The sequence below is a fragment of the Stenella coeruleoalba genome (assembly GCF_951394435.1).
Source record: "Stenella coeruleoalba genome assembly, chromosome: 1".
Classification (NCBI taxonomy): domain Eukaryota; kingdom Metazoa; phylum Chordata; class Mammalia; order Artiodactyla; family Delphinidae; genus Stenella; species Stenella coeruleoalba.
Genome location: NC_137169.1, coordinates 96,614,925 through 96,686,365, shown reverse-complemented (window position 1 = coordinate 96,686,365; position 71,441 = coordinate 96,614,925). Strand labels below are relative to the sequence as shown.

At 50.9% G+C, this 71,441-nt stretch overlaps 2 protein-coding genes across 2 annotated transcripts; one reads left to right on the top strand and one right to left on the bottom strand.

Annotated features, from left to right (window-relative positions):
- Positions 1 to 22,354: 22,354 nt before the first annotated feature.
- On the top strand, positions 22,355 to 23,890 carry KCNA10 (potassium voltage-gated channel subfamily A member 10; the record flags this gene model as incomplete). The annotated part of the gene is made up of 1 exon (XM_079937870.1): positions 22,355 to 23,890. One exon carries the CDS (start codon positions 22,355 to 22,357, stop codon positions 23,888 to 23,890), a length of 1,536 nt encoding a protein of 511 aa, XP_079793996.1.
- A 22,105-nt stretch (positions 23,891 to 45,995) lies between these two features.
- LOC307193916 (chymosin) lies at positions 45,996 to 57,852 on the bottom strand (the record flags this gene model as incomplete). The annotated part of the gene is made up of 9 exons (XM_079936529.1): positions 45,996 to 46,133; positions 46,875 to 46,973; positions 47,559 to 47,703; positions 48,468 to 48,581; positions 50,678 to 50,877; positions 53,199 to 53,317; positions 54,315 to 54,432; positions 55,259 to 55,409; positions 57,791 to 57,852. The coding sequence occupies 9 exons, from the start codon at positions 57,850 to 57,852 to the stop codon at positions 45,996 to 45,998; spliced, it is 1,146 nt and encodes a 381-aa protein (XP_079792655.1).
- Positions 57,853 to 71,441: the final 13,589 nt, after the last annotated feature.

Here is a 71,441-nt window from a genome sequence, read left to right as displayed (position 1 = left end):
CAAAAATTTCAACAGTGCCTCCATTCTGTGAAGCCGATTTATCTTTCCTAAAGCTAGCCAACGATGCAGTGCCCCAGATCTCAGCACCAAGGACAGAGCTCACTTATATCAGGGAGTAATGCTCATTTTCTCAACTCGCAGACAAGAAATTTTTGTGAGTTCAAGATGAAACCACAGAATATTAGTGCTAGAGGCAATTAAGCAGCTCAGCATTTTCATTTGCCAGATGAAGAATCTGGGTTCCAAAGAAATCAAATGACCCGCTTAACGTCCTAAAGCCAGGGCCTTCTAACTCCCTTCCCTGTGTCCTTTCCCTGCACCGTACTGAGACCTGGAATCACATCCAGGTCATTCCCATGCTCCTCTATGGAAAGCTTACCTGACCTGTCAGTGCTCAGTTAACATTAGTGCCAAGAGTGAATATTTGGGGTGAGAGAGAAAGGTAGAAAATACAAAGGAAAGAGAAATCTCCATGACTCCTCAATAGGGAAAGCTTTTCTTATTACCTCTGGGAGTGTGACCAGTTGGAGAGGGAATACAGGTAATGAAGCACAAGTAAGTGGATTGCTCCTGCCAAGATCACAGCTTGAAACAGTGGATGGCAGACGGGCAGCCCCAGCCAGCCAAACCCAGCACTGAGGAACAGGGTTTAGAGACCATTTCCCAACCCCAAATGTCAGCCAATCAGCAGCACATGTTGAGACCCCCAACAGACGTACACAACCCCAGGTTCTTGGAGTCAAACACAGGCATGGCTCCTGCACTCAGCGATGCGCTCAGGCGGGCATGCCAGATGCCTGTGGAACCAGCCATAGCACAGCGAGAACAAATCCGTGGCTCTCCCAAATGTGGATCCTCCCATGGGGAGGATGCAGGGGGCTGTGTGAACTTGGACAACTTATACTAACTCTCTGAGCCTGAGTATCCATTTCTATAGAGTGAAAGTTTAGACTAGATGGTCTGGAAGCACGTTCCCTGAATCACCATCCCATGATTGTCTTTCTAAGCAAGATATATGGGACCGGGAAGGTACCATTAGGTAGTGGGTCTTTGAATCTGTAGGTTAAGCTCAATGCCTCCCTCCCCCAACTTTCCTTACCAGCCAGGAGCAATCACTCCCCTGATCTCACCCTAGACTTGTAAATGCCAAGATAACAACATTAGCCATAGAATTGGAAAGAAAGGTGGATATTAATGCAGAGATTACATGAAGCCAGCTGGTTGGACATCAGAGGCAGCTTTTATTCTGATGAGCTCTCTGCCGACAAGATTCCAGCCCTCATCCTTACAGAGTGACAAGCTCAAACTCTATCAGGACCCCAAATCAAATTTGATCAGATTTGGGGATACTGATATACACTGACAAGCCTGACATGAAGACCAATGAATAAGACTAGAATGCCAATTAAATCACAATGAGAAATATAACTGTCAGGTGGATTGGAAACTTACTCAAGCTGACCGCAGTCTCTCTGTGAGAGTCAAATCATAGAAACATTGAGGAATTGGCCAAGATAAGTTAACTAAGTTATTTGATTGTTTAATGGCAGCAGGCTCTCCTATCCTGCCACACCCATCTCTATAATTGGGGTCCACCTGATAGCAGATAAGCTCTTCCCAACAGCTGCAGTTCGTTAGATGGACTTTGCTGCTTTTACCTGATTGAGTCACCTTCCTTCTGCTTCAGTTTCTAGTTTCTCTTTCGTCCTGGCACTGTGTGTGTAAATTCATTTACTATCGAGTCCTTTTGGTCTCACTGGCATTCTCTCTTTTTAAGGTTATTTTGTATCTCTGCTCTGATCTACTATATATTGGTCATGTGTTTGACTATTACTTGTTTGGCAAGTTCAGGAATTAGAGGAGGGACTCTGTCTCAGTTAGATATTGTAAGATCACAGACTACCCTCAAACTCAGTGGCTTAAAACTACAATCGTTTATGATTTTTCATGCATCTGTGGGTGAGTGGATCTTGACCAGACCTGCTCCTATATCTGGGGGTCTGCTGGGAATCATCTGACCTGAACGGTGCTCATCTGAGGCAGCTCTGGTCTTCATGGCTCTCACCCTCCTTGGACTAGCAGTGTAGCTGAGGCATGTCTTCTGAAGGCAATGACTGCTGCATGAAATGAGGCAGAACCCCACATGACCTCCTGAGGCCCAGGCTTGGAATTGGCACACTGTCACTTTCACCTCCCTCTACTGGCGGAAAAGGCACTTGGTTGAACGCAAAGTCAAGGGCTAGGAAGAACTACAAAGAAACTTCATAAATTTGGACTTGGTGTGGTCTCCCCCACTTCACAAACAAGGAAACTGAAGCTCTGAAGGATTTTGGAAAATCGATTCCAATTCCCCTGTCTCCAGATGCACGCTCTTCCCCCACTTCTGCTCTGCTTCCTCCTGCCCCGGCAGAGCCTTGATGCAGAATCAGGCGTCCTCTGTGCCTCTTGGACCCTGTGGCTGGTCCTCACGTGCCAGACCCCAGATCCCTGCCTGCCCCCGTTCTGAGTCAACAACCCCCTGACTGACTCTTTGAGGTCCTTGTCTGGCATCTCCCCCACCCTCTCCACCTGTTCCTCCACCCACGGCCAGCAGCCAGCACTCATTCTTGATCTGGGGGGAGAAGCATTCTCCCTGCCTCAATTCACCATCCCCGTGGGAGGCGGATGTCCTGGGCTGTGGGGCTCTCTGCTCCACCCCTCTTGTTCCTGCTTTGTCTAAGAGCAGCCAGAGTTGAAGGGGCTTGGCCTGCAGACCACAGACTGAGTGGCCCCGTGTGAGCTGGGACTGCTGAGACTTTCCTAAAACGCAGAGAATTTAGAACCGGCATCTCAGGTTGCACTTTCAGAGGTTGCAAGGATGTAACTCAAACTCAAGGAGAAGAGTTGTCAGGCAATAGGAACTTGTGCCTTTCCTAGGATCCTACCAACTGTGTTTGGATCTTTCCTGAAACCTGTAGTCATTTATTCAACAAGAATTGATTGGGTACTTACTGTTTGCCAAACACTGTGCTAGTCAGCAATAATGCAAAGACGAATTAGATACTGTCCTTGGACACAGGAAGAGGGGACACAAGCAATTACAGCATGACCACTGCTGTGTAGAGGAATGTACCTGGTGCTATAGGAGCACAGAGGGAGGAGGGCCTGAGCGAGCTTGTATGTATGAACTGGAGAAAGCTCTGAAAAGAAGGTGATGCTCCAGCCAGGACTTGAAAGATACACAAGAGTTTGCCAAGGGCACAGGCTTCAGGGGAATGGGCTGAGGGAAACATCCCAGACCAAGGGGACATCATGGCAGAGTCCAGGGTGCATGTCGTCCTGGCACTGTTGAAGGACCCACGCAGGAGCAAGATGAGGTGGGGCTGGTCTTGTGGGTTAGGTTGGACTGAAAGGAACCAAAACAAAATAGGCTTAAACAAAATAGAATATTATCTCTCTCTTACATAAAGGCCAGCTATGTGGTCCAGGACTGGTTTGGATTCTACCAACAGGCAGCCAGCCTCCTTCTATCTTGTTGCTTCCCTGTGCATAGACTTGACCTCAGAGTCAAGAAGGGGCATCTTATTCCATTCCTTAAGAAAGGAGAGCAGAGTGTGTGAGTGCTGACTCTTAGAACAGGGCTCCTAAGAAGCTACCAGCTAACACCTCACTTACTCCCTCCTCGGTCACTTGACCACACCCAGCTACAAGGAAGCTTGGGAAAAGTGGTCTTTGTTCTTGCAACCTCTCACCCAGCCAAAAATGATGATACTAAGCAAGAAGAGAGTACCAACATTCAGGGACAACAAGCCACATACGTTATGAAAGGAGTTTCAATTTTGCACCACGGCAGATGGTGAATCATTGAAGAATTTTGAGGAGGGGAGTGATAGATCTGATTTGCCTCCTGGAAAAACCACTCAGGATGCTGTGTGGAGAAAAGACTGAAAGGGAAAAGGCAGAGGAACCTGTACAAAGACCACTTCAAAGCATCCACGGCCAGGCAGACAAGGAGGCGGGGCAGAAAGGAGAGATGCCAGGGAGGTGGAAATGATGGGAGTGGAGCGGGTGATTACTTAGAATAGAGAATGGGACATGGGAGGGAGTCAAGAAGACCCCAAGTGTCTAACTTAAGACAATAGTAATCCTCAATAAATATTTGTTCAATAGTTAAATTTTAAAAAATGAAGAGTTGTTATGTGGGATTAAATAAATTAACATTTGTAAAGTGCTTAGAATAGTGTCAAGCACATAGTAAGCACTCAGAAAGTGATCATTAATCCTCTGATCTCAGAAAAGGCCCTAGGTTAACAGTCTTTCTTACAGGGCAGGAAGAATGACCTTCTAGGTAGCCAGGTTTCCCCTCTCTTCCACTCCTCTCCTCCACACTCCAGGTTGAGTGAAGAACCGTCAGCATCGTGGCCCTGAATAGGTAGGACACTGACAGTGCTGGGTCGCCAAACAAAGGGAAAGAGAATGACCCAAGGGGACCTGGGTTCTTCAGCCCGTTTACAAAGACCTTGCTGAGCCCACCCAGAAGAGGCAAGCAGTTCTAATTTTAAATCAGAGTAGTGGGAAATACCTGGTCAAGGGGTTTGCTCTGTGAGCCAAGGGATGGGCAGGTAGGTGCAGAGTCTGTGAGCTCAGGCTCACAGAACTGGAGACGGGATGTGCTTCCCAGCCCCTACCTCAGCCAAGTGAACCATATTTAGAGTTACAATGTTCTTTAAGAAATGACAACTAGTTGAGAACATCGTAGCTTTTTTCTTTGTACTCTTCTATTTTCTTTTCTATGGTGAATGTGTATTTCTAAAGAGGAGGAAAATAAAATTTAAAACACACGCGTGCGCGCGCACACACACACACACACGCACACACACGCACACACACACCCCAGCCCAAAATGCTGGCCTGCTGTAGCTCTGATTAAAGGTGGGACCCCTAGCCAAAGAGGAAGCTTACTGATTCTTGTCAGCCATCACGGAGGGGAACACCCCTCTCCCCAGTAAACCTCTCAGTCCAGGAGCTAACTGACTTTGCTATTGGCCTGTGGATGTTCCTTTCATCCTATTGGTCAGCCCTGGGCCTTGCCCCGCCCCACTCAGAGACTCTTAATTTCATCAAACATTTTTCAGGTGCCTCCTGTGTGCCAGCAGCTGAGGACGCAAAGATGACTAAGCCTTGGCCCACAGCCTGGAGGCGCTCACATGGAGAGACCTATTAGGCTGGCCTGCTCTGGCGGTCGGAATCTGGCTGGAGCTGAATGTTCGCGCTCCTTTGGCAGATGGCGATGGAGGGGTCTGGACCAGAAGGCAGTGCCTGCGGAGACAGAGCTGAGAAGGGAGCTCAGATTTTCTGTTACCACCCCCACCTTCTGGGAGAAGCCAAACTAGAAATAAACAGAGCCCCGGCCCCGCCTCGAGGACAGAGACCCAAAATGCTGTGCCTGTGCCTGTACACCCTCCCCTTTCCACCTTAGAATTCAGGGTGAGGTGGGGAGGCGGCCCCCAGGCTTGCTCACTACTCAATTGTTAGGAGAGGGACTTGTGAATTATGGGCGCCGGGGCTGCCCTGCAAGACCTTAGTTGGACTGTGTGGGCATTTTTCTTCATTAATGCGCCCCCTACAGGACGCTGGTGAGAATGCAGCCCCTCAATTTCACCTCCGCGTCCTCTAGCTTCCTCAGAGCTGGGGCACCCCGCCCTCCCCACCCTGTCAATCTTGAAAGAGAGCCAGTTGGTGAGGGTTGTTTTGTGAGGGTCAGAGAGGGAGGCCGGAGCCTGCTGAGGGGACTGAGCTCCCATCTGCCTTCACCAGACTAGAAACTGAGCCACTCAGAACCTGATCCAACGTGTTTTTTTCCAACCCAGTTTGATTACAGCCGTGGTCACCTGAAACCCTAGCCTAATGGATGACCTCACAGGTAGCCCTCTCTGCCGGGCACTCTCCTCCCTGCAGCCCCTTGGAACCAACCTCAACAGGCAGGAGGCGCCGCTACCACGGGGGGCCAGGAGCTGGGCCTTGTCTGAGCGAGTCGGAAATGCCACTCTGGAAAGTCTCAGGGCATCAATATTTCATGCCACTGGAGCTGTCTTTGTTTTTATGCCAGTCGCTCAGGCTGCCAGATGGGCAAGGCCTGGCAACATCGTCCATCACCAAGCTATTCCCTCCTCGCCGCCTTGCTCACTGCCAGGGCCCCGCAGGCTGGCCCCAGCTGTGGCCCACCCACTCTGCACAGCGGGCCACGGCCCTGTCCTGGACGCTGAGGGATGCAGAGGAAGCCAGAGGCACGGCGGATGCACTGAGGGGCTCACAGATGGAAGGACCTCAATGATGAGACGGGAGGCAGCTCGTCACTTCAGTCCAGTGAGGCGGGCATCACAGGGCTTACCATCCCCAGTTTGCAGATGAAAAACCGAAATTCAGGGGCAGCTAAAGGGGTTGCCCAAGATCACCCAGCACGTTGAGTAGCAGAGCTGGTCCAGTTTGCCCGCCAGTCCTCCAGCCACACCTCTAATCTGACACCACCGTGAGCTGTGATCTAGAGGCTCTGCCTTCCTGTCCTCGCCTGCCCATGGTCTGCACAGTTCCAGTTTACACAGCTTCCCTCCCCACAGCTGGGCCCCCTGACCCCACCAGCAACCTCAGCCAGGCCACGACTAATGCTTGCCTGGTTCCCAGGACCTGAGCCCACGTCCAGGAACCTAGCCACTGGCCGCTTCCCGGAGCTGGGGCTCTTGCCTCTTCTTGTCCCCTCAGGATGGGGAATGAGAGATAACCTAATGCCTACTCCCACCTGGTGGCTCCACCTATGCCAGGATGCCATGGGGTCTCTGGGCTCTGCCCTGTGGGGATGCATAGCCCCCTGTGCCCAGCCTCCAACACCAACTTCTAAGCTGGAGTTGCACGCCCTTGGGATCCTCAGCATGACATCCTAACGCTGCTGCCAGCCTATCCCACCCCAGGCAGTGGGTTCAGTCCCATCAGCCTGCCCCTTCTCCCCAGTGTCCCTGACCATGCAGGGACAAGGCCCCAGTCACAGCTTTCAGTCCTGCCTGGCCCATCCCACACCTCCAGGGTTCCAAGGCAGTAAAGGTGATGCAAGTGACCCTCAGTGTGGGACCCTCTAGATCCCAGGGGCAGAGCATGCAGGGGTGAGTCCATTCTCTGTGATATCACTAGGCTGGAGCCGGCCCAGCCAAAGCCTGCTGTAGAACAGCTCTGCCCAGGGAACCTGGGAGACCTGTGGCTAACTCGCTGGGGGACCATGAGTAAGTCACAGGCTTCTGTGTCTGGATAACTCAGAAGTTGCGATCAGTGACTTCCAAGGTGCCCTCTACGTCTCTGCATCTAGGAACCAGTGCTCACTACTCCTAACCGCTCTCTTCTCCTTTTTACCTCTCCTCTAGGACAGGGTCAGCGTGAGATGCTATAGGGGATCACAATAAATGGCTACAGCCAGAGTTGTGCTGGGCCAGTGACCTTTGCACAAGCCCAGAAATGTCATGCAGTCTTGTCGACAGTGCTGCTGTAGACGGGCTTCCCGCATTGAGAAGAGGCTAGAGCAGACCACTCCCGACACCTCCCGACTACAGAATTCCAAGTGTCAGTTTCTGCATCTCGTAGAAAAGGTACAAAATTCCATAGACCGTGTCCTGTGACTGCATGTTTTCATTTCACCCTTGCATCACAACAGCCTAGCAAAATAAACCGCAGACTCCCTTTTACAGTTGAAGAACTGAGACTCAGAAAGGTTAAGAAAGGCCCCAAGGCCACAGCCCAAGACCTTGAACCCAGGGGTGTCTGAGTCCAGAGCAGCTCTCCACCACACAGCGCTGCATGGGAGGGACCCTGACGTCATGTAGGCAGGACATTCCCGAGCTTGGAGTTTGCCAGGTAAACCAGGCCTTCGCACGCATCAGCGCCTTCCTCTGCACACGCTATATCGCACTTGAGTGGAATGCCCTTCTCCCTGTCCCTCCTTCCACTCCACACACCAAACCTCTTCTCTGCTTTGGGAGATTCCACTGAGTTTACAAGACTCAGATCAGGCTGCTCCTGAGAGATGAGAGCTTCCCCTCCTCCCTTTGCTTGTCTCCCTCCTCCGCCCCAACCTAAATGCTCCCTCGTCTGTGATCCCCTAGCAAGGACTCCCCTTTTACTTCCCCAGGCAGCAGGCTCAGCGCTGGGTGCTGGCTCATGCAGCGTCCTGTGAAGCAGCTCTTGCTAGCTCCATTTTACAGTCATAGACCTGCACCTTTGTGCGCTTCCCGCCACCACATCACTGTCTCCAACACTGAGCACAGAGCCAGGGTGTGCATTAGGTGCTGAGCAACCCTGTGCTCCGATGACAAGAACCTACTTGCACCACTAACATCTTCAGGGGCTGAGATGGAGCAGGTCTGCGCTATGGAACCGTGAGCCTGAGCCATTCAGACGTCATGGTGGTTTGTTCTCTGACCTGCAGCTCCTTTTTCACTTGCAGCCTTGACTCCCTCTCCTCCTGCCCAGGCTGCCCCTTTCTCTCCCCGCCAAGTCTACTCCCCGAGTACAGAGTTGGGTGACGGAGGCTCCCTTGAGCTGTGTGCAGCCCTGCTCATCCTTTTTCCCCAGAAACTGGAGCACAGGGGTTTAGGTCAGAAGTGCGGGTGCAGACTGAAGCCTGAGAGGCCCTCAGGATCTGATAGGGGGGTTCGTTTTTCATGGCTCGGTGTCCAATTGGTCAGATGAGGGGGCCCGGGCCCCTGGCCTTGCCCCCGGCAAGTGGTGGTAATAGAGCCAGAGGTCAGAGTGGAGGGCAGGAAGATCAGGTTCTTGGGCAAAGAACAAACTGGACTGTGTCACTGGGCCTGCATGCTGGGGAGACGGGGGGGTCACAGGACACATCCAGGTGAGGGGGCCAGGGTGACTGGGGAGGTCAGACCTCAACTGGGCAGCATCGGAAACAGTAAGGACTTTAGCCCATGGGTGTCAAATTGTGTTCCAGGGAGCTGGAGAGGTTCCAAGGACCAGGGTAGAAAGGGGCCCAGCAGGCAAGGTTCGGGACCCCACCCCATCTCTAGCTCAAGCAGAGAAGCTTCTCTTTATCTGTTTTCTATATCGGACTTGCACACAGAATTTCCTTGGAAGAAAGAAAGGGTTGTGCTGTGATGGCAATGAGAAGGACGTCTCACCCTGCTCTGGATGGCAAATGCCCCGGGTCTTGGTCCTCAGCTCTTTCTTCCTCCCTGTCACCCAGTCTCAGGCTCAGCAGAATGTGGACACTACCAGCAGGTGCCCCAGTTGGTGAAGACCATCACTGTACAGCCTGGGTGGCCTGTGTAGACCCTGCCTAATGTGGTCACTACCTTTCTGAGCACCCACATGCCAGTCTTCAGATCATCACTCTCCCGGACCTTCCCGCCATCGCACCGCCAGGTCCCCTCTCCACGCGATGACTTCATCAGCTGCATGTCTCTTCTCGGCCTGGAGCACATATCCTTTAGCTCAGATGCCACCCCCCCACCAACCAGGAGCCCTCACTGACTTCCTCAGGCAGAGTTAGTCCCAGGCACCCCACCTCCCCCTGCTGCACCACACGTCATACACAACCTTCCGCCCCGAGGTCGTCGGGACATGTAGGTCCACACTTCAGCTCTGCCATCTCAGGAGCTATGTGAGCTGAGTTTCCCTAGAGATAATATTTAATGGTACCTGCTGCTATTGCTGGGGGTTGGAGGAGGGGTGTTCAAATGAGATAATATACCTAAACACTAGGCCCTGTACCTGGCACAGAGTACGTGCTCAGTAAATGGTAATTGCTGTAAATATTCTCATTGTCCAGTGCATTTCTGTGAGCTATTCCGAGCTCCGTGTCCTGCACCTTCTCCCCACCGTGATCTTTGCACACGCAGCTGAAATGCATTTGCATTTTCCTTTCAAGTAACTCTTTTGACAAGAATGACAGGTTCCCATGCCAATGAGAATAGAGCAGAGAGGCAATGTCAGGAAGAGAAAAGAAATGAGGAAGGTGATTTTTTAAATAGTTTTATAGCAATCAGGAGAGTCTCCTTTATTCTGCCCATAGAAAATCCTGCTTCTTACCCAACATTTATGGCATTGTATTCTTTAGCTGTGACCCCCATCGCCCCCACTGGGGCTTAACCTCTTTGTTGGCCTGGCAGGTGGAGAGGTGGTGAGCACACTGCGCAGTGGCCATCTGCCCACACACAGCAGGATGCAGGGCTGCCGGGGGTGGAAAGGCCATCGTTGACTCATACACTCACTGGGTCCTGGCACGTGCACACCCCCTCTTCCCCTGTCAAGATCCCTCCCACTGCTCAGAGGAGTCAGACCCTCAGGGATGGTTAGGTCCCCCACGGCCTGGAGCTTGTCTGCAAAGTAGCTCTCTTCTGCTTGGAGTGAAGCTGTTGTCGCCGTCCCATCGGGCTACCCTCTGGACCTGAGAAGGTGTTCGCATTTGTTCTCCCATAACCCAAGCACCCAGCACAGTTTCTGTGCCCAGTAACTGGTTGTTGAGTAAATGAACAATGTAACCAATTGATAAGTCACTGGAGGTACGCAGAAGCTGTGCCCCCACCCCAGCTCCCCATCCCTCTAAGACAGGATTCGGGTGCCTGGAAGCCGCTTCTCAGAGCCCTCAGGGTAAGGGGTGCTGAGCCCCAGCCAGGTGGAGCCCAGCTACCCAGATGGAAGGGGTATCCCAGTACCCCCAGGCAAGCTGCTTCTGAGCAGACTCAGAACTGAGACAAAGGAAAGGTTACTTGAAACCAAATGGAATTACATGCAAAGTGTGATGTGAGGTCTGCATTAGAGGGGCAAGGAGGAAACAGCCCAGAGCTGACACCAGGGCCCACCATCCCTCAACTGCCCTGGCTTCTAGAGCCATTGCTTAGCATCTCTCCCAGGTCCATGTAAGCCACTTGCTGCCTAGGAGGCTGAACCGGGCCTCTCCTCTGGCCACAGCTGTGCCCAGGATGGCAGCCTCAAGGACAAAGCTGATGACTAGCTGCTAAGCCCTGGTAGCGACACTGTAAAGGAGCATGTCCTGCTGTCTCAAAGGAAAATGCTTTTTAGCTGTGATCACTTAGAAAGCTTCCCCTCTGCCTCCAACTTCTTCCATTTGTCCTCAAGGTACCTGTGCATATTTACCTTCTTTCTCTTTAAGGAAAAGATGATGGAAGATTCAGCCAATCTGGGATTGCTTGCAGACACTGGGCATTTAAATCTATCAAACTGGTAGGAGCTCCTATATATCGGCCCAAAGGAAACGAAAGTGTAAGTTCATACAGAGACTAGGGTCTGAACGCTCATAACAGCTTTATTTGTAAAAGCCAAAAAATTAGAAACAACACAAATGTCTACCAACAAGTGAAGGGATGACCATTGTGTCTTACATCCACACAGTGGAATACCCTACAATAATAAAAAAGGAATGAGCTGCTGATACATGTAACAACATGGAAGAATCTTAAAATAATTCTGCTGAGTGAAAAGAACCAGACAAAAAAAGAATGCATACTATATTATTCCATTTATATAAAATTCTAGAAAATGCCAACTAATCTATAGTGACAGAAGACAGACCTGCAGTTCATTGAGAACTGGCAGGAGAGGGGTGCGGGCAGGAAGGAAGAATTACAAAGGAACTCAAGGAAACTTTTGGGGGTGATGGAGATGTTCACTATCTTGATTGTTTGTGATGGTTTCATGGGTATATGCTTGTGTCCAAAGTTATCAAATTTTGCACTTTTAATATGTGCAATTCATTGTATGTCCATTAAATCAAAATAAAGCTATTAAAAAAAAACACGTGGGAGGTCACCTGGTGCAAAGTTATGTCCAGGGCATGGACTCAGCCATGCCAAGGGGCTCCACCCCATATCCCAGCCCCCAGCACAGTGCCAGACACATAGGGGCACAATAAATGTTGCTGGACTTAAAATGAATAAATAAATGTTGGCCTATCTGACTCATTTGGACCAGGAGAAACCTTTTCTCCTGGTCGTGGCTTAGTCACATCTGTGAAGACGTTTAACAACACTCATAGCTTAAGGATGATTAATCTGATCAATATTAACTACTAAGCAGAACTGAGAGCTGAGGATACCTCAACCCACTCCCTGAGCCCGCCTCCATCTCCCACTCCCGTCAGATGACTCACTCCTGGGCTTCCCTGGTGGCGCAGTGGTTGAGAGTCCGCCTGCCGATGCAGGGGACGCAGGTTCGTGTCCCGGTCCGGGAGGATCCCACATGCCGCGGAGCGGCTGGGCCCGTGGGCCATGGCCACTGAGCCTGCGCGTCCGGAGCCTGTGCTCCGCAACGGGAGAGGCCACAACAGTGAGAGGCCTGCGTACCGCAAAAAAAAAAAAAAAAAAATTGAGTCATACTAATTCAGCCTCTGGATCAGTATCTGATCTGTGCACCATCCGCCATGAACGTGGAGGGCCATCCTTTCCGGAGTTCATTTTGCCAGGTTTGCCTCTGGGGCCCTGCACTTCACACCCTGCCCACTGCCTCTCACTGGATCGTCTCTCTCTCAAGCTTCCTCCAGAGACAGAGACAGCCAGCGCGATCCTATTTCATAGGATAGGATTTCTGAATCCCAGGCATCAGCTGGGCAAGCTCCTCCTGCCACTCTGCCCGTCTGCCCTGAGACCAGCAGGTCCCTTTGGCCACGGAGAGCTGAGCTGGGGGGCATCCGAGGCTCACACAGGCTGAACCCGAAGCACCTTCTCATCCACTGCTCCTGCTGGTGAGTTCTTGGCCACATGTTTCCCTTTGACCCACACTTCAATTTCTGCACCTAGATCTTACCCGCCTATCAAAGGGCCCCAAGTGTCTTTCTCCTAGAGTTCCTGAAGCTTTCCGGGAAAATTCAGCTGCATGCAGGGCAGCAAGCACGAGCTACCCAGATGGGCTCGCTTCCCAGCCTGCTCTTAGAGAGACGCATCATTCTGACGGTCCACATTCCTAGGTCATTTAGCTCAGAGCCTTCCAAGAACACCAGTTTCAATCCCTCACCTAAAACTGAGCCTTGTCTTTGCACCGGAAGAAAGCATAGCTGTCCTGGGATCCCCACCATTTCTGCTCCAGAAATTCCAGAGCTTTCTTGGGGCTTAAGGAGGCCCCAGAGCCCCACTGCCCAGTGTCCCACGTAAGAGCCAATAGAAGAACAGGCCCAGAAGCCAGAAGCAGAAGAACTTTAGTCAGGAGAATAGACAATGGCCTCTGTGGTATTTTGTCAGGCACATAGGCAGCTTCCACTGCCCGCTCCACCCCACACAGGCAGATGGCTACAATTCCACCATAAGCGCTGCGTTCCACTGGCTCACGCCTTTGTGTACCAATCAATGAATTATTCAACAGAGATTTACAAAGGTTCTTCTATGTGCAAGGCAACATACTAGGTACTGGGGTGACCCAAGGATATGAATCCTCCCCCCAGATCTCTCTAATAACAATAATGTGTGTTATTATTATCCCTGCTTTACAAATAAGGCAATTAAGGCACAGAGATGTTAAGTAACTTGCCCAAGGTCACACAGCTTAATACATCCTGGAACACAGCTATGGGGTGGTTCTTTAGGGAGGTGATCCCAAGAAAATAACTCAAGGTTGAGGGTTCTTGCAAAAAGGAGAGGCTGGCATTTGGCATTTTGTTGTTCAGTGTCAACTCTTAGCCCCAGGACCTACTTCCCTGGCCCTGGGCAACCCAGACAGGGAGAGGAAGGTGAGAAGAAGAAGGGGTGTTGAGTGACTGCCAGGTGGAGCGGGGCCAAGCTGGTCCCTCCCCTTCGGTTCCCTGGAGGGTACCACATGTGTCCACAGACCCCGGAATTGGCTTCAGAGACTAGAGGAGGGCGGGGTTCCACCACAGCGTGGGAGGAAAAAGGCCCAGGATTCGTGCCAGGCTGAGGAAGGTGGAGGCTTTGATCTGGGGGTGGAGGAATCCACTGGAGCCCTTGGACAGGGGTGACTGGGTCCATCTGGCTGTGAAGAAACCACATGGGGAGAACATGGTAGCAATCAGGCGAGAGATGAGGTCTGAGCAGGCTGACGGGGATGTGGTGATGGGGAGATGGGGCCTCAAGGAGGCAGATCCACAGGGTTTGGAAGCTGATGGGGTGTGAAGGTCAGGGAAAAAGAAGCCTTTACCTGAACAGAGAACCTGACTGGGGCACAGCCTGGGGGAAGGAGAAAACAATGTGAGCTCAGACAATGATAGAGGCGCTGAAGGAAGGCCCCAGTTATGCTCTCAAATCCAGGCCAAGGCAAGGCAGCTATTTAGTGGGGCAGCCAGGCCCAGGCTCCTAAATACAGTGTGAGCAAGCTTTACGTAGCATTCACCACGTGGCCAGCGCTGTTCTAAGTGTTTTACAAACATTCACTCCTTTAATCAGTTTGACAGCCCTAAGATATAGATAGTCTCTCCATTTTACAGATGAAGAAACTGAGGCACAGAGACTAAGTGACTTGTGTAGGGCTAGTTGGTCACAGTTGGAAACCTAGTCCTGCTGGCTCCAGAGTCCATGCTTGTAACCACTCTGCAAGCTGCCTTCTGGGATGATGCGGAAGGGGATGAGGCAGTTTTCAGTAAATTTATAATGATGAATCGTAACATGTTATTGAGAAAATCAGGGAAGAAAATCAGTGCATCCTTAACCTTAAATAAGGCTGCAAAATATTTCCCCCAATGTCGGGGGGAGCTGTTCCAGTCTCATGGTCAACAGCAGTTACCTTGTAAGCCCTTATGTTCCTGCTGGAAGGAATTATCCTGTGGTCATTCTCTTCAGCATCGCTGCTGCTGCTCGTGTTCTCAGTGAAAGAGCTCTTGCCCAGATCGTTCTGTCTCTTTCAGAAGACAGCTCTGTCCTTGAGCAGTCCCTGCAGGGAGAGAGATGCTCTCTGCCCACGCAGGGCCCTCCCTGCCCTAGCAAGGAAGAGAGCCACATGACGGCTCCCTGAGCCCTTCCAGCCCTCCTGTCTTCCTTCGATGGCTCCAAGTAGCAGAACATTCTTCTGTTCTAAGAGGCAGACAGACTAGATAGGGGAGGGGGCGTCAGGGCACACCTGGGACAGCAACGTCTTGTGAACGTAGGTGGTTTCTGCGGCCGCAAGTTTGTACGTGGAAGCCCACTTGTGTGCCTCTGCGTATCTGTACGTGAGCACATGTCTATCTATGTGCACAGGTGTCTTGGTAATTTTCTGTGTAGCAAGTGTGTGTCTGTGACTATTAGGGTGAGAAGTCACACACAGCCATATTAATGTGTGTGTCTGAGTGTGTCTACGTGGGTCTGTGGCTGTGTGTGACCATGTGTGACTGTGCACGTGTGGCTGTGTGTATATCCATGTCTCTGTGTGCCTGCGTCTCGGGCATCGTCCCTGGCAGAATGAGACTAGGTCACATACAGTAGTGGATCTGCTCTGGTGGGACTATAGGATAGAGGGAAGAATGTTGGCTTTGGAGCTAGAAAACTTGAGTTTGAGTCACAGCTCCATGACTTACTGACCAAACGACCTTTGTGCAGTCATCCGCTTTTCTATTTGTTAAAAGGGAATGATAATCCCTACCTGCCTTAGGGGCCATTGTGGTGCTCAAATCCTGTGTGGAAACGCTTGGCCAGCAGGAGTGTAGGTGACGGGAGTGGACAGGAATAAGCAGCTTCACCTCGGGTGAGAGGCTTACAATACGGGCCATACAAGTCCTGTCATCCGCCTTGGATGGCCCCAGAGATGTCTGCCCCCAGGCCGCCCCCTCCCCGATGAGCATGCTTGTGCCTGCAGACTCCGCCTGAGCATGGACAGCCTCCTAAAGGGCCCAGCTGCTGCAGCAGTGGGGCTGTGACCCACACATTTTAATAGTGCCCAAGAGGGAACAGAGAAGGGTCATCCCACCCCCGCCCCTGACCTGTGGTCCTACGGACCCGAGCTACCGCTGAGCACCTGTCACACGCGGTGTGCTTTCTATGCGGCATCACTTCCTCATCACACACTTACGAGGCGGGTGCTGGTGAGGCCACTTGTCCTCCATCACACAGACAGGACATGGTCAAGCCAGGCTTGAGAGGGGGCTGTCCCGTCTTCCCCAGAGCCTGAGTTCTTAACTAGGGTGGGGAGGCTGCCTCTCACTCCCCAGGGAGCTGACCCCATTGCAGACCCCCACCCCAGCCTGCTGACTGCCTCCACCTACCCCACTGGGTTCAGGTCTCCCGGCAGGATGCTGGTCTCAGCTTCAAGCTCTACCCCTCTGATGCCTCCCAGGCTCCCATTTCCACCTGCTGCCTTCTGCCAGGACGGCTGGGCGAGCGGAGGGCTTGGGTTACCTCCCCACAGGGACAGGAGGGCTCGGGAGGGCAGCTGAGCCAGCAAGTCTTACCCAAGACTCCATCTTACTATTCCCCACGTGGGGAAACTGAGGCCCTTGGAAGGTGGGTTAACAATCCTGACCGCTAGGAGGCAGAGAGGACCAGAGCCTATGCTCTTCAGGCTCCTAACTGAGGCCGGACCAGTGGTTCAGGATGAGAGGAAGAGATGGGGCTTGGACCGAGGGCGGGGCTGAGACGGGGAAAAGGCAGCGTGAGAGCCACCTGGAGAGACAGTCAGCTGACCGGAGGCCTGGCTGGAGCCGCGAGAGGAAGAGAAGCAGCTCACAGATGGAAGGAAGGGGCACTGTGGAGTCATCTATGCTGAGGGGACCAAGGATTGCTTCCAACAGAACAACAGCGCCCTCTTCTGTCCGGACACAAGCAGCGCCAGCGTCTGTCTTCCAGCCACTCCTTCCTCTCGTTCACTGGACAACCGGCAGTGGAAAACCACCCCGTGCCAGGCCCACCTGCCCATTGCCTCGTCCCGCATCTGCTGCCAGCCCTGTGACGTCTGAGCTTGCCTTCTACTCAGTTCTGCATCCCCCGTCCCTGGGGCTCTCGGGGCCCCGTGTTGCGGTGCTCACAGGTGTTGGCATGATGACTTCTTTCAGCCGTTCTCTGACTCAGGGATGGCTGCTGCCTCACCAGAAAGTAGAGGAAGTGTTGGGGTAGCTAGGCAACCCAGGGCAACTGACTGCTCTATATCACTCGGCAAACCTGACGGCCAGACCCACAGACATCTGTGGAACATCTCTCTGGGAGAGGCACGGGGCCGGCCCCGCACACCCTGCCTGCAGGAAGTGCCCAGTCTAGTCCAGGAAGAGATCACCAGAGCAACAAAGCCACATCCGCAGACTGGGTGCAAAAGTGACGTGCTACAGAGGGCGGGGAGGCAGCTGGAGTCACTGTGGTCCACACCAGGCAGCCTCGAAGGCTTCCCAGCACAGACGGGGTGTAAACGGTAGGGATGCCTGCTAAGTGTCCTGCGTGCTATTCACAACATACGTTATCCCTTCTTCCCCCAAGAACCCTGAGGGAAGCTATGATTAGACCCATTTGGAGAGGAAGAAAGCGTTGTTTATGGAGGTGGTGATTTGCCCAAGGCCATGTACCTACTGAGCGCACAGCTAAGATTCAAACCCAAGCCCATCTGGCTCTGGGGGAGGGAAAGGAGCAAAGGTCAGAAGAGGGGGAGGTGTAAGATGCACTGGGGACAGTGAGTGGACCAGCATCCTCCCTGTACAAAGATGCCAAGGGACCAGAAGATGACAGGGCTCTGGGGAGATGAGACGTGGTTCAAATAACGTGCCAAACCGTTGTGCGGGGATTCTCAGGAGAGCGAGAGTACCTCTACCTGACTCCTTAGGGAAAGCTGTATCTTCAGCTCAAGTCAGAAGGAAGGGATGCAAATGGCAGGACCTGCACAAATAGTGGCCTGGAGGGAGGAAAACACAAGTATGTTCAGAGGGGAAAAGAGGTTGTTTCAACCCACCACGTTGTCTCAGCACTGTGCCAGGCAAGGCGGAGATTACGAATGGAATCAGACGTCGTAGAAGACTCTTGAATACTACGATCACTTCAGCTGTGGGTGACGGTTCAGCCTTGAGTACTGGTAATTCTATCGAAGCCCTAGAATGCTGGGCAGATGAAAAGATGCGAGACTCAGGGAAAGCTATCGAGAACGGCAAGCAGAGGAGGCTCCGGGATGCTGCCCGGCACGATGGGAGCTGGCCTCCAAGTATCCCAGCCCTCCCTGGGGTGCCCCACCCCACCCAGAGTGTCCATCTCCTCCCAGGGGGCCAGTATGGGGGGAGGAGGGTGACCCAAGGTCAAAACCAACTTCCATCTTGGCTCCTGAATGGTAATTGCAAAGGCCTATTTAAGGTAGAATGAAACTTCTCCAGAGGAGTGGATATTTCCCGGTGCAGACAGTGGCTTGTCTCCTGCCACCGAACAGACGAAATGCCAAGCGCTAAGCTGAAGGGGAGCCGGCCTGCCGGGGCCAGGGGCTGCCTTCATGTGCACACTTCCCACTGCCCGCTCTGCAGAAGTGCAGCCTGCTGGGTGTCCCTGGGAGCCTCACTCAGCCCTGGCTCCAGGATGCGTTCACTTTCTAAATTATATGCTGAGCCCTTGCAGCATGAGGGCGTGGCACTGGCATTGAGGTGAGTTCTACGTTAGAGTGACCTCCTCCTTCCCGTGACCTATGCAGTTTACAAAGCATCCCCGTATCCCCTTTAGTCCTTACAAAACTTTGACGACTCATCAGCGGACGATACACTTTTATTCCCTGTTTTTGTTTGCTGTTTGCCTTTTTGTTTTTTTTTTTTAACAGCTGTACTGAGATAAAATGATGCATACTACATTTAAAGTGTGCAACTTGACGAGTTTAGACATATGTATACTTCTGTGAAACCATCAAGATAAACATAACCGTCATCCCTAAAAGAGTTCCCTCGGCCCCTTGGTAATCCCTTCTTCTCCCTCCCCACCCCCATCCCCAGGCAACTGCCGAACTGCTTTTTGTCACTCTAGGTTAGTTTGCTGTTTCTAGAATTTTGTATAAATGGAACTACTCTATATGTACCCTTTTTTTATCTGCCTTCTTTGACTCAGTGTATTTTCTTATTACAGATTTTTTAAATGGAGTCTTGATGAGGAAATACAAATTGTCAGGGATCATAAAGCAGGGGAAGTATTGCAATTCCCGGATGCTATCTGCCTCACTTCGTTCATTCCTCCCTCATTCATTCATTCACCAGAGGTTAATTGGGCTCAGCCCTGGGCTAGGTCCTGGAATCATAATGGTGCGCGAAACAGATATGATCCCTGTTCCTGTGAGCATGAACTTCTCTTTTCACTGATGCATTCACCTACTTAACAGGTATTCACTGCGCATCCACAGAAAACCCTGCTTGAACTTGGCACTGCCCACCACCTCCTACACCACCCTGACCGTCATCAGCCACGTTGAGCTGGGCACTGGGCTGACGCAGGTGGGGATCATCAGAGGTGAATCTTGTCCCCCAAGACCGTGCAGGGCAGAAGGAAAAACCATAAGATACTCCTGCACTCTCAAAGCTCACAAGAGAGCAGAAGCGCTGAGGCTGACCCTGTGGACGCGGGGGCTCCAAACTGAGTGCAAACGTGAGCGATCTGGGCAGGGAGGCGGGGACTCAGGGCAGGCAGAGGACTCTCCAAACGGGACTGGCCAGGCCAGGCTCGTCAGACAAGCAGGACCCGAACAGTCCCCAGATGGGCAGGGAGGAAGAGGAGAGACAGAGGAAGGGAACATGGATGCCAGGCAGAAGCAAAACAGGCACAAAGTCAAGGAGGCAGGATAGGGAGAGCGGATCAGAGGACAGTGAGCTGAGAATTCCTCCTGGGGCCATTTGAGGCCACATAGAATGTGTTTTCTGCCCACAAATATGTTGTGTTGCTTTTATGTATGGAACAGAGGGGAGGGGACTAGGCAGGGTAATTCCTTTCATTTTTGCAATAACTTACTAAGTGTTCTCACTGTCATTACCTCATTTAGTCCTCAGTATGATCTTTGAGATGGGAATTATCATTATTTTCCCCATTTTACAGATCAGAAAACTGAGGCTTATAAAAATCCAGTGATTTGCTCAAACATATACAACTCCTAAGTGCTGGGGCAGAGCCTCAAGCCGGGTCTCTTGTTCCCAAGACCAGTTCTCTCTTCCCTCTGTCTATAATGACCAACATTTGCTAATCTAAATGTAACATGTGGAGCAACTGTACAGCACACCTCTGTAGACCGCAGAATATGCTGTTTGAACTTGGCACTGTTCCACCCCCTCCTACACCACCTGACCATCTTCAGCCACCCCCGTATCTGTCACTTTGAGCTGGGGGTGGAAACAGCAAAGAGGAGAGGGGGAGTGGGGAAGAGAAGTGGCCTGGCTCCCAGGAGAGGAAGTTACTTTGGCCAAAGGAGCTCTCCCTCATCCCCACATGCCTTCTACCCCCTGATAAAAAGGAGAAGGCTCCTGATACGGGCCCACTCTAGCCACTTGGAAGTGGTTCCCAGTCCCTGCCCCAGAGCCCCCAGATGTACCTCTTCCACTCAGTCTAGATACAATGGGGTGGGATTCACCCCAAGAAGGAAGTACCCCAAAGCTTCACTCAGGGCCAGAATTCCAAAGAAGAATGTGCAGCTCTGAAGTCACAAGGTGGACACAGAGCTGGAGTCCTGGTCCCACCTCTGCCCGGCAGCCAAGTGGCCCAGGATGGGACCCTCTAAATTATCACATGGATCACTGTGAAGGAATAGCAAATATTTCTCCAGGGCTTACTGTGTGCAGAGCCAGGATTCCAGCTCACAGTAACTGGCTCGGGTCTCAGCTCCATCCTGCCTTCCAACCCCACTATTCCTCACATGATACCTGACATGCTCAGCAGTGGGCACATCCTCCCTATTCCACAGCCCAGGAAGCTGCAGCTCAGTGAAATTAGGCAGCTTGCAAAGGCTGCACACTCCCAAGAGGTAGGGCAGGCCACCCTAACCTGAGCTCTTCACCCCACACATTGCCCTGAACTGAGAAAGGAGGGTGTGGGACCGAAAGAGCTCTGAACTCCCACACTTCTGAGGCCCTGGCCTGCATCTCCCCACGAGGCCTCAGCTTCCACGCAGGGCACCCATGGTCTAGTGGGTCTCCCAGGCCGGGAGGCAGGTTCATGTCGGGTCTCTGTGCCACTAGTTGTGTGACCTTGGGAAGGTCACTTGGCTCCTGTGACTCAGTTTCCCCATCTGTAAAATGGAAATAACATTTTCCAACCTCACATGATTATTGTCATTTAAGTGAATGTGGAATCACTTTGAAAAGACTACAACACTGAACCCTACAGGATACCCTTGTCATCTGTAAATGAAACTACTTCAAGGCTATGACCACTATAGATTTTACCTTTCCCACCCTGACCCCCAGTGTGCCTGGTTTCAGGGTTCTTATGTTGAAATCAAAGGTTGAATGGACCTAAGGAAGGACTTTTAGTCTAGGTTTGTGGATATCCAAGCTCACTGGGCATGCTCTCCTTAACCCCACCCCCAACACACACACACACACACACACACACACACACACACACACACACACACACAATTACTTACTTCCCACTGCCTGAATGATTTTTAATGAAACCATTCCCCATAAACACCTTGGACTTAGGCCATAAAAATACCAGTGGCTATTGTCTTCGAAAGTCCCTGTTACGTGGGGAAGTTCACAAAAACAATGGCTATAAATTTAATGATCTTTCCACCAGGCATTTTACATATGCTATCTCAGTTAATGTACCCTCAGAACAACCCTAGGAGTTACCTACAGAGGAAGGGTTAAGGCACAGACGGCTTATTGCTGGGGAGGAGAGTGGTTGCCCACCTCGCCTCCATTGTCTTGTTCTCCCTACCCCACAGAATCCCAGCTGGCTCCCAGAGGTAGTGGTGGAGGTGTTAAGAAATGGTTGAACTCTAGATATATTTTGAAGATATAATGCCCAACAGAATATGTGAGGGACTGGCCGTTAAGTGTGAGAAAAAGAAAAAAGTTAAGGTTGAGATTGGGCATGAAAAGTGTTGGGTAAACTGGAGGACTTCATACAAGTACAAAATTATACATTTTATTAAGAAACGTGAACTTCTCCATTATGGCCTCTCTCCGCCATGGTGTACAGAGACCCTTTTTGGCTGGAGGAAGTTTTCCCCTCTCAGCCAGGCTCCATCATTGCAATTTCTTCTAATTATTAGTGTGCGCAGACTCAGAGGGAGCAAATGGATTTCAAGAAGAATGTTGCCAAAATAGGCAGAAGGTTCCATCCCAAGTTAAAAATAAACCATTTTTTAATCCGTTGGAAAACTTACCTCAATAGTTCAGAGCCAGCTGTACCCTGTCCTAGCTCCTCCATGATGCCCTTCTTCCTCTCCACAGCTCACAGCAGGCAGGGAAGACGGAGGGTCTTCAGGCTGCTTCCCTGACTCCCCTAGGATGGATGCGTGTGGCTGGAAAGAAATGGAGGTTGCCCTGGTCAATTTTGATAACTCAGATGAAATCCAGGAAGAGCCAGGCTATGCCACAGACTTTGACCTAACCACCCCGAAAGGCCAGACTGGGAGCAGCTCCTTCTCCAACTGGAATATCTTCAACAACGACAGCACCAACCATGAGACGGCCTTCTCCAAGCTCCCAGGAGACTACATCGATCCCCCAGGGCCTGAGGCAGCGGTCTTGAATGAAGGAAACCAGCGGGTGATCATCAACATTGCTGGGCTAAGGTTCGAGACCCAGCTCAGAACACTCAATCAGTTCCCAGAGACCCTCCTGGGAGACTGGGAGAAAAGGATGCAGTTCTTTGACTCCATGAGAAATGAATATTTCTTTGACAGGAACCGGCCCAGTTTTGATGGAATCCTATATTATTACCAGTCAGGTGGGAAAATCCGGCGCCCGGCCAGTGTCCCTATCGACGTCTTTGCTGATGAGATCTCCTTCTATGAACTGGGCAGTGAGGCCATGGACCAGTTCCGAGAGGATGAAGGCTTCATCAAAGATCCTGAAACATTGCTCCCCACCAACGATATCCACCGGCAGTTCTGGCTCCTCTTCGAGTACCCTGAGAGCTCCAGCGCCGCCCGTGGTGTGGCCATGGTCTCTGTCTTGGTCGTGGTCATCTCCATCACCGTCTTCTGCCTCGAGACACTTCCCGAGTTCCAAGAAGACAGGGAACTGAAGGTGGTGAGAGACTCCAGCCTCAACATGAGCAAGACCGTCCTCTCCCACACCATGTTCACCGACCCTTTCTTCGTGGTGGAGTCCACCTGCATCATGTGGTTCACCTTCGAGCTGGTGCTCCGCTTTGTGGTCTGCCCCAGCAAGACCGACTTCTTCAGGAACATCATAAACATCATCGATATCATCTCCATCATCCCCTACTTTGCAACCCTCATCACGGAGCTGGTCCAGGAGACAGAGCCGAGCACCCAGCAGAACATGTCCCTGGCCATCCTGAGGGTCATCCGCCTGGTGAGGGTCTTCCGCATCTTCAAGCTCTCCCGCCACTCCAAGGGGCTGCAGATCCTGGGGCAGACGCTGAAGGCTTCCATGCGGGAGCTGGGGCTGCTCATTTTTTTCCTTTTTATTGGGGTCATCCTTTTCTCCAGTGCAGTCTACTTTGCTGAGGTGGACGAGCCAGAGTCCCATTTCTCTAGCATTCCTGATGGCTTCTGGTGGGCGGTGGTCACCATGACAACTGTGGGCTATGGGGACATGTGCCCAACCACCCCAGGAGGGAAAATTGTGGGTACTCTGTGTGCCATTGCAGGGGTCCTCACCGTTGCCCTCCCTGTGCCTGTCATTGTCTCCAACTTTAACTACTTTTACCACCGGGAGACTGAGAATGAGGAGAAGCAGAACATCCCAGGAAAAATTGACAAACTCCTCAACAGTGTGGGCTCAAGAATGGGCAGCACAGACTCTCTTAGTAAGACCAACAATGGCTGCTCCTCAGAGAAGTCTAGGAAGTGATGTGTCCAGGGCTTCTTGGCCCCCTGAAGAAGTCTCCCGGGTCTCTCTGTGTCTCTCTCCCCCACCCACCTCTTGCTCTCTGTCTTTTCAGAAACCAAAATGTATCATTTGTGACCAACAGGCCATCTTTGATTGGAAGTTATTTTAATAAACTGATACTTCTGCTCTATTTTCTGAGCTGTGTCTTTTCAATCGACTGTAGAAAGGTCCTTTCCTATGAGGGGGTAGTTCAGGTCCTTGCTACTCACCTGTGGTCCCCAAGACCATCATCTGGAAGCAAGGAAATACAGAATCAAAGGCCACCTCAGACCTGCTGAATCAGAACCTGCATTTTTACAAAATCCCAGGTGATTCATTGTCACATTAAAGAGGAAGAAGCCCTGGCTCTGGTGTCCCTAAGAGGAAGCACATTAAACGGCCAGGGATGGCTATGAGCAATGAGTAAGTGCTCAGAGTTGTTTGATAATAATACCATACAGTTGTGTAGCATTGCATACATTTTCCAAAGCTCTTTCACCTACATCATCTCACTGCATCTAAAAATAACCAGTAGAACAGATTTGATGATTATTTCCCCTTTGCAGATAAACAAACCAGGAGACAGCAACTTACCTAAGATCACCCGGAAACAGTGACACAGTCAGCGCTGGAGCCTGAGTCTCCTACCTACTGGTCTGGTGCTCTTTCTACTAATGAAGAGAATGTGATAGAATTGGGTGCAGGAGGAGAGGAACTTGAGGGGTCGGTCTTTCAGAGGATCCAGGAGGCAAACTTCTGGGCAAGCATACTTTTCCCGCGGGGTCCCCCTTCTCCATGCAGCCTGGGAGGCAATGCCGGCCTGGTCCCCTTGCTCCTCAGTCCCTCCCTTGGACAGTGAACAAGTAGAAACGTTCCCAGATGTTTTTCTCTTGGCCCATCTCCATGAATTTGTGCAAAGACTGGGATCCTGAGTTTGGGAAGTATATATACCAGGGCCTCGGAGAGCTGCTCCAGGAAAGTCCACCTGCCTTGGGGTTCAGCTCCCACTGAGTCATCAGGAATTGACCAGTAGCCTGTGGGGCAGCTGGGGCAGGAACAGCAGGACCCTAAGACATGTGTGCAGAGGCCAGGCACACACACACACACACACACCCGCCCCAAGGAGGGCTATTGTCACAGGAACTGCCCTCTTGGGAGAGGATCTTCCTCAGTCCATCAAGCTCCCAGGATTGGGGAATGGAGTTGGGATTCCCCAAAAGGCAGGAAAGGAAGTCTCCCCTCTGTCCCTCCCTCCTCACCCCTCAAGTAAGGAGGCCTGTGCCTTCCTCCGACCCAATACTCAATGTCTGGCCACGCCTCAAAGGCGAGTCAACACCAGAATAATGCCCCTGGGCTGCAGGCCAATGCACAGCTCCACTGCACACCCACAGCACACAGCCCTGGAACACGCCCAGATCCACACAACTGCAGCCCCAGGTACCATCACACAGCTTCCACTTCAGCACAGTCGAACAGATGAACTGGAGTGGGAGGAAGCTGCTTCTTTCCTTTCCTATGTCCTTAGTCTGGGCCCTAGGAAGCTGGACTTAGCCATTTTAAGTCCCCCTCCTGCTCTGAAAGTCTCAATCTCCTTCTTGCATTTTAAATCCAAGATGTAATTTAGCACTGAGTCATGAAAAGATCTAGCCTTGGCTAGATCTTGCCCTTGGACCTGGGCAAGCTGGACTCCTGTCCCAGGCCTGAGCCTCAGAGTTCTGGGCTTTGGAATGTCTTCCTCACAATTTTCTAAGGTCCCTTTCAATTCTTCCTCTTCAGGTCATTCTCCAATTCTTTACCCACACTTCACTTCCAAGCATGTGGGGTTGACCAGATGTCTTGGGCTTCCACCTGTGGGATTGCCCTGAACCCTTGTGCCAGCCTCCAGTGCCAAGATGGTGGTCTAGTGAACAGATTGCTCCCACTGTCTTTTGTGGCATTTCTTTTACAGGATCACACAAGCTCAGATGCCAGGATGGTGATTGCACTCTGATTTGGGACGATGTAAATTTTTATATACACCAGGCCCTTACAAAAACCATTTGCCCAGAATCCAGAGCGTATTTGACAAAAGAGCCCACGTGCCCACATTCTGCCTTCTGGGAGCCACATCATCATGATCTTTTACACCAAAACTTCTCCCCACAGAGAAACCCTTTGCCCTCTCACGTCAGCTCTCCAATTTTGCAACGTGAGGAAACTGGTTCAGAGAGGTTCAAGGACACATGGCCAGGAAGCAGTACAGAGGGATGTGAATTTAGGTCTCTTTGATGCCAAAGTGTATCCCACCAGGCTGCCTGCCCAGAGCACCCTAACCCGGAGAACGGCTTCTGCTGGGGCAAGGAAGTGGAGCTGCGTCACGCAGACAGGCTTGGTGCATTCCTGGGAGCAGGGAGGCTCTTCTCCTAAGGCCCCTGCTTTCTTATTCTCTCCGATTCCATGTTCAGTGGCTGAGCCACAGGCTGGCCTTACACCGTCACATACTGCAAACAGGGTAAGATAATGAGACCCCAGAGCAGACTGGACCAGTGCCCCCAGAGGCCAAGATAGAGCCCTGGAGCCTGCAGCCCCAGCCGTTTTCTTCCTGGGATCCTGCAGGCAGAGTCCAGTCTAGCAGGACAAAAGGAGCCACTCTTTTTCTCCAGCTAATCCAGTTACCCCACAAGGTTAGGAGGTCTGATCAGAGGCTTCTGAGGCCCAGAAAGCAGGTCCAGGCCTTCAGGCTTGAGTCAGGGAGCAGGGCTGCAGAAGCAAGCCCTCCACTCCCCATGCCGCTGCAGCCAGTAGGGCTGGTGTCACAGTCCTGTGGGCCAGCGCTGAGTCATTTATTTCTTCCCCAGCAACCCAGGGAGATGGGCTATGGGAGTCCCTTTCACCATCCATCTGTCCAGCCTCCTGTTTGCAATGAGATATGTGGTCCACAGTGGAGCACCCAAGGTGACTCACTGACAGAGGGAAAGGAGAGAGGCAGGGCAGACATTACAGGGCTGCCGAGGGGGTCAAGTGCGAAACACAGAAGGAAGGATATTCCCACTCTCGTCAAGGAGGGAAGGACTGGTCAGCAGCTGGGCTCAGAGAAGCCTGTCTTAAGGAGGCAGAGCAAGGCCTGAGGCTTCAGTCAGCCACTTAATATTTATTCCTACTGTGTGGCAGACAATTTATAGCCACTGAATAAGGACACAGAAAGAACGAAAGTGTCCCCTTAAATTTCCACAGTAAAAATATGCAAATAATGTAAGAGAAACAACAGAAACATTTTCAGAGAGTGCTACAATTTGCAGAAGGCTTCCAAATCTTGTGTTTTCTCTTCTACCATATCATGCCAGCTATCTTTGGGAAGAACTGTGCAAGTCAGGACTAACAGTTGTGTCTATTCATCATTCTCTTTGAAAAGTGCTTTATAAACCACAAAGAGTTTCCAAAATTTAAGGATTTTTTGAGTAGAAAGCTCCCTAGACTTGGAATCGAAGGACCTGGCTGAATTTTTAACAATTGTATGACTTTGGCCTCAATGAGCCTCAGTTTCCTTACATGGAAAATGGAGACGAATAAAAGGCCAACCTCACAGCAAACGGGGCAGTTTCCCCCCTCCCTCCACAGCAGGGAGTAGTCTCAGGGTCCTCCCAGCATCCCTCTCCCACCCAAACTGGCCAACCAGGCTCCTCAGGACGTCTGCAGGTGGCCAAAATGGCTGCTTAGGACCTGCCCTCTGTTTGAGACATGTCCTTTTGTGACTTCTTACTTCTCTCATTCTTATACTTGTACTCAACCTCTTTGAACTGACTTCCAAATCTAAAAAAAAAAGACAGCGTTACACCTGCCTCACCAGGCTGCTGGGAAGAACTTCCCCGCGACTTGCTCAGCACTCCCTGACGGGACACAAGCTGCTGCAGGAATGCGATGGGCAGGATGCTTCCGGTTGCAGGTGGCAGAAACCCAATCAAATGGAACCAAAAGAGAGGGCTTTATTGGCTCACGTGACTGAGAAATGCAGGAGAGCTGATGGTAGGCCCACTGGGCCTGGAGACTCACACGCCACCTTCGGAGCTCTCGTCACTTCTGTCCATCGCCCTTGTCTGCTGGTCTCTGTTGGACAAGCAAGCATTCTCCATGGGGAGGGAGCATGGCAGTCCCCAGGCCCCAGCCTTATCACCATCTAACCAAAAATACATAAATACGTATAATCATCTTTGTATCTAATTACTATCTTTAAGTCCTCACATGTTAGATCAAAAAGATAGGCATTTGTGGGCTTCCCTGGTGGCGCAGTGGTTGAGAGTCCGCCTGCAGATGCAGGGGACACGGGTTCATGCCCCGGTCCGGGAAGATCCCACATGCCGCGGAGCGGCTGGGCCCGTGAGCCTTGGCCGCTGAGCCTGCGCGTCCGGAGCCTGTGCTCCGCAATGGGAGAGGCCACAACAGTGAGAGGCCCGCATACCGCAAAAAAAAAAAAAAAAATGATAGGCATTTTTGTCTGTCTGGTCCACCGCTATAGTCCCAGGGCCTATCTCAGCACAGAGCATGTGTTCAATAAGTGCTTTTCTGAATTAATGAATTGTCCCTTTAAGCTCTCCCTCCCAATTACCCTAAAGATACCAAACCAAGCCACTCTGGGCCTGTTAAGATTTTGTTCTACTCCCACTCTCCCCCAAATCCCAGACCTTCAGGCTGAAGCCAGAGATTCTATAATGTAGAGTATGATGGGCAGGTGCCCCTTGGAGGCATTATGGGGGTGGGCTCTGGGGCCTGGGTGTACCCAGGGAGGGGCCCAGGGGAGGCCTGGCCTAGAGCATGCTCCAGCCATCTTTAGGGAAATCTTCCTGTCCCCTCCCTCTGGTGCTGCTCGGCCTGGTGGACAGGAGAGAGGAGGGCAAAAAGCCTCACTCTGCAGGTCTCCCTGTCTCGGATCCCTTCACAAGATTCCCAGTGGAACAGCTGAGCCTTCAGAAGTTTGCTTGGCTCAAGCATCCCGGATGTCCAGCCTCCCCAGTCAGTTTGAACTGCTCGCCAACACGCCCTGGCTGCCCAGCCCTCGCCCACCTCAGCAGGCCCTCCTCCCACGGAGTCCTCCAGACCCACCTCCACAGCAGCTTCTGGGGAAGGAGCGCACTCCCCACTGGTGCCAAGGCACCCAACAGCCCTCTCGCCAGCCCCACCCTTCAGGTCCTGGGATGGAAAGGAAAGAGACACCCAAAGTGTTCCTGCCCAGAAGCTGATTCCAGCCCCCTAAAAAATAAAATGCATTCACCCCGCGGAGTGCAGCGCTCCGAAGTCCCTTTGAAGTGAGAGGAAGGAAGCCACCCAGTCTCCCCAGAGACCACTGAGTCTGCCCGGCCGGCACAACCTAGAGACAGGAGAACGTTTGCCCTCAGACGCAGGGATGAAAAGGAACTGGAGGTGCAGGGAGCCAGGGAGATGGAGGAAAGGAAGATCAGACGAATCTTTGTTATTGCATCTCAGGGGAAGCAGAGGTGAGAAGCTGCTTGAGAAATGTCACCGGATAATGAATGCTATTTCACTCGAGCGCTGAGGTGTCAGTCAGATGCACGCAGAGGGATAACAGCCATCCTCCTTAGGGACTCTGGGTGGATCTTCTGCTCTTCCGCGCCCCCTCCTTCCCACCTGACCCTATTGTTCTATTGTCAACAGGAAGAATAAATACAACAGGAAAAGATAAATATAGCAGAAAGATAAGTAATACAAAACTCCCAAGGCTATTGTGAGAATTAAATAAGATAATATATGAAATTCCTTACCAAAAGGTAAAACACGCTACAAAGTAGGAGGAGATGGCTGAAGCCTAAGATGAAAACTCCCCCGCAGGTGGTAAACCCTTCAAGGGCCTGTGCCTTTTTAAGGTTAACATCCCAACACAGTGCCTGGTGCATAATAGATGCTCAACAAATCAAGGGAGGAAAGGAAGAAGAGAAAGGGACATCCAAGGCAGAACTGAGGCCACAGGAGGGCGGACTGAGAGGCCCCTGATTCCCCCAAATGATAATCATCATGACCCATTTACCTGGAGAGTTTGGGCTGAAGTAATTTCTTGACACAGAATCTTCTGTTCAAGCCCTGAATTCTCTGTTTTCTGAGATTCCAAGCAGGAGAAGAAAATGAACACCCACCATGTGCCCGGTTCACTTTCTTAGGCATGTAGACAGCATGCTCTCTCTCTCCTCCAACATTCACCCCATCCCTGCTATGAACCAGACACCAAAAAAGGCTCTGGGGTTACAGAGACTGAGAGGGGTCTCTGCCCTCAGGGGGTGGAAACAGCCTTCTCAGAAGAGCCAGAAATCCACACCCTCCCTGAGGATGGGTCTGAGGCCTGTGCCTCCTGATAAAACATCATCTTTCTGAGCTCTCCCTGTGAGTGAAAAGCCAGCCACCCCTCTCAGTCCCTGGCCCCTTCAGACTCAAGGGGCACCAAGCCCGCATGAGCCCACCCCCTAACCAGTCCTGGGATGGAGCCTACAAAGGAGAGCCTAAAACCATAGCTCAGTCTCCCCCAAGGCGTTCCACTCCATTAGAAGTGTCAGCACATTCAAGTGGGAAAGAATCTGAAGCCCAGGAGGGCAGTCCTGCCAGCCCTGACACAAATTCTAGTCCTGGAGAATTCTCTTGCCAGAGAGAGCAAAAGGAGAGTGATGTTCCCTTCCAGTTCTGAAGGATCGAGTACCAAGATGCTTCCCTTTGAGTGGAGAAAGGGGAAAACAGGGTTTTGCGTTTTCCAAAAGAGGCTCATCTGGCCTTATCTTAGAGAGAGTGAGGACCTCACTGCAGGAGGTGGAGAGAGAGGCCAGGCGTGTGTCTCTCTTTCTCTTCTTTGGGGTGACAGAGAGGCACTGAGGGGAAGGGAAGGTTTTTGGCCGGGGCCGGAAGTCTAGCATGTTGGTAATGGAAGAGGCATTTTTTAAAAAGCTTAAATAAGTGAGTAGAAAGAACAAAGAGCTGCAACTCTTTGAAACTGGATAAAGGGGCAAAAAAAGAGGGGAAAAGCTAAGACTAAAAATAGTTCCTTGTAAAGGAAAAAGGTGTTCAGATATCTTGAGGTTTGTTATAATTTTCTCAAAAACATCATCTGTAAATGAAATGCTCAAGTGTGTAATGACAGATGGGTGCTTTTTTTAAGTTAAGTAGTCTTGGAGCACTTTACTTGCTGGGGAACCACAAGCAGAAATGGCCGTGTTGCATCTGGAAAGTCAGGATGTGTAAGGAGCCCAGGCTTGACAGTCCTTACATTACAAGTCCAGGTTGCTCAAACTCCCTGAGACTCAATCCTTTCAACTATAAGTTGGGGTTATTAGGGGCAATTCTTCAAGAGAATTAAGTGAGATGTCGACTACAAAGCCCCCTTCATAGAACTGGCACTAAATAATTAGTAGATTTCTGCCCCACACCCCTCCCCTCCATGAGATCTCAAAAAATGTTTCAAAACATAGGCAGGATTCCTGTTGCCACTTGGTGACAGCATACCTGAGCTCAAGGTGGCACAGCACTCGGAACACTCCTGAGCAAGCCTCTGGCTTCTGCCTCTGTGGGATCCTTGGACAGTATCGCATTTTCCCACAAAGCAGGGATGCCTCCTTCCATGCTCCCCTATGACACCTTGCTGTGTCTTCAGAATTCCTCCTTATGCCAGGAATAACCACACTAGTAATTAATGCTGAGGGGGGTTATAAAATGATTCCATACACGTGATTATCTCACTTGAGCCTCACAATAACCCTTCAAAGTAGTCGAGGAGGTTTGGGTATTTGCCTCACTTTAGAGTTGATGAAACTGAGATTCCGAAAAGTTCAATGACTTGTCCCAGGTGTCACCGTCTACTCTTTGGTGGGCGGGGACCTGAGCCTGTGGCCTCCCCCTGACACCTGACACCACAGCTGCCTCCCCCAGCAGGGTCTCACAGAGCACGGCTTGTCAGACAAGGAACGTTTGCTCTGGAAGAAAATGGGGGCAGGAAAGGAGAAGGAGCCCCTTCCTTCTACCCCGTGGGGATTAGTCTTTCCTGTAGGCCAGATGTTTGTTCTGTGTCTTCTGGTGAGTATGACTGTATCAGTTTACCAGGGCTGCCATAACAAAGTACCTCAAACTGGGTGGCTTACACATCAGAAACTTATGGTCTCACAGTTCTGGAGGCTAGATTAGGGCCCACCTAATGACTTGTTTTAACTTGATGACCTCTGTAAAGAGCTATCTCCAAATAAGGTCACATTCTGAGATCCTGGGGGTTAGGACTCCAACATATCCTTTGGGGGGGGCACAATACCCCATAATAATTTTGATCTCCCCTCCCACTTTCCTCTACAAATGAGGAAACTGGTTCAGAGAGGTTAAGTCACATGCCCAAAGTCACACAGCGAGGAAAAGCAGCAGCCACTAGCCCTGATACCAGAGTCTGTGTGGGCCCTACAACACCATGCGCCCTCCCTCCATGGAGCCCACTACCTGCCATGGGAACAGAGGCCACCCCACTGCAGAGTTGCCCCTCACACTGTGTCAGGGATTAAAGTGAAGAGTAGGAGAAACGTTCCCAGCCAGCAACCTTGACTTTCCCCTCCGTCCCTGCCGCTGCCTCCTCAGTGCAGTGGGGGTCAGGAGCAGTGAAGGTGCGACAGGTGAGGAGTGGATGGGAAGGAGAGCGGTGGAAGGCAGTCAGGCGAGGGGTGCTGGGAGCGCTTGGCGAGTCCCCTGAGGGTGAGCGCCTACCCCATCCCCAGTTCCTCAAGCCAGTAGATTTGCAATCAGCAGAGTGCCTGGGTAGGTTCTGGAAACAGCTCCCACTAGTGACTTGTAAAATGAAGCTTTTTCCTAAACTACTTGAGTCATGTTTTGGAGTTTCTCAATGGCTTGGTTCCTGCCTCGCAGGATCCCTGAGATCAAGAATTACTTCCACACACGCACACTCACACACACACACACGCACACGCACACGCACACACGCACACACCCTGCAGGCCTGACTCTGCCTCCGACACAATATCCCTGAGCCCTTTTCCAGGGAATGAGAAGCATCCTGGGCTGGGGGGAGGGAAGGAGGAGGGAGGCAGGAACACCCCGGGGGCCCTGGAAAGGGCACAGGACAGAGACGAAGGCAACGCGGGGCAGCCTGACATAAAAGACGTTTCTGGCGGGAAGACTTACACACCCTTGCTCTGCCTCTGTTGTCGCACCTGGAGCGGGGGACCCAAGCTCTGTCAACGTCCCATTCTTCCCACAGCCATACCCTGTAATTCTGCCCCACTCCCCCAGGAAACAAAACTCTGCAAGAGCAGTTATTTTTTTCTTCAGCAGCACCTTATTCCTTTGTCTGGGTTGTGTTCCATTTGCCCAGAAAATGTGGGGAGACCCATGCTCTGTGCTGCCCGTGCAGCCCAGCGGATCTGTGTGGATTAGCTGTGCGACTTGGGGCCACTCACCCTCTCTGGGTCTAGCTTTACCTTCTATCATTTCAGGCCACTCCAAACACCCTTCCCTCCAGGCAGCTTGTTCTGATGTCTCCTCTGCCTCGCCCCCACCCCCTCCTTGCCCATCCCATGCCTACTGCCTCCTCCGCTGTGAGCTTCTGGGGAGCGGGCTGTTGCCTGGCTCATCTCCATAGCCTGAGAAGCCCCAGTACTATGTTCCTGGCACAGGAATACAATGCCAACCGAAATACAATGTTCAGTTGTATTTACTAAACTAGAAGTGTAATGACACTGATTCTTTAGTGTTGAATGACACTTTACATGGCTATCTATTGCCACGTAACAAATCACCCCAAAATTTAGCAGTTTAAAACAATATGCATTTACTATTTCATGGTTTCTGTGGGTCAGGAACCCAGGCGCAGCTTAGCTGGGCCCACTGCCTCAGGGTCTCTCATGAGGCTGCAACCAGGTGTCAGCCAATGTGGCAGCAGTCACCTAAAGGCTCAAATGGGGGAAGGGATCTGCTTCCAAGCTCACTCATGTGCTCGTTGGCAAGACTTGGTTTCTCCAGGAGTGCTGGACCGAGGGGGACAATTCCTCTCCGGCTGTTGGCCGCTGGTTGCCCTCAGTTCCTTCACTTGTGTACCTCTTCATAGGGCAGCTGACAAAAAGGCAATCTGCTTCCTCAGAGCGAGCAGGTGAGAGGCAGAAGAGGGCGCAAACAAGGCGTGATCCACCGTCTTTGCAATTCTGCCTCGGAACCGATACCCCATCACTTTCAGGTGTTTGTTACAAGCAATCCACTAAATCCAGCCCACACTCAAGAGGAGGGATTACACAAGAGTGTGAATACATGGAAGCAGGGTTTATTGGAGACGATTTTGGAAGGCTGTCAATCACACAGGGTAAAGCATTTCATAGGATATTTTCTCATTTGCCAAAGTGGAGCTAGACCAGGGGAGGGATGATTAGAATGAGAGGAGCATAAGGGAATAGAAACCACATGAAAATATAAGGTCTCCCACATCCAGATGACTCTTGGGCCAGTCAGCCCAGTTCTCTGCCACCAAGGTACTGGCTGTCTAAAGGTATAACTGTCCTCCTGGGCCCCAAACTCCCAGGTGTTAAATGCTTCCCAGCATGCTTACATTCCTTTAATAATAACATTCTTCATGGCATATCCCTTTGTACAAGGCACTTTCACATTCACTATCTTACTTTTTCCTTATTACTGTCCTTGGTGGGTAGTTCTTTCTTTTTTTAATTAATTAATTTTTTTTTCCTTTGGCTGCGTTTGGGTCTTCGTCACTGAGCACGGGCTTTCTTTAGTTGTGGTGAGTGGGGGGCTACACTTCGTTGCTGCGTGCGGGCTTCTCACTGCAGTGGCTTCTCTTGTTACGGAGCACAGGCTCTAGGTGCTCAGGCTTCCATAGTTGTGGCACATGGGCTCAGTAGTTGTGGCTTGCAGGCTTATTTGCTCTGCAGCATGTGGGATCTTCCTGGACAAGGGCTCAAAGCCATGTCCACTGCATTGGCAGGCAGATTCATAACCACTGTGCCACCAGGGAAGCCCCTCAGTGAGTAGTTCTTATGTGTTCCCATTTTACAGCTGAGAAAACTGAGGCCCAGAAATGTCATGATCACATGGCCTAATGAATGGCAAGGTTGGAGCTGAACCCAGTCTGACATCCTCAATTTTATCTAAACTTTTAAAAACTTGTTTCTCTATCAAGACAGTACCACTTCAAGTGAAAGAAGTTCCATACAATTACAATGTACAGTGAGAAGAAAGCATTTCTATTTATTTCTCTAAAACTTAGTGTCAGGGCAGTTCCATCTTCTCCAGTCTCTTGACTTTGGTGAACAGATACTCCCTGAGGACTTGGAATCAAGTCTAAGCCCCAGCTGGACTCAGGTACCAGCCCTGGGACCTCAGGAGGACACAATGGCATTGGCAGTTCGAGGTTCTGGAGGTAGTTTCTTCCCTTCCCCTACAGTGGTACCCTCTCCCCAACTTAGATATCCATATGCCAATATTCTCCTTCCTTTCATAGAAACAATTCTTAGTAAAGAAAACAGCAGGCTTCGTGGATGGGGCATGGGATTTTGAGGAACAAGTGTCCAGCTGCGATGTCTTAGCTTTAGTCCTTGGCTCTCTGAGTTTTTGTAAGGAGATTATCCTGCTATGATTTGGGGGGCAGGGGTGCTGATGTTGGGAGTACTTGATGGTATTCTAATGAACTAGTCCTGCAGCAGCCATAGAGAAAGGTCACCCAGTACGGACGAGACAAGGTATTCTCTGAAGGAACTGGATTCTCGTTGTCAGTCTTCCAAGGAGGAGGGTCTTGGGCAGGTGGAGGGTGCCCCTGCCTCTACTACAACCTCCCTTTCTTATATCTAGACCTCGAGGAGGGAAACTATCCGGACATGAGCTTCAGGGCAGACGGCAATAAGATAACATGGAGGCAGAATAATGGTCCCCAAAGATGTCCGCATCTTATTTCCTGAAACCTTTGAATATGTTACTTTAACATGGCAATAGGGTGACTTCCCTGGTGGCACAGTGGTTAAGAATCCGCCAGCCAATGCAGGGGACGTGGGTTCGAACCCTGGTCCGGGAAGATCCCATATGCCGTGGAGCAACTACGCCCGTGTGCCACAACTGCTGAGCCTGTGAGCCACAACTACTGAACCTGCGTGCCTAGAACCCGTGCTCCACAACAAGAGAAGCCACCACAATGAGAAGCCCATGCACTGCAACGAAGAGTGACCCCCGCTCGCCACAACTAGAGAAAGCCCACGTGCAGCAACAAAGACCCAACGCAGCCAAAAATAAATAAAATTAAAAAACAAAACAAAACATGGCAATGGGGGTTTGCAGATGCGACTAAGTTAAGGATCTTGAGGTGGGGGAGGTGATCCTGGGTTAGGTGGGACCCACAAGGGTCCTTATAAGAGGGAGGCAGGAGGTCAGATTCAGGAGATGTGCCAACAGAAGCAGAGGTCGAAGTGACGAGGCCATGAGCCAAGGAATTCAGGCAGCCTAGTAACTGGAAAAGGTGAGGAAATCAATTCTCCCTAGAGCTCCCTGAAAGAAGGCAGCTCTCCTGACACCTTAATTGTAGCCCACTGAGACCAATTTTGGATTTCCAACCTCCAGAACTATGAGATAATACATTTATATTGTTTCAAGCCACTAAATTTGTGCTAATTTGTAGCAACAGCAATAGACAACTAACGCAGTTGGTATCTGTTACAAAGAAATCAGCCAGGAGATAGAGTGGGTCAACACACAGCTCTCAAACCCGACCACCTGGGGATATGTCACTCTTGTTTACTCCACTTTGTGTCATCCAGAGCCTGTGCACTAGATCCGTGTACCCCTACCTGAGCCAGAGAGTTAAAGGGAGCAGCACCTTTAACTGGGGAACACGTGGTGATGGCAGCAGTGATGATCAGAGACCCCCGAAGAAGAGGTGACTTGCCAGCAAGGTCCAGCCTCTGCTCTCCAGTGAGAGAGCCTCTGAACCAGGCCCACCCTGGAGGATCAGGTCTTATTTCATCAAAGACTGAAGTCACTGGGCTTCCCTGGTGGCACAGTGGTTGAGAGTCCGCCTGCCAATGCAGGGGACACGGGTTCGTGCCCCGGTCCGGGAAGATCCCACATGCCACGGAGCGGCTGGGCCCGTGAGCCATGGCCACTGAGCCTGTGCGTCCGGAGCCTGTGCTCCGCAACGGGAGAGGCCACAACAGTGAGAGGCCCGCGTATCACAAAAAAAAAAAAAAAAAAAAAAAAGACTGAAGTCACAGCCTTTAGGGCACCCCCCCACACCCCCCCCACCAGACATCCTCTGCAGTGCCAGGAGGCCTGACGTGAGAGTCATCTGCTCCAGGGTCTTAGACGCTGGGGGCTGCCCACCAATGGATCTAAGGAGATAGTCAAAGCTGCCGAAAGCTTCAAGGCAAATCCTAGAGGCGGTGCCTCTTCCCCAGCCCGCCAGGCCCAGTTTGGGCCCCTGAGCCCTGCGGAGCCTCTGCGGGAGCAGCCTGCAGCAACTCCCCCTTCCCAGATGTCCCCATCACGTCATAGCTCTCGGCTGCCCTCTGGCTTTAGCTCTCAGATCCTCTCTCGAAACCTGTTGGGACTATAAAAATGACATCTCATCTGGGGCCCTTTCCAGAGGCTGGTGAAGTCCAGGTGGCCCACCAGGAGTAGCAGAGCGGAGGGAGCTGGTCATAGGCTGCCCCAGGGAGGGAAGGGCTTCCATAAGCCAGCGTAGGGCATGCTGCAAGAGCAGCTGAGTGGGTGAGGTTTCAAGGTGCCAGGCTTGCTCCCCTTTCCTCCATGCAAAGACATGCTCCACCTCAGGGGCTCTGAAGCACAGGCTGAATGGGGACCATACCTTCTAGACTAAAAACTGGGACACTCATTGGCCTAAGAAACAGTCTGGCAGATGGAGTTTGATTTTGGAATTACCAGGTTTTTTAGGACACTGCAATCAATTGAAAGAACAATGGGACAGAGTATTTAAATTCTAAAACACAGTCTCTCCCAATAAATCTCACCATCATAAAGTTCCTGGTAATTGGCGCCCCTACAAAGCTCTAAGAGGGTGAAGGTTGTGTTCTGCTCACCACCGTGGCTTTAGCACCTAGGACTAGGTATGTTACATAAACATTTAATGAGAGAGTAAGAGAGCGTTCACTTTGACAAGGCCCAGGCAAATTCCCAGAATATTTGTCCCAGACCTCAGGCCAGGGCCGCCAGCTGCGTGGGAAAGGCCACAGTCCCCTGTGTCACCCTCTTTCACCTCTCTAGCTCAGGAACCTCCAGTGGGGCAAGGGATTTTTCAGTGTCCTTCTGCCCCTGTTCGGGGAGACATGCTGAATCCCACCTAGTACTTGTACCCCCTCGAGGCCTGACCAGTCCCAGAAGGAGCTGCTGTGTTTCCAAGTAGACAAGGCAGCTTTAGCCTCCCCGCTGCCCAGGAAGGGGGTTGGTATTTACTTTTCAAGGCTGGATGGGGAAGGACAGATGAGCAGCTGGGTGATGCCGGGCTGACAGACACAGTGGGGAAGGGAGGACACCCCTTCAGGATGCCACCTGTTATGGACTGAACTGTGTCGCTCCAAAATCTATATGTTGAAGCCCTAACCCTCATTGTGACTGTATTTGGAGACAGGGCCTTTAAAGAGGCAATTAAGGTTAAATGAGGTCCTAAGAGTGGGTTCCTAATCAAATATGACTGGTGTCCTTATACGAAGAGGAAGAAATACCCAGGAATGTGCAGGCACAGAGGAAAGGCCGTGTGAGGACATAGCAAGAAGGTGGCCATCTCATCTGCAAATCAAGGACAGGGGACCCAGGAGAAACCCACCCTGCTGACAAGTTGATCTTGGACTTCCAGCCTCCAGAACCAAGAGAAATAAATTTCTGTTGTTTAAACCACCCAGTCTGTGGTATTGTGTTATGGCAGCCCTACTGGATTAAGACACTTCTCAAGGCAAAGAAGACGCAGAGGTCTGAGTGGTCAGAGGAGACAAAGAGGCCTGGAGACACATGCACAAGTGCCCAGTGAACTTTGCAAGGGAGCACCCTGTGGGTGGCAGAAAGCCCTTCCTCTTCCTCTTTTGTCTAAATAAATCCTTCAAATACAGTCCAAATCCATAGCCCACCAATGACTAGAATATCCGTAAGTCACCTTCTACCCTAGCCTGTCAATAGGTCTCTCAGTCCTGAAGCTTCTCAGATCCCAGCTTCTCTCCCTAACTGGTCTGTGTCTGGGACTCCCTGGAAATGGACTCAGGAAAGTGCTTCGAGATTCTCTATTCTTTGCATATTTTCCAAACCCACCAGGGCCGCAGGTGCAGGCACGAGAGCTCTGGCCCCAGCATCCCTCCAGCTTAGGCCTGCCTGCCTCTTTGTCTTAGGAGCTGAGGTCAAGAAACTGGCCACCAGGGTGACCCTGGGGGTCCCAGGGCCACAAGCCTAGGTATCGGACAGCCAGTTTGCCTACAGTCCACTCCACTGCTTATGCATGACTCTCTTGTGGAGAAATGCCCCCCAGGGAGTTGATTTGGGAAACTTGGCTGAGATCTGGTGCTCCCACGGGAGGGCCTGGCTTACAGGACTTCCCAGGTCACAGTCCAAAGCTGCAGGAGGTGTGGCTGCCCCTACCCAGGAAGCTCCTTGATGCCTCTCACGGGCCCTAAAAATAAAGCTTCAAGGACACAGCTATTCTGGTCTCAATGCTAGAGGGGGCCCTGGGAAAGAAAGAGACTCTTAGGTTTTGTGGTCCGAGCCAGAGGGGTAGACAAGGACGAAACGGGGGAGGCCCAGCACCTCCGAGGGAACTTTATTTTTGCTCAGACGAGGTGCGAAGGGAGCAGTCTCCAAAAAGGAGGCACAACTCCACAAGCCAGAATGGGGAGACAACTTTGGTCTGCATCTTACCAGCCCCAGCCCGACTCCAGGGAGTATCTCGTGCAGCAGGTCCCCACTGCTCACCAAGCTCCCTGGAGCTGGAACTCCTTGGGGTGGAGGGCTGTTCGGCCGACCTGGAAGGGCTAACACCGCCCCCAAGCCCCTCAGGCACACACTCGGCACATCCTCACCTGCCAGTTGTAGCTCAAAATGTAATTCTGGTATGACAGATGATCCAGAAAGATGGAGACGGAGGAGCCCAAAAAAACAAAGACTGAGCAGGGAAAGGCTAACCAGCGAGAGGTCCTGTGAGCGAGGGGTTTGAGGGCAGGGACCACACCTCCTGTGAGTCAGTGCCTCCTGCAGAAGCTGGCATCGTGCCCTGTACATAGTAGGCACTGAGTGAATTCTATTGTCTGGTTGGCCTGGGGTGATGAGGAATCTTGCCAGATACAAAAGAATGTATACAAAGTTGGCTTTTGAGATTCAGTCACTAGAGGGCGCTCCAGGACAAGTGCTTAGCTGCCTCATGCTCTTAAGCGTTTAGAGGACAGTTTGGAGTGTGTTTATTTTTTCAACAAACATCTTCTGAACAATTGCTCTGTGCCAAACACACTAAGTGCTATGAAGGATACAAAAGGATTGAGACATGATTATTGCCCTCAAAGACAGGGTCATCTCTTTAGAAACATAAGAGGCATGAGCAAAAAATAATGTATCCTTATTTATCTACCAGCAACTTCTATTGGTTAAGGGCTGATTAATCTTCACACACTGTTCCTTCTACCTATAATGCTCGTGCCTCTCTCATATCCACATGCCTTCCCACCTCTTGCATGTCGTTGCTCAAACATCACTTTCTCATGGAGCCTACCCTTCTCACCTCACTTTAGAGCAAGCGTGTTCCCCGCAGCACTGCATCATCTCACCCGGCTCTACTTCCTCCCCTGGAGCTTCAAACTGATAGGGATTGAGTAGGATAATCAAATAGTCAGCTTAGAGACCCCATTAGGGAATTGTAGATAGAGAGGCAACTTTAAGGGGCTTTGGGAGACCACAGGAAGATGAATGGTCACTCCAGAAAGTCATGGGAAAATCCTGAAACGATGTGGGCTTGCTTGACTCATAAAATAGAACTGGTCACTTAACACCAGAGCCAGTTTGGCTCGCTTAACAACAAAATCAAGCTAACTTGATTAACACAAAATCATGCAACAGAGGCACGAGACATGCTCCAAAACAATAAACAACAAAACAACGGTAGCATGAGACCTATAGCCCGCCCAGTGAGCTCAATAAGTTAATGACCCCCAAAACATGCTCTTTGACCCCTAGGACATGCTCTTTGCACAATGCCTTAAAAACTATAAAACAATAGTGGAGAATAAGTCCTACAACCTGCCCCGTGGTGGGCACACACACAAAAAACAATCATTTATGGAAACGTGACATCTACTCAAGAAAGACAAAGAAGGTCTTCTCCCCTTCCCCTGTCTTCTTCTGATTATAAAAATGGAACCCACTAAGCACTCAGGGCAGCACAACGCTCGCCTGCCCGCTTGTAAGCCTCACAAACGTCCTATCCCAATAAATCACGTATCTATCACTTTGCCTCTCACTCAATTCTTTCTGCCCTGAGACATAAAGGACGGTGCTCCTGGAGCCCCCTGAAACGACACCTATCGGTTTCAAAGCCGTCCAACCTGCTACGCAGTTTACACACTTCTTGTTTCCACAGTCTGTGCCCTCCACAGAGTTCCATGAGGGTGGAGGTTCCATGTGCTGTGTTCGCTGAGGGACACGGTGAATAGAGCAGAGCTTCACACCCAGTAGGTACTCAAAACATATATTTTAATAAACAGGACAGGTGACAATTCTAATTAACCTCAAGTAAACCGAGTGGCCAGGGGCCAGCCAGCGAGTATTCCTGCCTTTTGGAGGGTCTGGGTGAGGCGGGCATCATGGGCAGTAAGGGGGCTTCTCAGAGGAGGGCACATTTAAGCTGGTCTTAAAGGATGAAGAGCAGCTCACAGGTCAGAGAAAGTGGAAAGGGACATCACATGGAGGGGACAGCTTGAGCAAAGGCCCAGAGGCCAGCCCCGCAGGCTGGTAGGTGTGGCCGTGGCCGAAGGCTACACCAGATGTTTCTTCTGGCCTCAGCAGGAAGCTGCTGCCCACCCTGGCCCATCGGGGGCCGCAGCTCCAACGAGAGCTCCTGGGCAGAATCCAGGCCATGTTCCTCTGCCTGCCTGGGGCTTTCCCTCGCCCTACCTTCCCACCACCGGCTTCCTGCCTTTAGTGTGTGTTTCACTTGTGTTTCCTGCTGTCAAGGGCTTCCTGGCGTGGGCAACCTCCACCATTCCCGGTGCAGAGATATTCTCCCCTTCTGCTGCTGCAAGCAAGAAACAAACTGCACAGCCCAGAAAACAATCCATCATTTTGTCATAACATTTCCATTTCAAAGACTTTCCTTCCTTTCCAAAGCTTCTCTCTGGCCAAAGCTTCCTCTCATTAGCAAGAGGAGAACTGGCAGGAAAATGAGTGACAAGGAGGGAGAGGAACTGAAAATAGGGCTCTAGGCCTGAGGCCTCTGCCTGTGTGTACTCAGGGCCAGGGCCCAGGCAGGGACTGGTAGGAGACCTGGAGACTCGTGTGTGTGTGTGTGTGTGTGTGTGTGTGTGTGAGAGAGAGAGAGAGAGAGAGAGAGAGAGAGAGAGAGAGAGCCCCTGTTTTTCAGCACTTACGATTCATGCCACCGGGTCAGAGACTTGCCCGCTCATATCACAAGGCATAAGCCACCCTTGGGCTCTTTCTCAGCCTCCACAGTGTGCCAGGAAGTTCCCTGGGCACTGAAGATTCAGAGAGTAAAAATGCTGTGCTGTCCATTCGGGACTCTAGCAGAGAGACCAACATGTCAGTGAATAACAAAGGCGAGATAAACGCTGTTTTAAAGATCCCTGCCGAGCAGTTAGGAAGCGGGGAGGCAGCAGTCTGGTGCAGGGTGGGTGTCACCTCAGAGGACACTGAAAGCTGGTCTTGAAGGGTGAGGAACAGCTCACAGGTCAGAGAGAGTGGAAAGGAGAAAACAGGCAAAGGGAGCGGCATGAGCAAAGGCCCAGGGGCCAGCCCTGCAGGGTACTGGGTGAGGCCACGGTAGCAGACAGATGGCAGCTGCTACATAGAGGGTGGACGTGAATGGCCACTGAGACTTCCTCAGCTGCCCCGCCAGGCCCTGGTTCTCGCCAGCAGACAGCGCAGGTAGGAGACCTGGTAGTGAGTCAGCCAGGTCTCTCCCAGCATCACAGTGCCTCACTGGCCTCAGTTTGGCTTCTTCACCAGGGAATGGCAGATGTGCCCCCTTCCAAGTCTCCTTTATCCCCTTGCAGACCCTCAGTGATCTGGGCCTGCTTCAAAGCCTGGTGTGGGCCCCTTGGCAGAAACTTAAAACCCTGCAGACAGCTTGGCCCCTTCTCTCCCCTCCAGTGTCCTCCCAGCATGTGCTGAGCCGTTCCCCAGGCTCACAATGGGAGGGAAAAGGTAGAGAGCAGGCCTGAGTGTGCAGTGAGGGCGGGCGGTTGTGAAGATGGGGAGGAAAGAGGAGACCAGCTGTGAGTAGTATGACTGGTCAGGACGAGTGAATCATTTGTCCATTCATTCACTCATTCATGCAACAATACCTGATAGGGGCATTCCATGAGTTAGGCCTCCAAGATATCAAAGAGAGGCACACAGTGTCTGTCCTCAGGGAGCCACTGTCTGTGAGGGAGACAGACAAGAAAATAAAAATACCAAGTGTACCCCAGGGAAAGGGCTGGGCCCGGCAGGGCCACAGGAGGGCACCAAACCGGGCCTGGTCAGGAGATCCTAAAGAGGTCTGGACTGAAGGGAGATTTGAAGGACACTTAAACGTTGGACAAAGGGTAGGACTGTGGAGAACATTCCAAGCAGGCCTTTCTCTGCAGCCAGGAGAAATCCCAGGAGCAGACTGTGAGGCTGCCATGGCCCATGAGACCCAGAGGGCGCTGCCCCCTCGGGACAAGGGTCTCCACCCGGGCCAGGTGGGCAGTGGGTGTGGCGGGGGACCATTGGGTCCAAGCTACCTATTTAGGAAAGTCATCACACAAATACAACGACTTTCTACATTACCTCCAACTGAGGCCTGGATGTTTAAGATACAATTTGTTAAGGGAAAACCACTGAAATATAACACAATTTTTGTGAGCTTGTTTGGCTTTTTTTTAATCTACAGGAAGCCTAAAAATAATGAAAGTGGCCCAGTTCTGTCTCATTCTTGGCAAATAGGCAGAATTGGTCTTAGATTTTAAGAAGTGCCTGATGCCAGACCTTACTCAGCACCACACTCGCCTCCCCGACCCAGTCAGGCTGAAGCACCAACGCTGCCCTCTGCCCTTGAAGTCCCAGAACATCCTCCTGTGTCCTCTGCCCAAACCCACCCCAGACCCCTCAGCTCCCCAGGGCTGCCGCCTGAGCCCTTCCTCCCCCACGTCACCCACCACGGTGCAGCCCTGCTTCTTCCCTACTAGAGGTCCCCAGTTCCCTCCACAGCCAGCACCGGCTGCTCAGCCGCAGACGAGAAAGCCACTGACACAGCATCTCCACCACCCTGGGTGCCATCTTGTGTGTCCTCGGGTACGGCTGGGAAAGACCCCAGGAGATGCCCCCAGAGGGTCCCGTCAGCAGGACCCCATCCGCAGCTCCTGTGGGAGCCCCCTGCCCCCTTCCTAAAGGACAGCCTCCTTTGTGAAGTGTCACAGCCACGCCTGTAGATTCAGGCGCTCTGAGACATGCCACGTGACTCACCTGCCCCCTGCTGTTTGCAGGGCACGTGTGGTCAGGATACAGTGAGGGCAGGGACTAGATAATAATGCAGTCCCAGACCTCTTTCCAAGGCCTTCTGAGAGTTCAGCTGCTATAAAGGTGTGACTTAAAGCCCAGTGACTGTCCTGGGGGCAAGATTGTCTGTGATTTAGAAAAGTGAAGCCTGATCAATGCTATCGTCCCCTTTAGGGAAATGACTGTCCAAAGAAGGGGTGCAGGGCTTCCCTGGTGGCGCAGTGGGTGAGAGTCCGCCTGCCGATGCAGGGGACACAGGTTCGTGCCCTGGTCCGGGAGAATCCCACATGCCGCGGAGCGGCTGGGCCTGTGAGCCATGGCCACTGAGCCTGCGCGTCAGGAGCCTGTGCTCCGCAAGGGGAGAGGCCACAGCAGTGAGAGCCCCGCGTACCACAAAAAAAAAAAAAAAAAAAAAAAAGAAGGGGTGCAGAGAAGGGAAGGAGGGCCGAGGGAGCAAACGTGCACAGCTCCTGCCAAGTGACCGAGCACTGGAATCTCTCCAGGAGGTTGGTCAGCTGCCCCTCACAGCACCTCAAAGTAGCATGACTGAGAAAAGCCTCTTACCTTTGCCTAGAGGCCCTTGTTCTGACCCCCTGATATTTGTATTTCTTCGGCGGCCTCTCCCCTCCTCAGAAGACTGCAGGGACCTGTGAGCATGCGTGGTCTGTTCACTGACAGCTGGGGCCTTTGCTGACCTTTGACATGTCTGCCTCTGTGAGCCAGTGGACATGGGCCACTCTGGCGCTGGAGCTGCTTTTCAGGCCCTGGCAAGTCAGGTGTGGAGCCTCTAAGGCTGAGGATGGGACTCTGGGCTGTGGTTCTTCCCCACAGCAACCTCAGGACCCTCAGATCTTCCCAGAAGCCCTCTGCCTGTTCCACTAATGTCTTCTCCAAATGGCAGTCAAGGCCTTGTCTTAATAGAACTAGAGCCATTCTCTCCCTAGGCCAATATTCTCTACTTGGCCTGACCTCAAGCCCTTGTTCCCCGGGCACAAGTCTCATCCTGCAAAGGTCTCCCTTACTGCACTCTTTCCCCAGAAAGACGGGGAGTAAGAAAACAGGAAGGCAAGACTGGTCTTGCTTTTAAAAACCTGACCTGAACTTGAAATGGCCAATTCCCTTGTGAAAGTCTCCATCCATCCACAGTGTCCCCTGTGCTCCCCTACCCATGTGGCCCCCGTTCTGCCGAACACACCACGTGACTGTCACATCCCACCCCCAGAGCGGTGCAGGGATTCAGCCCCAAAGGAAGCCAGGCTTTGCAGAGATGTAGTATTTATTGAGAACCGTCTGCTTAAAAACCTCACCTATGTGTGTGCATGTGTGTGTGCATGCGTGCGGGTGCATGTGTGTATGTGCGTGTGTTTGGGGACAGTGAGGTTGTTGGTCCGAGGTGCAATCAGACGGCCTTGGCCAGCCCCACGCGGTTGTTGGCCCTGTCAAAGACGCTGTAATACTCCCGGATGAAGACATCCCCCAGGATCCACTGCTGGGAATTATTTTCACCCTGGAAGCCACTGGTGCAGAAGCCCTGGTCCTGGGAAAGGGAAGGCTGACATGAAGCTGGTCCCAACCCCAGTTGCTGTGCCTCTCCGGACCCCACCCCCAATCACTCTCTCATCTATTATTTCCTCTCACCCTTGAAATCACCTTCTGAGCTAAGCAAACAAGTATCAGATTCATCTACTCAACAGACGAAAAAATTGACATTCAGAAATGAAGTGTCAGATCCAAGATCACCGGGTGGGTCCCCTCCCCGTTCCCCCTCACTGGCCCTCCCCACGCCCCCGTCCTCCTGCTCTTAGCACCTACGGCCCTGGTGACCAGCCAGAACAGGCCTGGGGACCCAAGACCGTGGCAGTTCAGGGTGCTCAGGATTAGGTCAAAGCTGAAGCCGGCAGGGCAGTAGGGATGAGGGTTGGGTCCCCACAAAGCCCAGGTTATCAAGAAAAATTCCAGACAAAGCCCTAGGCCCCAGGGCTTAGAAGCTAACGCAGTGGATGGAGGTTCCTATGGGTGGCTGTGGTCCCGCCCATCCCATCCTCCCTCAGGCCGCTGGGCTCGGTCCTTCCTGTCTGCACCATTTCTCCCAGGATGAGGCTGCCGCAGCCACAAATGAGGCCCAAGGACCACAGACCCCACTCCAAAAGGCCAGATGGTCTAAACGCACGTCCTGCTCTCTCCATCTAGCCCATGCCACTTATCACCAATGCGCTGAGTTGCCAGGAGGCAGGAGGGGAGCTGGGTGAGCCCAGGCTTCCTCTCCGGAGACTCATACCTGGTTGGTGTAGGCGGAGGGGGTCAGTGGGTACATTCTGCTGTTGATCTCAAAGACCACCGTAGGCATGCTGCTCAGGCTGCCGCAGTCGATGTCAAACTAAAGACCAGAGGGAGGTCCTCTTAGAAGGGCCGTGGGTGTGATCTGACTGCCAGTAGCAGAGAAAGTCCCAGGTGGGTCCTCTGCCTCTGCACGGCAGCCGAGAAGTGGGGAGGGACCTGCTACTCAGAGGACCCCCAGGGAGGTCCTTAGACCTCAGAGGAGTCACACCGATGGGGACCAGCCCAGGGACAGACACCAGCTCGAGACAAGGAGTTGTTTGCCTCGACATTTCCCCTCCAAGCCCAGCCAGAGCTCCCAAGGACACTGAGAGCACTTAGCTGTCAGGGAGGAAGAGGGGAGACCCATGAGTGGAGGGGGACAAGAGGGCGCAGCAGAGCTCAGGGAGTCGGGGATGTATGACCCTCCCTGCGGACAGGAAGTCAGATTGCAGCCACTGCACGAGACATGGGACCTCCAACAGCAAGTGAGCCAAAGCTAGAAAAGCTAGGCCATCTTGAATGCCTCCCAACCCCTGCAGGAATCCCAAGCCCCTCACCATTTCCCTTTGTCATTTCTTCCATGTGCAAAGGGGTTCCCTCTTCAGGGGGGTCTGGGGAGGTGGGGATAAGGGTCTGGCCTCACCTCACCATACTGGTTCTGTGTGGCTCCGATGGCCATCTGGATGTTAAGGATGTCACTGCTGGGCCCGACCAGCATGGAGGTGCCCGTGTCCAGGATGGCCTGACAGCCACCATCACAGGCCACCACCACACCACCGATGGTGACACTGCAGAGGGGAAATAGGATGGCCTCGCAGCGCATCCGGCATCCACCCCTCCCTCGCTGGGTCCCTCCTAGCCTCCCCTGCCAGGATCCTTGGCAGGAAGGAAGTCCAGCCACCCCAGATCCTTTTCTTTGGGCTCCTTCCTGGAGCCCCCATAACTTCCTGAACTGAGAGAAAAGACCCGAAACCATTTTCTCCCAACTCAGTGACTCAGTGGAGGCCACCTGACCTTCTATGGGACAGCAACTTCAATGGAACAACAAAGTCACAGGCATTAAGGGGTGGAATGGGTACCACACTGGTTGCCCAAAGATCTGGCTTCAAGCTTTGTCCTGCCATTTATTTGCTGCAAATTCCCCAGTCTTCTTACACTCAGGCTTCTTATCTACAAAATGGGTACATTAACCACCCTGTTCTTGATTTCCTCAAGGGATGGTCGTGAGGTTCAAAGTCGATGTTAGTAAATTACAAAATGAGGATCATCACAGCACCACCCCCACAGGGCTCTAGTGAGGACTAAACCAGGCAGTCATATTCTCACCCAGCACAACGCCTGGCAGGTAGTGGTGCGGGATAAGCACAGCTAGTCTTATTAATAAAGTGTAAGTGAACGTTCAGCATTCTCACTGACAAAGACACTTGACCTTGGAGCATCTGATTCACACGTTAATGTGATGGTCTTACGAGCTACCGGGCTGACACCCAGACCCTCACATCCCCACACCTGGAGACAGCCTCTGGCGGGGCCACAGCTGCCGCTCACCCACCTGTCCACGGTGAACTGCCAGTACTTCTGCAAGGTCACAGGCACCCAGTGCAGGGATCCTGTGTAGTAGGATGGGTCAATGGCCCCCAGTGTGAGCATGCTCTCCTGGCCATTCCTGAAACCAAGGAAAGTCATGATGTGGGACTCCGACACCCTGGCTCTGTGAGGAGGTAGCCCAGCCCCACGCAGGGTTAGATGCGATTCAGACCCTGCCGCACTGTCCTCCCTGCCCCCAACACCCACCTCCACCCCAAAGGCTTCAGATGAGCTCTCCCACCTTCCCGGTACTCCAGGCTTTTCTTTGATATCAGCTGCAGCAGCCTTTCTCTCTGAACTCTGCAGCACCCACCCAGGCTGAGGCAACACTAGAGCCAGAGCATGGGCATTACCGTGGGAGGGGAGGTCAGGAAGTAGGAGGTCACGTGCCTGTCAGGCTCTGCTCAGGCCACTGTGTCCCTGCCCCCCACCACTCAAGGCTTTCGGCCCCCAGCCCTTTGGCCTCGAGTAGGAGAACGGATCTTCAATGAGGTCCCACATGCTCTGCATGAAAACTGCCACCCCAGGGCTTCCCTGGTGGTGCAGTGGTTGAGAATCTGCCTGCTAATGCAGGGGACATGGGTTCGAGCCCTGGTCTGGGAGGATCCCACATGCCGCGGAACAACTGGGCCCGTGAGTCACAACTACTGAGCCTGCAGGTCTGGAGCCTGTGCTCCGCAGCAAGAGAGGCCACGATAGTGAGAGGCCCGTGCACCGCGATGAAGAGTGGCCCCCGCCTGCCACAACTAGAGAAAGTCCTCGCACAGAAACGAAGACCCAACACAGCCAAAATTAATTAATTAATTAATAAACTCCTACCCCCAACATCTTCTAAAAAAAAAAAAAAAAAACTGCCACCTCCAGCCCAAACCCTCTCTGCTCCTCCTGGGACTCTGTCTCATGGCCAGGAAACACCGGCACACTGTGGGTTACCTGCTTCTCACTCTGCAGCTCTTGTTCCTTGGCCTCATCAAGCTCTGTCCCACCTCCGGGCTCTGACACATGCCGCCCCACTGCTTAAAATGTGCCATCCCTTTGCCTCACCTGCATATCACCCACTCAGGCCTCAGCGAAGCTTCCCCTGGCCACTCTCCACACACATATCTTGTCAGACTGGGCAGTCTGTTACTATTAAGCCTTCAGTACATGCAGACCTCCCCTGCAGGGAGTGCTCTTATCACAACTGTCATCATAATTGTATACGTAATTACGATGTGTGTGTTGTCCGTTTCCCCTGCTAAAAAGTTGACTCCCAGTTTGTCCTGTTTGCTGATGTATCCCCGTCTCCTGGCACAGCCCCTGCACATAGTAAGGGCCCATAAATATCTACTGAGTAAACGAATGAGTGACTGCACCTATCTACCCCCTGCCTGGGTTACCCAGCTCCTTCTCCTGGGTGTGATTCCCTTCTGCCAGTCCTGCCACCCACCCCTCTGTCTAGCAGAGTTGCCCCATCAGGCGGGTAGAGTGGGGAACACTGGACTGGGAGTCAGGAGCCCTGGGCCCCTGACATGGCTCGTCCACCAGTTTGAGGGTGACCATCCCGCCCAAGCCTCAGTTCCCTGCATATTGAAAAGAGAAGGTTGGACTCCTTTAGAGCCTGCTCTAAACATCTGTGAGTCTCAGGGACATCAATAAATGATTACTGAGGCCTGCCACTTTGGAAGAAAAGAGATTAAAAGCTCGTATGCAGAGATGGATTCAGGCTTCCTTTTTTTTATTTATTTATTATTTTTTTTTGCAGTACGCGGGTCTCTCACTGTTATGGCCTCTCCCATTGCAGAGCACAGGCTCCGGACGCGCAGCCTCAGCGGTCATGGCTCACGGGCCCAGCCGCTCCGCAGCATGTGGGATCTTCCCAGACCGGGGCACGAACCTGCGTCCCCTGCATCGGCAGGCGGACTCTCAACCACTGCGCCACCAGGGAAGCCCCAGTCTCCCTTTTTTAAATGCCAGAAATGAAAGTCAAATGCTGGCCCAGTGGACTCTGGCTGCATCAGTGACCATGCTGGGGACCTTTAGGCAGGAGGTTGGATGTTTCTGGAAGCAAGGAGAGGTTTGCTTGGATGCTGGTGACTACCCTTGTGTTGCAGCGTCCCCAAGGGGTGGACACTCCTCAGCCGACAGCCCCTGCCAGGATGTGGAAGTCCAGCCCACGCCGGGTGCAGCTCCTACCTGTCCATGTAAACCGAGAACAGGTCTTGGGCCACCAGGTGCCTGTTCATCATGTTGTCAAACACGGGGACCGAGTACTCAGAGGCAAGGGAGGGGTAGGCCAGCCCCAGGATCCCATCGAATTCGGAGTAGGTGAAGACGTCACCAGGTTCCTGGGTGCTCAGGCCCACAGTCTGCTGGGGGTCCACAATGTCGGAGACCTGCAAGAAAGGCAGAGTGACCTCCACCAGGGGGCCCTGCAGGCAGAGGACCCAGAAAGGTCGAGGGTCAGGCTCTGCCAGCCCGCCCTCCCTCTTTTAGGCAGCGTAGTTATGTGAGCTTAAGAGAGAAAAGCCTCCTTTCCCAGCTCTGTGCTGTGGTTTTGAGGGAACTGGTCTGATGAGGCAGGGGACTGGGTGGCAGGGGAAGAGAGAGCATGGCTGGGGGTACGGACAGCAGTGCTCATGGTGCAGAGGTTGGGGGTGAGCCCAAAGAAGGGCATAAAACAAGGGATGCTCCAAGGCCCTCTGCCAGCCTGAAGCCCTACCATCAGCTGCTGCACCAGGGCATCTCCCAGGGAAGAGCCGTGGGAGCAGCCTGATGGACAGAAAGAACACGCACGCGGTTTGCATCGAAAAAGATCCCGCTGGGGCTTCCCTGGTGGCACAGTGGTTGAGAGTCCGCCTGCCGATGCAGGGGACACGGGTTTGTGCCCCGGTCCGGGAAGATCCCACATGCCGCGGAGCGGCTGGGCCCGTGAGGCATGGCCGCTGAGCCTGCACGTCCGGAGCCTGTGTTCCACAACCGGAGAGGCCACAACAGTGAGAGGTCCACGTACCGCAAAAAAAAAAAAAGAAGAAGAAAAGATCCCGCTGTGCACCCTTGCTCTGTCGTGTGCTGTGTGACCTTGGACAGGTACCTCTCTGAGCCTCAACCTCCTCATCTGTTAGGGAATATTAACACCTGCATCTCAAGGCAGTGCTTAGACTAAAGAATATGAATGCTGGACATTTATCGCGCACTTACTAAATGTATGATCAGTGAACCTTTATCGGCACTCTGCGAAGAAGTGCTAACCCCAAAGTGTCCTATCAACCTGCCCGCTTCCCTGGAAGGCTGACGCGTCCACTAGCCTATTCTGAGCTCCCACAGCGGCCCACCAGGCCTCCTGCTTCTACTCTGTCCCCTTATAACCCATCCTCCACACAGGTAGCCGAAGCGAAATGGAGAGTGGACGTCCTCACGTCACCCCTTGCTCCACAGGCTCCTGAAGGTATTCAGGATGAAACCTGTGTCCTAGCGTCCCCTCATGCTCTGGTCCCTTAGCTCACCCTGCTCCACCCACACTGATCTTTCTCTTCCTTGGGTGCCCCACTCATTCTCACTTCATGTGAGACTTCTGTGGGTGGCAGGGGGGAGGGAGGTCCTAACCCCTGAGCCTCTCTCTCCCACCCCCTGCCCAAGGTGGGTGAGCGAAGAGAGCAAGGTGCACCACGGCTCAGGCCCACAGCAAGGGCCAGCTCTTCCGTGAAGATGCAGGATTTCCCCCCAGAACCCAAAACAGCAGAAAATAGCAAAACCTCGGCAGGGGAATCGGCCTTCCAGACATCTGTCTGCGGGGCCACCTCAGCCAGTGGCTCTGGTGCTGACTCCTGGGGAGGCCTGAGCTGGGAGGGCAACTCCTCAGCTGAGGAGAGGGCTGTCAGCAGAGAAGGGCTGTGTCCTTTTGGGCTTGAAGTAGAAAAGACTTCAGCCAGACTCCGGGAAGAACTAAAGGAAGGTCAAGGGGAAGAGCACCAGGGATGCTGCTGGAGTTTTAATCTTAGATGGTGGATGAGGACGAAAAGAAAGATGTTAACGTGTATTGGGCACTTACTATGTGCTGGCCACTGTATTAAGTACTTCAGAAGCCAAAAAGGAATACGAGCAAGGGGAGCCCTTGCCCAGAGGGCACAGATGCTCTCTGACATGAAAGAAGATGCTGCTCTGTGACTGATCAAGAATGAGGTCAAGCCCAGAGAGTCGGAGACGTGGGTCTGACACTCGGCTCCCATTGTCCCCCAGCTGTGCGACTTCAGGCAAGTTATCAGCTCATCTGAGCCTCGGGTCCCTCATCTGAACAATGGGGGTGAGAATACCTTCCTCAAAGGGCTGTTGAAAGAACTAAATTTAAAATGAGATCACACAGGTGACGCTGAAGAGCTCAGAACTGGCGAAGACTCAGGATTCAGGACTCACTATGGCCAGGTCAAGTGAGAAAAGGGTTAGGAGGATGGAAACCGGACCCAGAGAAGCGCGTCGGGTGGGGCTCTGGGGACTGACATGGGAAGGAAACGGGGAAGGGAGGGAGGGACACCCCACAGCTGCTGCTGGCTAAAATCCCTCTCAGAGTCCTCCCCCACAGGGCCACCAACAGGGCCAGGACCCAAAGGGCCTCTTGGCACCAGCTGTGGCACAGCCCAGAGCCCGGGTTTCTGGGTGGGAGAGTGGCTGGTGCGAGGGGAAGGCGAGGGCTGGCTGGCTGGCCCCAAGCCCCACTCACAGTGACGGTGTCGTAGCCCAGAAAGCCCTGCATGCTGCCCGTGCCGTACTGGATGGACAGGGGCTTGCCCAGGTTCTGGAAGGTGGACGACATGCTTGGGTCGAAGCGCTGGTGATTTTCTGGAACACAGACTCAGGGTTAGTGGGGCTTGTAGCATCTTCTCACCGCTCGACAGTGCCAGTGGGAGCTGAATCCTCACCAGGTCTTGTAAGGATATCGTCTAAATACTAACGATTCTCTCTACTGAAAATAAGCAAGAAAATTATTCCTTGCTGCTCAACCCAACTCTCTGACCCCCAGTGCTACCTTCGTAGCTCCCAAACAAAAAAAAGGAAGAAGAAAACCATCCCTGTGGTTTCCCGAGACCGGCTTCTACCAGCTTCGTAATTTCCCGCAACTCTTTTTGCTTCACTAAACATTGGTTTCCTCACCTCATTGGGGATAAAAAGAGCACCAACCTCCCAGGACTGTGGGAGAAATAAACTATTTACATATATTAAATGTTTACTCAGGGGCTTCCCTGGTGGAGCCGTGGTTAGGAGTCCGCCTGCCAGTTCAGGGGACCTGGGTTCGCACCCTGGTCCGGGAAGATCCCACATGCCTCTGAGCAACTAGGCCTACATGCCACAGCTACTGAAGCCCGTGCAACTAGAGCCCGTGCTCCGCAACAAGAGAAGCCACCGCCATGAGAAGCCCACACACCACAACTAGAGAAAGCCCGCTCACAGCAACGAAGACCCAAAACACTCAGCCAAAAAACAACAACAACAACAAAAAAGTTTACTCAGCACCTCTCACTTCATTCTCCCAGGACCCACTGGCATGTTGTAGCCCCATTTTACAGAAAGAAAAACTGAGGACCCGCGAGGGTAAGGAGTCTGCCTTGGCTCCTAATAGAGCCAAAAAAAAAGGAAAAAAGTCCCCTCATTTCTCACTGGTGCTTTATCCATCAGCCTGTGATTTGCACACCTTCCCAGTCTCTGGCCATTTGGAAGGGTTGAGCGAGGCTGGGCATGTCCAAGCAAGCTCTCCTTCCCCCTATGTTTACCCCCAGCCACCCTGACCGTGGCTGGCAGAGCAGAGGGGTGGGCAGGGCAGGGGGTGGGGGTCACTCACGGCAGGCGTCGCTCTTGCAGTAGACAGAGGGCACCCAGAGGTCGGAGGAGCCAGTGTCAAACACCACAGTGAACTCCTGGGGCGGGGTCCCAATGTAGATCTTCCCAAAGTACTGACTCTGGGGACAGACAGCACTGGGTGAGGGTTGACGCTCGGCACGGAGCCTGCTCAGTTCTGTAGGCCCCGTGCTTTCTGCCCACAGACCTAGGGAAGAAATGGAAGGAGGATCCCTGGGGGGTTCTTCATCCCCGGTCCCCACGCTGAGCTCCGACCCCAGCCATGTGTGTCTTGCCCCTCCCGCAAGCCCTACATCCACTGCTGGAATCAGTCCACAAAGCATACACTGGACCAAAAGGTAAGCCCTGTCTGGTAGGGAGCCTGGGCCACCCTGCCAGGGGCAGGGACATAGTGATGGGGCACCAGCTAGGTACAGACCCCAGACCCAAGCTGTCCTGGCCGCCCCTCCTTTCCCACTCTCCCCACGGGTCAGTACTGGGGCCGGGGCGGGGATGGGGATGACCTAGATAAGGAAACGAGGGCACAGAAGAGAAAAACAGCAGGTTGTTTACTGCCAAGAGTGACAGATGAGAGAGACAGTCTCCAAAAAGGAAGAGGGCACAGGGGGCACTCCTGCCATGTCCCAGGCAGCTGCCCCCTCCGTGCCAAGCCCAGCCCAAGACATGGGTTCCCTGGGCCCAGAAATGCAGGCATGAGGTTGGATCTGGGAGCAGACCACGTACCCCCGAGGGATGCTGTCCACAGGAAGGTCGTCTGAGGTGCAGGGATTGGTTTTACAGGGCCTGCTGGCCCCTGGGAGATACTGAGGGGTGGGAGACGGCCCCACATCCCCCGGGGTGCCATGACTCCTGAAAGAAGGAAAGAGGCAGGGGGCAGCCAACACACTGTGTGGGAATCATCACGGGAAGGCAGCCAGAGCCACTCACATCCAGGTAGCTGGTCAGGGGCTCACTGGCCACCTCCCCGAAGCTGGAGTACTTGCTGCTGACGGCAGACTGGTGTTTCTGCAGGAAGTCCTCCAGGAGCCCATGCTCTTTTAGTGCCTTTCTCAGGGGTTTGCCTTTGTGCAGAGGGATCCTGAGGAAAGGGGAAGAATTAGTGGTGAGGTGGGCATCTCCACAGGGCTGCCCAGCCTCAGAGAAGTGCCCAGAGGCTCTGGGCTCCATAAGCCAGCCCCCCAGTCTTGTACCATAACCCGAAGTGAAAATCGCATTCTACGACAGTTCACAAATCCACACCAGCCCTTACAAAATGCAATGCACTCTGACATTTCCTACTCCTTTCTCTTTTTTAATGCTGGTGGAGACTCAATCGATCCGCTAATGAGTTTTGCAACTCCAAGGTTTGAAAGACACTAAGCGTATTGTCATTCAGTCTCCAGTTCTTACTGTAGACCTACTATGTGCCGGGCACCGTATGGGGCACAGGGGACACAATGGGGAAAAGGGTACAGTCTTACCCTCCAGAAGCATACTGTCTGGAGAGAAAAATGGTGTCCCCCACACTCTGGAAAACGCTATGACAATGCTCCTACCCTTTGCCAAGCCCTGTTCTCTGCTCTCTGGGCAGCCTAACGTGGGTGGAAATTCTTCAAAGGGTTTCAGCACAGAGTGTGGCCCCCACGGAACTTGGTTAGAATTTAGATGTTGGGTGATGAAGGCAGATCAGCAGGAAGAGAATCAAGAAGGAAGACGGCAGAAGCTGGGTCAAGACCTGGTCTCCCCAAAGCCCGCAGAGCTCCAGCTTCTTCTCTGCGAAATGCATTCTCTCTTCTTTTCCAGCCGTCTCGGGGCCCTGCTGTGGACCAGCTGAGTGGCTTAACCTCTCCGGCTCTTAGTTTCCTCTCCTGCGGATTGAAGGACTGGAGCGTGATGGTTCCCAATGTCCCTCCCAGCTCTAAGAATCACATGGTCCTCCTCCGTGGGCCTATTTTAAGGACAACTGGAGACTACAGGTGTGAAAGTGCTCTGAGAGTAATAAAATGGCAGCAGCTTTAAGACCCATAAAGAAAACGGGTTTTCTCATGTTGTTCATGTCCCAAATGGATCCCACGTGGAACAACCTCGTATGTGAGTTATGGTCTCTCGTCTGGCGCCTTCCCACCCCCAGCCCTCAGGTGTGACATCAGCGGGGACCTGACTTATAAATGAAAGGTTCTCGAGACATTTCTCAGCCTTTGTCTCTGATGATAGAAAAGAACTTCAGCCCAAAAGGAAGGAGGCTGGACTGAGCTCCTGGGAGCAAGCCCACAGCTGCCCTTTCCCATGTCCAACCCCCCAGTGCTTTCCGCTTTTTCCAGCTCCGGTTCTCACTGGCTACAAGATCCACTGGCTGAGTGCCTGGCGACTCCCACACTAGTAACTGCAACTCTGCTGAGCTGTCCCATCACAACACAAGACCCAGAGAGCCTCCCTCAGGGCAAGCGAGCATCAAAGGCAGTCCACCGCCCCACGATGGCGGCCCTGAACACAGGCTCCAGCCACCGTGAAACTTCCACCCACTCCTGCCTCCAGGCCTGTGCTGAGGCCACCAGATGCCTGACACTTGGAAGAACCCCACTTTCAGGACCACCACAAGCAGCCCCCACTGGTCAAAGACTGGACCTCTTTTTAGGGATCCTGCTTCCCAGGGATGGATTCAGGTTTCCCTGGGCTCGGACCTTGACAGGGATCGAACCTGGGAACCAGAGGTAGTGTGACGGTCTTTGGCAAGAGTCTGGGACCAAGACTGGGACCACCTGGGACCAAGTCCTGGCTCCTCCATTTTTAATCATGTGGCCTTGGGCAGCTCACGGACCCTCCCTGAACAACAGTTTCCTCATCTGTAAAATACAAATAATATATCTACCTAATCCCTGAGGCTTAGTATAGGTAAGGACCTAGTTAAGTGTCTGGCAGCTAGTAGCATGCAACTCCATAAGTATCAGTTATTATTTTGGGAGGAGAACCTGGGAACGTCACCCACAAAGGATTTGGACCAAATAACGAGAACTTTATTTTGTTTAACAGACGCACGCATAGCTCTTACAATGTGCCAGGCACTGTTCAGAGCATTTTACAAATACGAACTCATACACCCCTCATGATAACCCCATACGATGGATACTTCTGTCATCCTAATTTCACAAATTTATGTTAAGTGGTGTTAGAGAGTTACGTTAGTGATGGAGCTGGGGATCAAATCGCAGGCAGTTTAACTCCAGAAGCCATGCCCTTAATCCCCCAGGCAGCCCATCTGACCCCCTGTTCTTGTTCATCACGCCCTGAAGAGAGTAACGGAACGCCTTAGAAGGAAAGGCCGAAAACACGAAGGCAAGACTGACCGGGAGCGACTATCTTGGGAAACTGCAGCATGTCCTTGAGGACTCCCGGGGGAACAATGGCTGGAAGACCATTTAGAGACCCACACAGAGCCGATGCGTGCGATGCCCATCCCCTCCCCTGGGGCCTGATACCCACCTGGTGATCCCAGTGCCCTGGGAGAGAGCGAGGACTGAAAGTAGCACCACGAGACACCTCATCCTGGACCTGGGTCTGGCCACAACTCCAGCCAGTGCCCACTCCCAACAGCCTTTATGGAGAATGCGGGGTTCCCTCTGGCTGGGAGCCCAGGCTGCAGAGATAGCCCCTAAATTCAGGCCACTCCACAAACACATTAAGATAGCACCCAGACTACACAACACCTGCTCTGATAAGGGCCACTCCGGGGACTTCAAAGCTGAAGGGTACACATGCCTGATCTTCAGGCCAGGAAATATCACTCACACCTTCCTGATCTGATTTCCCCTTTCAAACAGGACTTCTTGGGCTAACACAGGTGGAGCCACTGCCAGAGTCCTATCTCATGTCCCACCTTATGGTCTGTAAAGAGGCCTGTTCCCAGTGAGCCCCTTCCTGCCCTAGCTGCCTCCCGTCCCTGGGCCTGACTTCACGGGAGCCCCAGCCGGCCCTATCCTGGAGTCTCCCTGCCCAGTCCTCCCAGGCCAGGTTTCCAGGGTCCACTCAGTCTACTCCCCAAGTGGCATCTGAGGCCGAGAGTGCCTGTTCAGCCTGTCATCTCCATCTAAGAGAGCCACAGATCCAAGATTCCAGCTCCCCCAGGGCGTGACCCTTTGTTCCATGTTGGAAGGGCATTGGGAAGGGGAGGGAGCAGACACCAGATCCCATGAACAGTTGGGAGGCCTGAGGAGGGTAAACGGGGAGGGCAAGCATGTGCCACACATGGAGGGGAAGGAGGAAGCTATGACGTGATGGTCAGGTTTGGGGAACAGGTTAAGCGCATCGAAGCCACACACAGAGGACGCAGAAGAGCTTCTTGGAGGCACACATGCAGGCGCTTGTGATGAGGAGAGGGTCCCAGGGTCCAGGCCAGATTGGCCAGATATGCTCTCAGGCCTGTAGCCTGGGAGAGAATTAGGGCAAAAAGGAAAACAAAGACTTAGCCACCAAAGTGGAAGTCACATCCCAGGAGTGAGGGGAGGCTATGAACTGGAAGCTCAGGCTCAAGTTAGAATAAGGCAGGGGCTTTGGGACCACAGGTGTGAGGGAGGCTAGAGTGCCAGCCATCCACACCCTGTAGGACAGATGTCTGCAAAGTGAGGGAGGCCTGGTGGTGTGGAAGAGGGAAGCATGGGCCTGGAACAGAGAGGGCAGGTTGGGCAGCTGAAGAGGTGAGCATGTGGTGGGCCTATGGTGGGCCCCAGACATGGGCAGGGGGTGGTCTGGGAGGGGCAGATCCAGAAGCTCCTGTATTTGACTTGTAAGGGCCTCAGGAGGCCAGTCGACAGGGAATCTGAGTGTTTTATGACAGGCCTGAGGAGGACAGGCAGACCCCACCCTGGCCATGGCAATGCCCACCCTCATATCCTTTCCCAGTAACCCAGGATGCTGCTGCTTCTCAGGCCCCAGGAAGCAGCCATGGGCACATCCAACTTTCCAAAAGCACCCTCACGACATCATCAAGGCACCCTCTCTTTCCAAAACCAGGGAAGCAGAGAGAAAAAAACGCCACCTGACGGTACAGCTTGTTTCCCATTTCCTTCCCTGAGAACGCCGCCCTGCCAGGCCAGGCAGGGCCTGCGTGTCCTGTCCCAGTGGCCCTGCATCCGACTGCTGTTTCCTCCACACGTCAGCACCCAGCATGCCACATAGTAGATGCTCAATTAAATGCTTGGTTAAGCAAATGAATGAATGAATGGTCTTGCCGCCACTCTTGAGGAATAACTAGCAGGCCGCATCTTTATTGTATCCTGCAGAGGAAGAGATGCAGGCTCAGAGAGGTTAAAGGGCTTGCCCGTAAGGAAGAAGAGCTTGAACTGCCACAAGACTCTTGGTCTGATGCTCTACATACACTATACCACAGGGCCCAACAGGCTGTGAGAAGTTCATGAGTTTACAATGTCGAGTCTGGGGCAGCACTTCTTCTAGCTCACTCCTCTCAACTTCTGGACATTCCTTGGGACAGCCATACTTATGAGCAATGGGGCCATTGGTAGCATCTGGGGCTGGGACCCACAGGGGTCAGCACATCAGGCAAGAGTGCTATACCACCCCGCTCCATGTCACCAGTGGCCCAGCCTGACCCAGCAGCAAACACTACTGAACAATGAGTCTTGGAAGTCAGGCTCAGCCCCCTCTCCGTCAGCAAGGTGACCCTCAAAGCCAAGAACCAAAGCACTGGTTTCTCCGTGTTTATTCACAAGATTGGGATCATTCTAACAGCATTCAAGTGCACGCTATCAGGAAGGCTGCCCCAGACTGCACAGGATGTTAGGACTGTATATCCCCGGGAAGCAGGCCAAAAACTGCAAAAAGCTTTTAGAAAAGCCACGATAAGATTTCATCACTGGGTACCCAGAGCCAGGTGGGAGCGACTCTCCTCGGTCTAGATTCCTCGAGTCTGGGAACTGACCCACAAAAGTGGCTCAAACAAAATCAGGGCCCAGGGACAGCCTTTCCTGGGTACCCAACCTTGTGACCTCCACTCAGACGTGAGTGGCAACAACACCAGCTCAACACATCCTGAGAATCTCCTAAGGGCTCACACTGGACAGAGGCGTGGAGCTGGTGTCATCTCCACCCCCAGGGAGCCACAGTCGGGTGGGGGACAAATTGGCCCTGGTATGTGACCCTGTTGTGATCCAAAGGGCCAGACACCTCCTCTGCAGGGACTCGTTGGCAGGGGAGCGTGGTTTCTGTAAAGTACACGTGGAATGATCCCGGACTTGAATACTGGGTCTCCATGTGTAATTACCCTGGGCTTGAACTCTGGGTCTGCCACATGGTATTGTGACCTTGAGCGAATCCCTTTACTTCTGTGTGCCTCAGTTTCCTCTTCTGTAGGGTAGAGACAATGACACTGAGAGGGTCATGTGAGGGTCAAAGATAAGAGAGTCCAGGGCTGCTGTTTGTTAGGCCTTCTACAAGTAGGAGGCATAGCAACTGCGGTTGTGTGACCTTGAACATTTGAACAATCATTGAACAATCGTTGAACAATCCTTGAACAACAAACCTTGAACAATCGTTCCCCGGCCTCGGTTCCTCATCTGTGAAATGTGGGATTTACAAGCTCAGATGTGTCCACAGCAGCAGTTCTTTTTGTGCTCTATAAATCAGTTGAATTTCTGCCCTGTGCCCGGAGCCCTCCAGACTGAGGGGCAAATTAACCTTAGCCATTTTTGCACAGTGCCCCACAGATGTGCTTTGGCACACGTGACTCTCCAGCCCACCAAGTTTACGGGGGCGTGGGTGGGCAGCAGTGCCCTGTGGTCTTTCCTTGTCCCTGCCTGGGTCCCTGTTGCCTCCGTGTCTCACCTGAGCCCCCAGTCTTCTGGAAGCTTCCATGGTCATCCTCCCCAAGACAGGCCACGCGGCCACTCCACCCTGATCTTGCCACCTACCTGCGCCACTGACAGGAAGCAGGGTCCAGGTCCCCGCCACTCAGAATCTGCCTGACTCCCCTGCCTCTGCCTTCTACACCCTCTGAGGAGCCCCAAATTCCCCCAGGACTTCAGGAGAAACACATCTTGACCTGGAAACCCTGCAGGTCCCTTCTGCTTTCTGCCCTGCCACATCTTCCCTGAGGGAAGCTGGCTTTTCCTTTCCTGAAGAAAAGAGAAAGGAGAAAAATGAGAGGAGTTTTTTAAAAAGTCATAAATCAGTACCTCAAAATATTATTCAGCCACACTTAAAGCCTATACCATGCATCATGGGCTTAGTTAGTGTCAGACACCATGCATTTACTCTTTTCAAAGGTCTCCATGTCACAGATGAGCAAACAGGAGCTTAGAAAGCTTAACTAATTTTCAATATCACTCAGCTAATGATAAACGGAGCTGGGATTGAAACTTGGGTCGGTTTGATTCTTGACGGTGCAGTCTTTCAGTCTGACCACGTGACCCTCCCAGCACCAAAATCCTGCAGTTCAGCGAACATGACATCACATCCACACTCAACAAGTCTGGGGCTGAGGAAGGTGGGAGGGGTCCTAGGGTCTTTAATGCAGCTCAGCTGGGAGAGACTTCAGAAGGGCAGAAACCTAGAAAACACATCAGAAGACTGCCCTGCACATTTGTAAGTCCCTACCCTTCTCCCCTCCTGCCCCCAAAGTGATCCCTGTGAGTGATACACTGGCCGGTCCTCCAGCCATGGTCAGCAGAAATTTGGGGGGGAGACCAGCACCCAGCCTCCAAACCCGCAACTCTGTTTGTTCTGCATCAAGTGACCTGAGCCCTGAGAATGTCTGCCCAATGCCTCATGGAATTGCCAGGTCCTCTTGGGAGAAGGGTGGGGTTAGGGACCCTGCCCTGTACACACGGGAGAGCACATTGTGAGTTATGGGAAACAGCAACAGGGAAGCCCATTCCATGCTGAGCACAAGGGCAGCTGTGCTTTCAGAATGGGAGGCAGAAAGGGGAGGATGGGAGAGAGGGAAGGGTCAAGGCAATCCCCAGCTCCGATGCAGAACTCGGGGCCACCAGCAAACCAAGTCTCTGGATCACTGGCTCATGCATCTTGAGATCATGTTTTGCTTTATAAATACAGTGTTAAAGAATCACTAAATAGTTGGGGAAGAGGACTTGGTCAAAAACTAATACTATTGTATCGATGTCAATTTCCTGGCTTTGATATTTGTACTGATTTTGATTTTAATATTTATAAGGAAATGTCCTTGATTTGAGGAGACATACTGAAGTAAAGGAGCATTGTGTCTGCAACTTACTTTCTAAGAGATCAGAAATAAATATATATATATGCATATATATACAGAGAGAGAGAGAATAAAGCAGGTGTGGTCAGGTATCAACATTTGGGATATCTGGGTGAAGGTTTCAGGAATTCTTTATATTTCTGTAAATTTGAAATTATTTGTAAATAAAAAGTTTTTAAAGATTGAGATAATCTAAAGACGTCTCCAAATAAATTCCTTATTTATAACTTTGACATCCAGCATATTCAGAAGGAAGAGGATGGAAACCAAACAGCAAAAGAACCAGCTACTCAGCACCCAGGGCCCTGCTCCAAGGGAAAGCCATTCAGCTAAGGCTTTGGGAAGCAGGGCTGGCAGCTTCCTAAATCCCATTTGGGACTGTTTTTTCAGTAGGGAGTTGAAAAGAGGAAGAAAAGTGGGGTGGAAGAGAGGAAGAAAAGGATGGGAAGATTCTCTGGTAGAAATCAGGTCCCTCCCAACTGTGCCTCCAGCTTCACAAGACGCCCACAATCATGACCGGACAAAGCAGGGCTAAAAGGGGACAATAAAGGTGGACGGGGAGAACACGAGCCACTGCAGGATGACGAAACAGAATCTGTGTCACGCGTCTTGAGATCATGAATGTTTGCTTTATAAATACAGTTTTAAAGAATCACTAGATAGTTGGGGAGAAGAATTGATCCAAACTTTCAACTTCAAAAGCTTCATGACATTGGATTTGACGATGATTTCTTGGATATGATGCCAAAAGCACAGGCAACAAAACATAAACTACAACAAAACAAAAGACGTTGTGTATCAAAGGACACTATCCACAGAGTGAAAATCAACCCACAGAATGGGAGAAAATATTTGCAAACAAACCAAATATCCGATAAGGGGTTAACATCCAGAACACATAAAGACTTCCTGCAACTAAACAACACACGCAAAAAAAACAAGTAACCCAAGTACAAGATGGGCAAAGGACTTGAATAGACATTTTTTCAAAGAAGATGTACAAATGGCCAGGAAACATATGAAAAGATGCTCAACATCACTAATCATTAAGGAAATGAAAATAAAACCACAGGGAGATATTAGCTCACAGCCATTAGGATGGCTATCAAAACAAATAAATAAATAAAACAAACCCCAGAAAATAACAAAGGTTGGCAAAAATACAGAGAAATTGGAACACTTCTATATTGTTGGTGGGAATGTAAAATGGTGCAGCCACTATGGAGATCAGTGTAGCAGTTCCTCAAAAAATTAAACAGAATTATCATATGATACAGCAATTATATAACCAAAAGAATTGAAAGTAAAATCTCAAAAAGATATTTGTACACCCATGTTTGTAGCAGCAGCAGCATCATTCACAATAACCAAAAGGTGGAAGCAACCTAAGGTTAGATGGATGAATCGGTAAACACAATGTGGTAGATACATACAGTGGAAGATTATTCAGGCTTAGAAAAGAAATTCCTTACAACTTGGCGGCCATTAATTTAACTTTGGGCTTTTTGGTGTGTGCTAGTTTAGTCAGATTTCAAGAAGATACATAGATATTTCAGTCCTCATTAATTAAATGAGGACATTTTAAGAAGTTGAAAGAGAATTTGATTTCAAGTTGAGAGTGTATTCTCTTTTAAAACCCACCTGATTATTAAATAGCTTCAATTTTATTTTTAAAAGCTGCAACTTGTTGAGTAGATGGTCCTGAAAGTACAAGTGAGATATTAACAGGCTATGTATACAATAAAATGGTTTTATTTTCAGTTTTGCACCACAAAACACTGATTAGTATAAGAAACAATCCACACCATTATTGCATTTTGTTTTTTGCCTGATTCAGGCGTCCCTTGAGTGATATCCCTTAAATGTTCAGGGTTGGGAGTCAGAACCAGTTATCTGGCTTCTCTTGTCTATTGCTTAGGTTTGTTCTTGTTGTCAAAACTGCTCCCCGTCCCCCGTCAATGGTGTGACACATGCTCATGCACATTATGTTAAAATGAGTACATCCTTGTATTTGTATTTTCAACATTGCCAAGGTGCTATGGGAAATTAACACAAAATTAGAAAAACTAAAATTATTAAAAAACAAAAAAAAAAAAAAAGGAAGGAAATTCTGACACATGCTACAATGTGTATGAAACTTGAAGACATTATGCCAAGTGAAATAAGCCAGTTTCAAAAGGACAAATACTGTGTAATTCCACTTATATGGGGCACTTAGAGTAGTCAGATTCATAAAGACAGTAAGCAGAATGGTGGTTGCCAGGATGTGGGAGGAGGAAGGAAATGGGGAGTTATTGTTCAATGGGTATAAATTTTTCAGTTTTGCAAGAAGAAAAGAGTTATGGAGATGGATAGTTGATGGCTGCAAGACAATGTGAATGTACTTAATGCCACTGAACTGTACACTTAAAAATGGTTAAAATGCTAAATTTATGTTATGTGCGTTTTACCACAATTTAAAAAATTAAAGTTCACTTGTAACTAAAAAGAAACACACGAGGAGAGGAACCAAGGGGCAGAGTAGAAGGACGTGCTCTCACTCCCTCTTGTAAGAACACCAGAATCACAACTAGCTGCTGGACAATCGTCAACAGGAAGACACTGGAACTCACCAAAAAAGATACCCCACATCAAAGACAAAGGAAAAGCCACAATGAGATGATAGGAGGGGCGCAATCACAGTAAAATCAAATCCCATAACTGCTGGGTGGGTGACTCACAGACTGGAGAACACTTATACCACAGAAGTCCACCCACTGGAGTGAAGGTTCTGAGCCCCACATCAGGCTTCCCAACCTGGGGGTTGGCAATGGGAGGAGGAATTCCTAGAGAATCAGACTTTGAAGGATAGTGAGATTTGATTGCAGGACTTTGACGGGACTGGGGGAAACAGAGACTTCACTCTTGGAGGTCACACACGAAGTAGTGTGCACATCGGTACACAGGGGAAGGAGCAGTGACCCCAGGGGAGACTGAACCAGACCTACCTGCTAGTGTTGGAGGGTCTCCTGCAGAGGCGGGGGGTGGCTGTGGCTCACCGCCTGCCAATGCAGGGGACACGGGTTCGTGCCCCGGTCCAGGAAGATCCCACATGTCGCGGAGCGGGTGGGCCCATGAGCCATGGCCACTGAGCCTGTGTATCTGGAGCCTGTGCTCCGCAATGGGAGAGGCCACAACAGTGAGAGACCCACCTACCACAAAAAAAAAAACTTCCAACAAACAAAAGTCCAGGACCAGATGGCTTCACAGGTGAATTCTATCAAACAACTAAAGAAGAGCTACCACCCATCCTTTTCAAACTCTTCCAAACAATTGCAGAGGAAGGCACACTCCCAAACTCATTCTATGAGGCCACCATCACCCTGATACCAAAACCAGACAAAGATACTACAAAAAAAAGAAAATTACAGACCAATATCACTGATGAATATAGATACAAAAATCCTCAACAAAATACTAGCAAATAGAATCCAACAACACATTAAAAGGATCATACACCATGATCAAGTGGGATTTATCCCAGGGATGCAAGGATTCTTCAATATACGCAAATCAATCCATGTGATACACCATATTAACAAATTGAAGAATAAAAACCATATGATCATCTCAACAGATGCAGAAAAAGCTTTTGACAAAATTCAACACCAGTTTATGATAAAAGCTCTCCAGAAAGTGGGCATAGAGGGAACCTACCCCAACATAATAAAGGCCACATATTGCAAACCCACAGCAAACATCATTCTCAATGGTGAAAAACTGAAAGCATTTCCTCTAAGATCAGGAACAAGATAAGGATGTCCACTCTCACCACTATTATTCAACATAGTTTTGGAAGTCCTAGCCATGGCAATCATAGAAGAAAAAGAAATAAAAGGAATACAAATTGGAAAAGAAGAAGTAAAACTGTCACTGTTTGCAGACGACATGATACTATACATAGAGAATCCTAAAGATGCTACCAGAAAACTACTAGAGCTAATCAATGAATCTGGTAAATTTGCAGGATACAAAATTAATGCACAGAAATCTCTTGCATTCCTATACACTAATGATGAAAAATCTGAGAGAGAAATTAAGGAAACACTCACATTTACCATTGCAACAAAAAGAATAAGGTATCTACGAATAAACCTACCTAGGGAGACAAAACACCTGTATGCAGAAAATTATAAGACACTGATGAAAGAAATTAAAGATGATACCAACAGATGGAGAGCTATACCATGTTCTTGGATTGGAAGCATCAATATTGTGAAAATGACTATACTACCCAAAGCAATCTACAGATTCAATGCAATCCCTATCAAATTACCAATGGCATTTTTTACAGAACTAGAAAAAAAAATCTTAACATTTGTATGGAGACACAAAAGACCGCGAATAGCCAAAGCAGTCTCGAGGGAAAAAAACGGAGCTGGAGGAATCAGACTCCCTGACTTCAGACTATACTACAAAGCTACAGTAATCAAGACAATATGGTACTGGCACAAAAACAGAAATATAGATCAATGGAACAGGATAGAAAGCCCAGAGATAAACTCACGCACCTATGGTCAACTAATCTATGACGAAGGAGGCAAGGATATAAATGGAGAAAAGACAGTCTCTTCAATAAGTGGTGCTGAGAAAACTGTACACCTACATGTAAAAGTATAAAATTAGAACACTCCCTAACAGCATACACAAAAATAAACTCAAAATGGATTAGAGACCTAAATGTAACAACGGACATTATAAAACTCTTAGAGGAAAACATAGGAAGAACACTCTTTGACATAAATCACAGCAAGATCTTTTTTGATCCACCTCCTAGAGTAATGGAAATGAAAACAAAAATAAACCAATGGGACCTAATGAAACTTAAAAGCTTTTGCAAAGAAAAGGAAACTACAAACTACGAAAAGACAACCATCAGAATGGGAGAAAATATTTGCAAATGAATCAATGGACAAAGGATTAATCTCCAAACTATATAAACAGCTCAAGCAGCTCATTATTAAAAAAAAATCCCAATCAAAAAATGGGCAGAAGACCTAAACAGACATTTCTCCAAAGAAGACATACAGATGGCCAACAAGCACATGAAAAGCTGCTCAACATCACTTATTATTAGAGAAATGCGAATCAAAACTACAATGGGGTATCACCTCACACCAGTTAGAATGGGCATCATCAGAAGATCTACAAACGACAAATGCTGGAGAGGGTGTGGAGAAGAGGGAACCCTCTTGTGCTGTTGGTGGGAATGTAAATTGATACAGCCAGTATGGAGAACAGTATGGAGGTTCCTTAAAAAACTAAAAATAGAACTACCATACCACCCAGCAATCCCACTACTGGGCATATACCCAGGGAAAACCATAATTCAAAAAGACATATGCACCACAATGTTCATTGCAGCACTATTTACAATAGCCAGGTCATGGAAGCAACCTAAATGCCCATCGAGTGATGAATGGATAAAGAAGATGTGGTACATATATACAATGGAATATTACTCAGCCATAAAAAGGAACGAAATTGAGTCATTTGTTGAGATGTGGATGGATCTAGAGACTGTCATGCAGAGTGAAGTAAGTCAGAAAGAGAAAAACAAATATCGTATATTAATGCATGTACATGGAACCTAGAAAAATGGTACAGATGAACCGGTTTTCAGGACAGAAGTTGACACAGATGTAGAGAACAAATGTATGGACACCAAGGGGGGAAAGCCATGGGGTGGGGCGGGGGGGGCGGGATGGTAGTGTGATGAATTGGGCGATTGGAATTGACATGTATACACTGATGTGTATAAAACTGATGACTAATAAGAACCTGCTGTATAAAATAGTAATAAAATAAAATACAAAAATTAAAACAAAATAAAAACAACTCTCTCATGAACCAAATATAAAATGTGATATACTTCTCTTTAAAACTCGCAGTGTAAAAGATGGACAACTGCACATGTTACATCCTCTCTTTGAACATCTGGAAAACTAGCCCCTCCCTGGAGTGGCTCCCGAGGGACCAGCACCATTGTAAAAAGGGAAGGACCCAGAGTCTGAGTCATGGGGTTTCCAGAACTGGAGGAGCCTGGCACAGCCCTCAGTCCTTGAGTGCTCACTTGGTGTCAGGTGCCCCAGACTTACCCTTGGTCATGTGATCCCCACTCCTCCAAACCTCATCATCCTCATCTGTAAACATCTACCTTGTGGGGTTTTTGTGATGATAAATGAGCCTATGTCAGGTGCCTGGTTGACAGTAGGCATTCAATAAATGTACGCCCTTATTATTCTCCTCTCTTCTAATCACCACCAAAGGCATACAGAGTGGATATCATTACCCATATTTTACAAATGAGAAAAATGAAGTTTAATGAAGTTAAGTCACTTACCCAGCTCCCAGATTAGAATACGGTGGTGCCAGGATTTCAATCCAGGACCCGTTTGACTCCAAAACCTGTGATTTTTCTACTCCACCCTACTTGGGCTTCATTTCATGGATGAGAAACCTGAGGATTAGTGACCCTGGGCAAAAGGAGCAAGCTCAGAAGCCCACAGGGGCCAGGCAGGTAATGCAAGAGAGTATGACAGACAGTGTAAGGAAAATCATCTGCCAGAGATTCTACCAAGAATCTTTGCTTTAACTAAATTATGGGTTAAGCATGTAACATAATATGAGTCTATAGGGTACTAGAGATTGTGTTTCCAATTCTAATTTGTAAAGTAGATATCAAAAAATAGAAATACACAATTAATTTAATTCCCTTCCAAACATTTTAAGCATGATGCAGTCGACACTGTGTGGACCAAACAAATTATTTGCAGGTCAGATGCGAATCCCAGCCACCCAGTGGCCACCCTGAGGCAGGTGTGGTGGAGACCCGGACATGTGTGTGGTGGGTTCAGGTGTGTTTAAACCACTACCAAACTGGCACAAAAGCAGAAATACAGATCAATGGAACAGGATAGAAAGCCCAGAGATAAACCCACACACATATGGCCACCTTATCTTTGATAAAGGAGGCAAGAATATACAATGGAGAAAAGACAGCCTCTTCAATAAGTGGTGCTGGGAAAACTGGACAGCTAAATGTAAAAGAATGAAATTAGAACACTCCCTAACACCATACACAAAAATAAACTCAAAATGGATTAAAGACCTAAATGTAAGGCCAGACACTATAATACTCTTAGAGGAAAACATAGGCAGAACACTCTATGACATACATCACAGCAAGATCCTTTCTGACCCACCTCCTAGAGAAGTGGAAATAAAAACAAGAATAAATGAATGGGACCTAATGAAACGTAAAACTTTTGCACAGCAAAGGAAACCATAAACAAGATGAAAAGACAACCCGCAGAATGGGAGAAAATATTTGCAAATGAAACAACCGACAAAGGATTAATCTCCAATATATACAGGCAATTCATGCAGCTCAATATCAAAAAAACAAACAACCCAATCCAAAAATGGGCAGAAGACCTAAATAGACATTTCTCCAAAGAAGATATACAGATTGGCAACAAACACATGAAAGAATGCTCAACATCATTAATCATTAGAGAAATGCAAATCAAAACTACAATGAGTTATCATCTCACACCGGTCAGAATGGCCATCATCAAAAAATCTACAAACAATAAATGCTGGAGAGGGTGTGGAGAAAAGGGAACCCTCTTGCACTGTTGGTGGGAATGTAAATTGATACAGCCACTATGGAGAACAGTATGGAGATTCCTTAAAAAATTAAAAATAGAACTACCATATGACCCAGCAATCCCACTACTGGGCATATACCCTGAGAAAACCATAATTCAAAAAGAGTCATATACCACAATGTTCATCACAGCACTGTTTACAATAGCCAGGACATGGAAGCAACCTAAGTGTCCATCAAGAGATGAATGGATAAAGAAGATGTGGCACATATATACAATGGAATATTACTCAGCCATAAAAAGAAACGAAATTGAGTTATTTGTATGAGGTGGATGGACCTAGAGTCTGTCATACAGAGTGAAGTAAGTCAGAAAGAGAAAAACAAATACCATATGCTAACACATATATATGGAATCTATTTTTTCTAAAAAAAAAAAAAAAATGGTTCTGAAGAACCTAGGGGCAGAACAAGAATAAAGACGCAGATGTAGAGAATGGACTTGAGGACACGGGGAGGGGGAAGGGTAAGCTGGGACAAAGTAAGAGAGTGGCATTGACATATATACACTACCAAATGTAAAATAGATAGCTAGTGGGAAGCAGCCACATGGCACAGGGAGATCAGCTCGGTGCTTTGTGACCGCCTAGAGGGGTGGCATAGGGAGGGTGGGAGGGAGACGCAAGAGGGAGGAGATATGGGGATATATGTATATGTACAGCTGATTCACTTTGTTATGCAGCAGAAACCAACACACCACTGTAAAGCCGTTATACTCCAATAAAGATGTTAAAAAATAAACCACTACAGACAGCTGGCTACCACTCCCACCAGTTAGTGCCACTGTGGGAACCCAATGGGATGCCACAGACTTCCCATTTTCTAAGAGATACAGGAAATGCAACTTTGGGGGGAAATATACCAACTTTTAAATACAGGTAACCATTTATTTTTTACACTGTGCAGACAAAATAAGACAGGTCTGCAGGCAGCCGCCAGCGTCGGTCTCCACGATGAGCCACTTCACTCACGGGCAGAGCCCAAACTCAAGAAAGGTCTCTGACTCCTGGGCCATGATGGAACCAACCAGTGGTTTCTGCAGCCCGAACCAGCCCAGAACTGAAGCAGGAGGCACGGAGGAGAAAGGATGAGCTGCGCGAAGGGAGTGCAGGATGCCCAAACCTGACAGAATCCGCCTGACGAGGCAGGTCTACAGAGGATCTGACTTCAGAGCTCACTTTTTTACTTCG